Source organism: Dama dama, chromosome 21 (genome assembly GCF_033118175.1).
Source record: "Dama dama isolate Ldn47 chromosome 21, ASM3311817v1, whole genome shotgun sequence".
In the NCBI taxonomy this organism is placed as follows: Eukaryota; Metazoa; Chordata; class Mammalia; order Artiodactyla; family Cervidae; genus Dama; species Dama dama.
The window spans coordinates 12,680,037-12,752,125 of NC_083701.1; the positions used below are offsets into that span (position 1 = coordinate 12,680,037).

Below are 72,089 nucleotides of genomic sequence, written 5' to 3' on the forward strand. Positions count from 1 at the left end.
ATGGCACCCATCACAATTACATGTTCTGAAAAAAAGATGCATGAAAAACGTGACTAAGATGTTTACAGCAATATTTACCCTCAGCACCCAGTGCATAAAATCTAGAAAGATTTTGATGATGTGCAACCAACTCCAAGTCCTTCACAACAAGTTATCTATTGCTATCACTTCTAAATGCTTTTTAAATCTTCCAATGACCTTATATAAAAATGAGGAAACAAAAGTACCTTGGTCAACATTGCAAAGCTTAAGCATAATGCTAGAAATCAAAAACTCTTTCATCTCCTTGCCAGCCCAGAGTTCTTCACTCTGCAGGAATTTATTCAAAACCAGTGAAACTATGGGTCTTCAACGTTCGAAAAATCTCTCAACAGAAACTATGCGGGAGGTCAGGTACTAATTCTATTTTCATTCTGTTAGATAGCACTCTGTAACTCCTTCATTAAAAGAAACATTCAGAGAAAGGCTGGAAGAATGTGGATGTGGGAGGGATGTGAGTGTTAAACAGGGGAAGGGAAAAGAACTGGAAGAGAAAAGGATTCCAATTCCCCCCCTCAGGAGACCAATCCTGCCTGCAGCCTTCTAAAAGGCAAACCATGCTGATCTGAATACAGGAATTTTGGGTGAGCTCAAGAACCCTTTACAGAGAAAGGAGGAAGCTCTGTTTCACTGTAGATAAGAACTTAAAAGCAACAACTGTATATAGCACTCCTGTTCAGAAAAAACCCCAAAGCTTCCACAGAGTTCCAAATTCTTCAAGTTATAGATCAACCTCCCTTATGGGTGGCTCTCATTAAGCCATATTTGGAAGATGTGTCATGAAATGGAGGTCATGATGATGTGTGTGTATGTGTGCATGCTCAAGCATGTGCTCAGTCGTGTCCGACTCTGTGACCTCAAAGACAGTAGCCCGCCAGTCTTCTCTGTCCTTGGAATTTATCCAGGCAATGATAATGGAGTGAACAGCCATTTCCTACTCCAGAGGATCTTCCCGACCCAGGGATCGAATTCGAGTCTCTTGTGGCTCCTGCACTGGTAGGCAGGTTCTTTACCATTGCGTCACCTGGGAAGCCCTCATAATGATACTGCCCCCACCTCCAAAAAAAAAAAAAAGAAAAAAAAAAAAAAACCAGAAAGGAAGGAAGGTGTGGAGCAGGACCAGATTGAGAAGAGGTGGTGGCAAATGCTTGCCTGTTTCTCTTGAGCTGAGCTGAAGGAAGTGGAGCCTACAATGCAAACTCACCTGCATCTGTGTAGCCAGTGAGACAGGAAAGATGCTTTGCAAGGTTGGACATTTGTAGCTACTGACTTTTGGAAAGAGTCATCTGAATTCTACAGAGGGTGAGTGGGTGTGACTACTAGATATCTCCAAAGGGGAAGTAAAACCACAAACACTGGAGAGATAATTGAGTCCTTAAAATGTAGGCTGCAAGCACTAAGAGAGACCCTTCCAAAGTGTACCCTTTCCTCTTCCACTTTGCCCTCTCAGAAGGAGAAGTAGACCAATGCATGGGGATTAGCTGTCTAGATCACCTCCTTTTATTAGCAGCTGTTTCATGCTTTGTTCAACAGCAGCTGTATAAATTCTCCTTCTATCCCACTTGGTCATAGCTTTCTCTCCAGGGATGCATTAATTTCTCCTGGCTGACCTCAGTCATTCAGACTGTTTCACTCTCTTCTTCACAGATATCATTCCCAATTTCTGCATTTAGGCATCCCACTCCAGAAAGAATGAAGGGATGGAGCGAAAGCAAAAACGATACCCAGTTGTGGATGGGACTGGTGATAGAAGCAAGGTCTGATACTGTAAAGAGCAATATTGCATAGGAACATGGAATGTTAGGTCCATGAATCAAGGCAAATTGGAAGTCGTCAAACAGGAGATGGCAAGAGTGAATGTCGACATTCTAGGAATCAGTGAACTAAAATGGACTGGAATGGGTGAATTTAACTCAGATGACCATTATATCTACTACTGTGAGCAAGAATCCCTTAGAAGAAATGGAGTAGCCATCATGGTCAACAAAAGAGTCCAAAATGCAGTACTTGGATGCAATCTCAAAAACAACAGAATAATCTCTGTTTATTTCCAAGGCAAACCATTCAATATCACAATAATCCAAGCCTATGCCCCAACCAATAATGCTGAAGAACCTGAAGTTGAACAGTTCTATGAAGATCTACAAGATCTTTTAGAACTAACACCCAAAAAAGATGTCCTTTTCATTATAGGGGACTGGCATACAAAAGTGGAAGTCAAGAAACACCTGGAGTAACAGGCAAATTTGGCCTTGGAGTATGCAACGAAGCACGGCAAAGGCTAATATAGTTTTGCCAAGAGAATGCACTGCTCATAGCAAACACCCTCTTCTAACAACACAAGAGAAGACTCTACACATGGACATCACCAGATGGTCAACACCGAAATCAGATTGATTATATTCTTTGCAGCCAAAGATGGAGAAGCTCTATACAGTCAGCAAAAACAAGACCGGAAGCTGACAGTGGCTCAGATCATGAACTCCTTATTGCCAAATTCAGACATAAATTGAAGAAAGTAGGGAAAACTACTAGACCATACAGGTATGACCTAAATCAAATCCCTTATGACTATATAGTGGAAGTAAGAAATAGATTTAAGGGACTAGATCTGATAGAGTGCCTGATGAACTATGGACAGAGGTTCATGACATTATACAGGAGACAGGGATCAAGACCATCCCCATGGAAAAGAAATGCAAAAAGGCAAAAAAGTTTGTCTGAGGAGGCCTTACGAATAGCTGTGAAAAGAAGAGAAGAGAAAAGCAAAGGAGAAAGGGAAAGATATTCCCGTTTGAATGCAGACTTCCAAAGAACAGCAAGGAGAGATAAGAAAGCCTTCCTCAGCGATCGATGCAAAGAAATACAGGAAAACAACAGAATGGGAAAGACTAGAGATCTCTTCAAGAAAATTAGAGATACCAAGGGAAAATTTCACGCAAAGATGAGTTCGATAAAGGACAAAAATTGTATGGACCTAATAGAAGCAGAAGATATTAAGCCGAGGTGGCAAGAATACATAGAGGTACTGTACAAAAAAAGATCTTCATGACCCAGAAAATCACGATGGTGTGATCACTCACCTAGAGCCAGACATCCTCGAATGCAAAGTCAAGAGGGCCTTAGAAAACATCACTATGAACAAAGCTAGTGGAGGTGATGGAATTCCAGTTGAGCTATTTCAAATCCTGAAAGATGATGCTATGAAAGTGCTGCACTCAATATGCCAGCAAATTTGGAAAACTCAGCAGTGACCACAGGACTGCAAAAGGTCAGTTTTCATTCCAACCCCAAAGAATGCTCAAACTACCACACAATTGTACTCAGCTCACACGCTAGTAAAGTAATGCTCAAAATTCTCCAAGCCAGGCTTCAGCAATACGTGAACAGAGAACTTCCAGATGTTCAAGCCAGTTTTAGAAAAGGCAGAGGAACCAGAGATCAAATTGCCAACATCCGCTGGATCATCAAAAAAGCAAGAGAGTTCCAGAAAAACATCTGTTTCTGCTTTATTGACTACACCAAAGCCTTTGACTGTCAATAAACTGTGGAAAATTCTGAAAGAGATGGGAATACCAGACCACCTGACCTGCCTCTTGAGAAATCTGTATGCAGGTCAGGAAGCAACAGTTAGAACTGGACATGGAACAACAGACTGGTTCCAAATTGGGAAAGGAGTATGCCAAGGCTGTATTTTGTCACCCTGCTTATTTAACTTATATGCAGAATACATCATGAGAAACGCTGGGCTGGAAGAAGCACAAGCTGGAATCAAGATTGCTGGGAGAAATATCAATAACCTCAGATATGCAGATGACACTACCCTTATGGCAGAAAGTGAAGAAGAACTGAAAAGCCTCTTGATGAAAGTGAAAGAGGAGAGTGAAAAAGTTGGCTTAAAGCTCAACATTCAGAAAACTAAGATCATGGCATCTGGTCCCATCACTTCATGGGAAATAGATGGGGAAACAGTGGAAACAGTGTCAGACTTTATTTTTCTGGGCTCCAAAATCACTACAGATGGTGATTGCAGCCATGAAATTAAAAGACGATTACTCCTTGGAAGGAAAGTTATGACCAACCTAGACAGAATATTAAAAAGCAGAGACATTACTTTGCCAACAAAGGTCCGTCTAGTCAAGGCTATGGTTTTACCAGTGGTCATGTATGGATGTGAGAGTTGGACTGTGAAGAAAGCTGAGCGCCAAAAAATTGATGCTTTTGAACTGTGGTATTGGAGAAGACTCTTGAGAGTCCCTTGGACTGAAGATCCAACCAGTCCATCCTAAAGGAGATCAGTCCTGGGTGTTCATTGGAAGGACTGATGTTGAAGCTGAAACTCCAATACTTTGGCCACCTCATGCGAAGAGTTGACTCATTGGAAAAGACCCTGATGCTGGGAGGTATTGGGTGCAAGAGGAGAAGCGGACGACAGAGGATGAGATGGCTCGATGGCATCACCGACTTGATGGACATGAGTATGAGTAAACTCTGGGAGTTGGTGATGGACAGGGAGGTCCGGCGTGCTGCGATTCATGGGGTTGCAAACAGTTGGACACGACTGAGTGACTGAACTGACTGACTGACTGACTTGTTAGACTAGAGCCTTACCTCTTTAGTTGCCCTCTTTCCTGTTTCCCTGGAAGACCAGCACACAAGACCAAGAGTGTAAAACCAGAAAGCAATGCAGGGAGGAAGCAGAGTGGTGAAGAGCCCAGATTCTGAAGTTGGACACTCCTGGTTTTGAGCAGAGTCCCTCCAATTATTAAACTGTGTGACCTTAGCCAAGCCTATATGGACTTCCCAGGTGGCTCTGATGGTAAAGAATCTGCCTACCAATGCAGGAGCTGTAAGAGAGATAGGTTGGATCCCCAGGTCGGGAAGATCCCCGGAGGAGGGCGTGGCAACTCACTCCAGTATTCTTGCCTGAAGAATCCCATGGACAGAGGAGCCTGGCGGGCTACAGTCCACAGGCTTGCAAAGAATTGGACACATCTAAAGTGATTTAGCACACACAGCAAGCCTATATATCAACTTCATCTGCAAAGCTGACACAATAATAAATCTCTTGTTTCACATAATGCATGCAAAGTTCTCAGCATATAGTAAGGACTCGATAAATCTTAGTTGTTAGTGTTGCTATCGTCATCATCATCATTATAGTCATTTTTGCCATCAGCACCATCATCATCCCTTTCTTCTTTCATCATTATAAAAAATTAGGCAGGAAATAAACATCACGGGTTTCACATTTCTAGCAATTTCAGAATCTCACTAAGTTCTGTGGTGATTCTTTTAGGAATATGTCTTGATCCTCACACTTATGGCATTTTCTCATACGAAGGATGTCTTTTGCTCAAGAGAGGATGCATATTTACATGGCAAAGAGGAGGAAAGGTCTATGCCCATCTCCACCCCCACCACCTGGCACAGCTGGGCCAGGATCTGGAGGAAGCCAGAGCAGCGGTGTGGCCACCCAGAGGTTTTGGCAGCATCTTGGTTCCCCTTTGCCTTGGGTCAGAGGCACCGGACCCACGACTTGGGCTCTCCCAGCCTTGGTGTTCAGCACACCATGTTCATTGCATGTTCCAGGACTCTTGCCTGTTTTCTTAGCTGCCTCCCTGACTGGACCACAAGTGGCTCTAGCATGTGCGGGGGTGTTGAATTCACCTCCGTGTTCATAAGCCCAAGCCCAGTAAAGGAGGAAGGGTTTTGAGCAGGTTTCCCTCTTTGTCATCACCTTTCGCAGTCTCACTTTCTGTTCCTCTTCTGTCCGTGAAGAATCACATTAGGACAGAATCATAGACATAAATAACCCTCCCTCCCCAAACACACATCCACTCCCATGGACACATGAGGAAATGGGCTCCAGGAGGAAATACTCTGGGCCTGGGATCTCACAACAGGTGAGCAAGATGAGGATGGAGGAGTCAGAATTTCTGCTGCACGATCCTACACAGCCTCTGTGTTCAAGGGCTCATATAGCGCAGAGTCTCTACTGAGGATCTGTCGTTTGGGGGAACCCCAGCCAGGTGACTCATCACAGAGAACTACCCTGTTTTCACCTGAAGGATCACTTACTAGCTCTCCTTGCCTCATGCCCTTTTTGGTTGAAAAGCTGCCTGCAACATCCAGTGACCACATCCTCCTTGTCATTTGCCAACTTGCCAGCGTCTTCCCCTTCCTCCTTCCCCACCTCCACTTTCTTGCAAAACTGGTTCATTCTGGGCATCCGTTAAATTCCTTTTTACTAATGTGAGGGTGGGTGTTAAAATAGTCACATCTATATGTATTTTTAGAGGGGCCTTCAGAGGTCAGTGGCTCTAATTAAAGATTAGAGAGATTACAGGCCCTGGCTTCAGGAAGGTAGACATGGTAAGGTGGCATTTCTAGATTCTGGGGGTGTGGAGGGGTGGGGGAGAGATGTGCTACTGGGCAGGATGCACCTCATGTCCTGTGTCATTGAAGGGGTTGATGGGTCAGATCATTGGAGAGTGAAATACATACTGTCTGACCCATTTCACATATTTCACACTAGTGCCTAAAGTCTTGATCTCATTGCCTGCTCCTTCCACATAAGTAGAAATAATAGGAGTGGAAATAACTGTCTTCAGAGCTGTCGCCTATCTACTGATTTTTCACTCTGGCAGGTTACATGATGTAAAATCTCAGCCCCACTCCAAGGTAGGAGTTATAAACAAAACCAGACTCAGAGAAGTTGAATCATGTTATACAGGTCAGAAGTGGCTTTGAATCCATGGATATCTTACTCCAAAGCCCACTCCTTGTATTTCCCTCTATGGTACTCATGATCACGTGGTTCTGTTTGGCAGAGATACAGGATGGTATGGGTTTAGTGATGGGAACACAGAGATGGAAAAGAATACCTGGAAAGGGATCACTGACAGGAAGCGGAGGGGTCATTTGTTTGTTTGTTTGCTTCCTTTGGGTCCCAAGGCATTTGAAAGAGAATATAACTAAATGGGGTCAATGGTTGCCAATTCAAGCAACTTCCTCCCTTTGTGTTATACCTCCCTTTGTGTTACACCTTTCCTGGCTCACAAATTTTTGCCACCTGTCAGCAACTGCAAGCATTTGAGAATTTAAATTCTGGACTAGAACTCAGATAGACTGAAGCTTTGGGTGGCTGCCTTCTGGGGAGCTTGTCATTTTTTTAATTTGTTATTATCATATCAGACTCAGAGGGATGCTCAGAAAACCAAGGTGGAAACTCCCTGTGTTGTCTTCTTTCCATCTGCGGAAGCTCATAGTTGACAAATCCTTTCCCAGTGCAACCATCCTCTTCTTCTGATCTCTGAAAGATGCTCACAACCTTGCTCTGAAGATGGCCTCAGAAGACTCACATCTCCCACTTTCCTTCCTTGAGGTATTATGTTTGGGAGCTATCATAATAAACCCTGACCATTCGATGTTTTGAGCAAAACTCTTCTCCCTGGAAAACTTGGTTCTTTTAAAGACATAGACCTTTATAGACCAAGTCCAGGCACATTTCTCATTCTGTGGGGATGCTCACCCACTCATTCCTTTGCTAGGTGAATTGCCCTTTCTGCAAAGCCCAGGCAGTCTCATCTTCCTGATATACTCAGGGTTAATCCAGAGCTTCCCGGCTGAGCTTTCTTTCTATCTTGACCTTGATCATGATCTTTAACACTGCACTTATTTCATTTCTCCACACAACCTCCTAAAGATAAGGGTTCTATCTTACCTTTCCATCTCAGCACCTTGCCTGGCACATGGCAGGCAATTCATAAATGGATGTGAAATAAATCATGTGATCCTCTATTAGGCCAACACAAACATTGAATATTTCACAATCAACAGATGGCTCCATGTCATGTGAGAATGAAATGATGTGATTCAGCTCTTTCTCTGGCCTATAGTGTTATTTCTAGATTGAGGAACAAGATGGACAAAACACAAAGTGGCAAAGGAACTCTGTGTCCAGGTGTGGTATTTCAAGGGCAAAAAGTGAGAAGTGAGAGGATGCAGGGAGCCTGAGCGTGTGGAGACAGGCGGGATCATATTATGCTGTGTGTGTTTACTCTCGTTGGGGGTTTAGACTATATCCTGTACAAGAAAGGAAGCCAGTGAAGATTTGAAATTAGGGAACAATCCTGATACTTCCACAGTTCTTCACTGCAAAGGATCGGGTCAGTCTCAGTCTGAGATTCCATTATCAAATTTCAAGTGAGGATAGAAAGCAAATGTATGATACCAGAGGGGAAAGGTGGGGAGGGATAAATTGAGAGTTTAGGATTGACATATACACAATGCTATATTTTAAACAGATAATTAACAAAGACCTACTGTACCTCACAGGGAACTCTGCTCTGTAATAACCTATATGGGAAAAGAATTTGAAAAAGAATAGATATATGATATATACTACTGAGTCACTTTGCTATACACATGAAACTAACTAACTAACTAACATTGCTAATCAACTATACTTCAATAAAAAATAAAAATCTTAAAAAACAGAGAATGGAGTTTAGAAACTGTAAGACATGGCAATGAATCTATACGCCTCCAGCATATAACCGAGATCATTTTAATTTTTCCACAAGTGAAAATTCTGAACCAATAGCAATTTCTTGTGACCATCATTACCATTTATTGAACATTTACTCAGTACCAGTTAGCATTCTAAGTACTTATATCTATTAGCTCACTTAACACTCCTCTTGATCCTCTGAAGCTACTCGCATGTATGACTCAATCATACATCACAAATCACACATCTGCTATGTTCAGGAGCCCAGTCTGCCCTGTTTTGGGTGGCATCTTAAACACTGTTCTTTTTGCTCCTTAATTCAAGCCTGTCTCTTTGTTCTTTTGAAGACTGATCGGAGAATAGAGCACAACCCTAGAGAGTGCAGGCTTTGTTGCGCTTGGTATAGAAAAGCTGTTCAAATTTTGACTTGTCTATGCTATGAGAAAAATGACTATATACAGACACACAAAACTCACTCTAATTTCTACAAGGGGCATAAAACTCTTTGCTTTTTTTGGGGGGAGGGCATTTCTGTGTGGTGTTTGCCTTTACTTACAACATTTCCAAAAATAATTCCTCTGGAAAATCAGTTTGGGAACAGGTTTTTCCATCCTGTCCTCTATTTGTTGAGGTACAATTATCAAACAATCTTTGAAATCTTTCAGCTAAGCAGCTGTTGTTTAGAGGCTAAGTCATGTCAGATTCTTTTGTGACCCCATGGACTATATATAGCCTGTCAGACTCCTTTATCCATGGGATTTTCCAAGCAAGAATACTGGAGTGCCTTGCCATTTCTTCTTCCAAGGGATTTTCCCAACCCAGGGATTGAACCTGTGTCTCCTGCATTGGCAGGCAGCTTCGTTACCACTGATCCACCAGGGAAGTCCCTCTTAAGCAGTACTACTGGATACTTGAATCATAGAAAATAGGTTGGATTCCCAGATCTATCATATGCTAGTGTTGTAAATGTAACTTAAACTCTAAAATGGGAAGGGCTCAAGTGACTATATTACTTGTGATGACATATTTAAAACAAAACACACAATATTTAACACATATTAGTGTCCTCCTCCCCTCTTTGCCAAGGTCCCTGTCACTTTTGACTCAAATTACAGTGTTAATCTCTTATCAGATTATTTTTCTTTCTCTTTAAAAGTCCGTTTTCAAATTCTATCATCAAAGATTGTCATGGACATTTGATCGGGCCTGAAGGCCAGTAAGAATGGCACTGACAATCTGGGTCAGATTAAGAGGAAATTGATCAAAATTAGGAACACACACACACACACACACACACACACACACACACAAAATTAGGAACACACTCAGCACCATACCACAGCGGGAATGCTTTAAGGAAATGGATTTGTTTATCTTGGAGACAAGGGTATTTGTGTCATCATTTTAAATATCTAAAGGATTTTTATGTGAAAAAGGAAATGCTTTTGTTTTTAATTGGAGGATAATTGCTTTACAATGTTGTGTTGGTTTCTGCCATACAACAACTTGAATCAGCCATAAGTATACATGTATCCCCTCCTTCTTGAACCTCCCTCCTACCCCCAACCCCATCTCACCCCTCTAGGTTGGCAAAGAGCACCAGGTTGAGCACTCTCTGTTATGAAACTCCCCACTAGCTATCTACTTTACAAATGGTAATATATATATATGTTTCAGTGCTACTCTCTCAATTCCCCCCACCCTTTCCGTCCCCTGCTGGGTCTGTCTTCTATGTCTGCGTCTCTATTCCTGCCTTGCAAATAGATTCATCAAGACCACTTTTCTAGATTACGTATATATGCATTATTATACAATATTTGTTGTTTTTCTTTCTGAGTTACTTCACTCTGTATAACTGGCTCTAGGGTCATCCATCTCACTAGAACTGACTCAAACTTGTTCAGAAAAAAAAGAATTATTCTTAGTAGAAGTCTGACCCAATAGTGAAAATTGCATGGCAACATATTTTGGAACCACTGAAACAAGAATTTCATAATAGCCTACAGGAAAAAAAAAAAAAAAAAAATTGGTTGACTTGGGAGGCAGTGAGGGTTGATAGAGGTGCTCACCTGGAGTCAGGTTGGCCACATGGTGGAGATGTTGTAGAAGGTATTCAGGTATCCCCATAGGGGGCTGGGCTCCATGATCTTGACAGTTCCTTTGAACTTGGCGACTTTGTAACCTTACAAATTCATACTTACTTGTGTCTAATCTATGCTGGCTCTGAACTGCTGCAAGGCAGGGTAGGCTTTCAGAAAACTTCCCAGGAAATGATCCCTAATTTCAAACAATATAACCAAATATTACAGCTGAAATAAAAATACCTCATCTATAAACCTCATTGTAAAAATGGGCAGGCCAAGAGATTTAAAATGACCTTCCCAAGATCATGTAGCAAAATGTCACTGAGTCAGAGCTCAGAATTTCAAATGAGAGATACCATACACAGACCCACCTCTAAGGAACACTCCAAGGAAAACCCCTTTTAGAAAAGAAAGTTGCAATGAATAATTTCCTCTCACATTTTATTTATTTAGTAAATATGAGGCACCCTTGCCATTTTTTAAATTAACCAAATGATTCATATCTGGTAAAAGAACTAAGGAGTAAAAAACAGAGTCTTGCTCTTACATTTCAGAGACAAATGGAAGTGAAATGGTACGTTAGCAAGATCTGAGGGAAGCTGCCAGAAGATAATTCTTAACTTGAATTACTGTCCTGGGAGATGTTTGATAGCAGACTTGGTGCTTCGAAGAGAATCAAGGAAGCCTATTTCAGATAAAAGTTGTCCTCTCCAGGCAAAAACCAAAGGAGGTCTACAAAATACTTACCACTGCAGAGGAAAGATAGATGTTGTAGCAGCAGTTTCTCAGAACAGGGAGACAAGGAAAATATTAATACCTACCCTCAGCATTTTTGAGGATTTGTGAAAAAGCAAAAAATGAATCAAATCAACTATGACAGTAATTAATGAAGATAACTTTAAAGATGAGTAAATTGAACATATAGACTCATAGAAAGCTCTCTGAATATTCATCACTGATATAGAAGAAACTGGCCAGTCTGAGTGGATCCAGCGGATCTGGTGAGATCTTCAAGTGCCTGGACGCTAAGCACCAGACCAATCAATGGTTTGGCCATTTCTGTACCTCTTATTGTCTTGCACAGTAACTCAGTCAGCAAATGCACTCAATTAATTAACTTGCAGGAATAGAAAGCTGCAATACTGAAATGGCTAAGACTGGTGCCCCAAGGATCATAATGAAAATCAGAGCCAGTCACAGGTAAAACCCAGGCCACTCTCATTGCATTTCCCAAATTAGAATGAAGTTATAGATTTTCACAGCCATCTTTAAGATGATCCTATGAACTTCTCTGGTGGCTTAGACGGTAAAGAATTCACCTGCAATGTGGGAGACTTGGGTTTGATCCCTGGGTTGGGAAGATCCCCTGGAGGAAGGCATGGCAACTCACTCCAATATTCTTGCTTTGAGAATCCCCCCGGGCAGAGGAGCCTGGTGGGCTCTAGTCCAGGGGGTTGCAAAGAGTTGGACATGACTGAGAAGCTAAGCACAGTACATGTACTCCTCTAAGCTAAGCTCTCTGTGATCTCCCTCCTTCCCTCTGTACAAACCTCTGAAATTTCTAAGGAGTAGGTGTGCAATAAATTTGCGGTGAACTAAAGAAAAAAACCTCACTTTCCTGATATTTTCTAGTGATTAGGAATTATGAATTAATACCAGACCTTCTCTTTCCAATATACCTGGACACTAGGGGTGTATTAATGTAGAGTATAGAAAATTGGAAAATTTTGGAAATTTGGCTTTTTAATTAGTAAGACAAATAACAACTTTTCCAAGACTCAGTTACTCCAACTATAAAATGAAGATAAATAGACCAATCTCTGGATTTCTTGGGCTTCCCTGGTGGCTCAGTGGTAAAGAATCTGCCTACAGTGCAGGAGCCACAAAAGCTGGGGGTTCAGTCCCTGGATTGGGCAGATCCCCTGGAGCAGGAAATTGCAACTCACTCCAGTATTCTTTCCTGGAGAAGCCCATGGACAGAGGAGACTCAAGGGCTAGAGTCCATGGGGTCATAAGAGTGGACATAACTGAGCCACTGAGCATGCACACTAGATTTCTTGAACTGTGGGTACAATAAAAAGAGATTATATACATAAAGTGCCTAGAATAATTTTTGTCACCTATGTGTTTAATAAATGAGGTGGGTGCCATTATCAACAAAATATTTACTTTTATTCCTTTAAGAACTGAGTTAAGAAGCCAGTTTTAGTTTCAGGTGTGAGATCTGAGCCAATTAAACCCTCTGGGGTTTCAGGCAGGTTCCTGGTGCTCAGAGAGGACCCAACTATTAACAGTAGGAAAGCATATATCTGTTAATGTATCTGTTAACAACCTCTCACCATAGACCAATACCATAATAATATATATATATTCCTCTTTGGGTCTGCTGCCCTGTAAAGATGATGGAATATAATTATGTGGCTTAATTGAATATAACACCCTTTTACTTGGTGGATAATCTTTACAATGTGTGTGAGATTTTCTGTCACTCCCTATTTTTTCATTTCAGTTTAATTGAGCCTACTTCTTCATACTGCTCTAAGTTCAGAGTGGGTTTTCCCCAACCTTTCTATTCTGCTGAATTGCATCTTCAGGTCTGCTCAAAAAGAGAGAATGAGAGATGAGAGTGCAGTGATCAAGATTCTTCTCAGCTCTGTTGCCTGAAACATAGTTTTTTTTTTTTTTTTTTTTCTTTTAAAAAAAAAATCTTCACATAATAACCGTTGTAGGACAAGGAAGTTACTTGATGAGAAAATCAGTAGTCAAAAGAAAAAACTGTAAAAGGCCCCCCAAATGAAGAGAGTTGTAGACCTTAAATAGTAAGCTTCCCCATCTCTGAGTCTCCAGATCGTTATCTGCTGAAGGAGGAGGTTGGCTATGAGACCCTTCCGTTGGGCCCTGAGGACCTCATATATGTTTTATCTCTGTGCTGTCTTTACACTCGCCTACCACCTTCAGGGTAAAGGGGGCTATTGAATACTTAAAGTATCAATGGAGAAAAAAGAAAAACACTAGATAATTTAAAAATCCACAATGAAGCACAATTTAAATTTGGAAGACGTCTGAAACCTATTCTTTCACTGCAGATGCCTTCATTGCACTGAATTGAAAGACACAATGAAAATTACTTAATGTCTTCTGCATATCGATGGTGACAATGGGAAATCATCCAAGATACTAATGGAACAAAATTCTTAACCTTTTTCTGGGAAATTCCATCCTCTTCCTGGGGATGAATAGTATTGAAAATCTTAAATTCAGATTTAAATAAAAATTTATATAATATAATTATTATTAAAACAGGATATTTTATTTCAAATAGAAAATTAACAAAGCAAACATCCCTTTACTAACAAAGAATATAGTTTATACATGGTTTCCACTGAAACCAGTTCAATCTGAATTATGCACCTCTGTCATTTTATAGTTTGCAAAAAACTACAGACTGATGCTCTGAGAGTGGATAACAAACCAAGTGGGGGTTTGGAAAAAACGAGAGTAATAAGATGTGTGCAGTAAATGTGTGTGTTTGTGTGTGTATGTGTACTCAGTCATATCTGACTCTTTGTGGCTCCATAGACTGTAGTCCACCAGGTCCCTCTGTCCACGGGATTTCCTGGGCAAGAATACCAGAGTGGGTTGCCGTTTCCTTCTCCAGAGACTCTTCCCAACCCAGGGATCAAACCCATGCCTCTTGCATCTCCTGCGTTGGCAGGCAGATTCTTTACTAGTGTACCACCTTTGCATCATAGGTATTTTTGGAATAGAGCTAAAATAAAATTCTAGGATCAGAGTTTGGGGACTTGGATTGTATGGTCAAGTAAAGATTGTTATAGAGGCTAGAAATGGGAGAAGTAAATCTAAAGAAATTGATCCAGGTCCTTTTTTTTTTTTTTGTTATTGATGGCCCACCATCCTCAGCAGTTGGAGGAATAGGTGGTACCATGACACCTTTGAAAGGAAGGTAGAAGAAAAGACAGAAACCTTAGTCAACACTTGCAGTTTGGGAATGTGATATAATGCAATTTAGAGAAGTGAAAAATTTTGACAAGAATTATATTTTGGCCAAGAATTATAGAGAGTACTGTTTGATCAGTTACCTTAGGCACTGGGGTTGCCTAAGGAAATTTCTCAGTGAGCAGACATCTGCCTGAGCCAGACTCATGATAAATGAATAAAACAAAAACTTCTGTGAAATAATGGGCCCTCCACGTTTGAGGAGTCCACACTTAGGCATTATTCTCCATGATATGAATGTGCAGCCAATCCTACTTGAGAAATTTTCACTAATTTTTCCCTTGCCTTTACAGAAAGATTGAGTGGTGCTTTGAAAAGAAATGTGGCTATAAATGTAAAAGTCACCACTAGAACTGTCATTATCATTAATATTTTCTGCTTGCCTTCTAAATGGAATACCTCACATTTAGGAAAAGTTTCCTTCAAAAACCTTAAAGATACATACTTGATTAGGAATCTACACAGAGGGGGAAAAACAAGGACAATTCTTAAAAGAATGTCAAAAATAGTTCTTTCTGTAATTTATTTTAGAATTCGTTGCTTTTATTGAAATTGATTTTTTAATATTTTAACGTTGAGAGGTATTGCCAGTCTATTTGTATTAACATGCTGCTTCTCACTGTACCTAAAACTTGCTCAAAACTTTACACCTTCACCAGTTATCAATATATCTACAGAAGGAAAAAAGAAGAAGGGAACTAATATGTATAGAATAAACATTATTTACATGGTACTGTGATAAATATTTTATATCCATTATTTAACTACCCATTATAAGCAAATAAATGACCCCCTACGAGCTCATGCATGACTCAGGAGCGCATAGTTTGAAAAGATAGAGATGAAGTTTGAGCAGTTTTTGCAAATGTTTCAGGGTTTCCCCTGCACCTGACCTTTTACTCTACCAAGTAATGACCCTAAATGCCCAGTATGCAAAGGATAGAGTTTCTGAGAATTCGGTGGTTTCAGGCCAAATAACTGAGTAAAGGTTCTGAGCTGAGGAAAGGGTTATAATAGAGCAGGAGCTGAAAAGAAGTTCAGCAAAGCCAGAGGGGTCAGATGGACTTCAGACTACATAGGACCCTGTGGGCCATGGTAAGGGTTTTGGTCTTTATACTCAGAGAAATGGCAGCCAGGAATGTTTGTTTCTAAGATTAAAAGATGTGTGTATTAATGATTTAAATAGTTCTGACTAACAAGTGAAAAATGGGTGTGAAATGGAAAAAACATTCGATGACATGGCTGTGACAGAGATATAAATGAAAACAGTGGTGATTTGGACTTCACTCTTGGTTGTGCATGTGGAAGTAAGAAGCAGACAGATTCAAGATATAAGAAAAATTAGCCTCGCTTGGTGATCGGATGGGGTAAAAGAGAGGATGATACCAGCCATGACATTAAAATTCTGACATAAATATCTGGTAGGTGGCAGAATTTATGACATTATTTTGAGTTAAATTCTATTTTTAGGTTTCTAGGTCAATTAAAGGGATAAGATATCACCCTAAAATATGTTCTAACCCAGACATTTTCAATAGTCAACTTAAAGTGAAAAATTTCTCAAAATATCATTGACCTTTGCCAAGTTTCTGCAGAGAGCATGCACGTGTATTCCTTTTAACCCAATCTCTACCCTGGTAATCTTAGAGTTATTAAAAACAGTTCTGTTTTAACAACTTAGAAAGATTTAAAGTTCTACATAGATGAATAAATGTGTATCATTATCTGCTGTTTTTTGAAACAAAGCTATAAACCCTAAAGACAAAGAAAATGGAAGAGAAGAGAACTTCAAAAAAATGAACTGCCAATGAATTTGAGATAGAATGAAAATAGATGAAGAAAACCACAAAGCAGAGAAATTGAACAGTAAGTACCTATAAAGAGAAAAGGCCCTGAAGTGTACTTACCAAGGTAAGTTATGGTATGGAATGTAGAATGTCTCAAAAATTAGCAGTACCCTGTGCCATTAAATATTAGAATAAGCAAGAGGTCTCAGACAGGGTTCATTGACAGACTGAACCAGGGCTATTAGACACCAATATAACACTATCTTTACTCCCAACTTCAGGCAAAATTTCTACCTCAGTCTAGTAGAAGAGTCATCCTACGGATAAATCCTCCCTGACCAGGGAGGCCTCGGACTCAAGAATATCACACCCATAGAGACAATTGGGAAGGTCAAGAACAAAAAAGACAGAATGAAGACACTTTTAGCTGGATTCCAAGAACCTGGGTGGAATTTGCTACCACTACTGTTCCCCAGTTCTCCACACTCTCAGCCCTGCCTTTCTCAAACAGGAGGTTAGTAGAATGTTGTCTGGAGGAACAAATAGCCCCTAAGCTTACAACTACAACTATTTGGGTAAGCGTTCCTCGCTCAGTCGTGTCTGACTCTTTGCGACCCCATGGACTGTAACCCGCCAGGATCCTCTGTCCTTGTAATTCTCGAGGCAAGAATACTGGAGTGGGTTGCCATTTCCTTCTCCAGGGGATCTTCTTGAGGCAGGGACCAAACCCAGATCTCCTGCATTGCAGGCAGATTCTTTAGCTCCCGAGACACCAGGCAAACCAAATTTGGGTAAACATCAATGAAATAATTTGGTTCCCATCATGCCATCTTATTCAAAAGCTCACCAGTTGACAAAACCAACACAGAACTTCTCATAAGCCTTATAACACCTATTCCAATTATCGATGGACAGCCAAGGATTACTAGTAAATTGAAAAACAATGTCCAATTTGATAATAAAGACCAAAAGAAATAGGAAAAAAAAGAAACTTGCAGGACAAAGAGACAGTACACATAACAGGAAAAAATTTGGGGGGTGGGACGGGGATGCTTCTGTTTTATGCTTATATTTATCTAAAACATCTTGCATTTTTAATAAAATAATATCATGGTATAAAGCTATAAGTTAAAATACAAATATAAAAAGTAATTTGTGAAAAATATTGGGGAAGATAGTTGGAAATTCCTTTTCTAACTAAAATGAACTTTGCTTTCATCATCTGTGACTAGATTTCAAATACAATGAAACCTTCCTTCCATGTATTTTCAAATGTAAGGTGAGCTTTGTATTTTTTCTTGCATGGAACTCATCAAATCCAGAATGAACTGGTATCACACATAAACAACCACAGGAGCTAATTTTCTGAAATAATCCCTAGTTAAGCTTTTTTTTCTCATGAAGAGATAAAAGTCAAAGTGATTTTGTCCCAAATCAACAATTATCTAGATTTTCTTTGAGCAGTCTTTCTGTCATATGCAAATGAAGAGCAAAGTCACCCTGATAAAAAAAAATGCTATATTTAACACTGGATCTGATGATAGTCATGGTACCATAAATGAGAGGTTAAGAGTATGTGCTTAAGAAGTACCCCTTTATTAATCAAGCAAATATTTGTGGAGGAACTTGTTTGTCATAAGATGGGAGCATGAGTTGGATGAAGATAATCATAGTGATTATAATGATGGTCAATAAATCCTAATTATCTCAGAAACTTCTTCATCCCACACACACAGACAATCTGTCCAAAAAACAAGATAACAATAACAAAGATAGTGATAGATATATACTGACCTTGAGAAATAAAGTTGATAGCCAAAGTTGGTAAAGTGATCCTTGGGGGCTGAAGAGCACTGAGAATGAATAACTTTAGACTTAACTAAAATTTATTGAACACTTACTATGTAACAGGAGTTGTGTTTTATAATTTGCAATCATTATCTCACTAAATACCCAGTTTACTGAGAAGAAATCTAACCAAAGAAGTTAGATAACTTGCCCACAATCACAAAAATAAAAACAAACAAACAAAAAAATCATAGATCCAGAAGTCAAACCCAGCACAATATAAATTCAAAACCCATTTTTTTTTTCTACCATGTCAGAAAAGATTATTTTGCTGAGGGCTTCTGCAAAATACTTTGGAGAAGACACCTGAGATGTTCTGACTACATCTCAAAGAAGGGAATGTGCACCAACAGAGGCTTGTGGGGAAAAAAAAAAAAATTTGGTTGTGGCTCCCCAAGCAGCAACTCAGGTTTGTACATATTGAGGCAAAGAAGAAGAAAGAGCTAGAATACCACCAAGGTCTCTGCTTAGATATTTGATTAACTGGTTACAAAATGAGTATTAAAAGGAAATTTAAGATTGATATAGAGAACAAATATAAAATGCAAAAATAAAGAATGACTAGCACAGGGGAAACAGAAAAGGAAAGAATAAGATAAGAAGAGAGGAGAAAGGGGAGAAGGAAAAAATGGAAGGAAAGGGAAGGAAAAAGAAGAGAACTAAACAAGCAAGAAAAAAAAAAAACATTTATAACCTCTTTGTCATAAAAATAAATGGTGTGAAACCACTTCTGGGAAGGTGGAGTAGTTGTATATCTTATATATTCCTCCTGTTAAGTACAACAACAACAAACCGCGCCCCCCCACCCCCCTGCATATTACATAGAAAAACAAAACTTAGTCTACTTGAAAAGATGAAGAGAAGACAGATCGGCTAGTGAACCAATTGGGGTTTGATGGTGGAAGCAAAAACTGCAGTACAGTTGAGGTGGTTCTAAATGTATGTAGAGGAAATATTAAGGCAATTATATTATAAACAGGGGAAGATAAAGTTTATAAAAGAGGGTAGGATATCTCCACTTCAGATGAACTAGTAACACCAGGAAATCTAAGTAATGATATGTGTATGTGTTAAGTTATGTAATAACTAGAGCAGCCACTAAAAGTAGCTATCCAAAGAGATACAGTCAAACCACTATAAAGAAATCTTAATGAAATTCTAAAATATACTCAAGCAACCCACAAAAGGGCAAGAGAAAGAAAACAGATAAGTGAAAAAGAGCCAAAAGAAAGAGTAAGATGGATAACTTGAGCCCTAACAAATCAATAGCTACATTAAATGGAAGTGATTTAAATATACCAATCAAAAGATAAAGATGACAAGATGATTAAAAACATGATCCAACTGTATACTGTCTATAAAAAACTCATTTCAAGCATAATTTTTAGGGAGGTTGAAAGTAAATAGATGGAAATAAACATACCATGCAAACTTTAATTAAAAGAAAACAAAAATATAAATATTAGATAAAGTATAATCAGAGCAAAGAAAATTATGAGACAGAGAGAAACATTACGTTATGAAAAAGTTACTCCACCAAGAAGATACAGTATTCTTAAATGTGCATGAATCAGAAAACAGAGTGCAAAACATATGAAGCAAAAACTGATAGAACTCAAAAGACAAATAGACAAACCCATAGTTATATTTGATAACTTCAACACCCTCTCCTTTGCCACTTACTAAGACAATTGGGCCAATAATCAATAAGATTATAGAAGAACTCAGAACACCACCAACCACTGAGATCTAGTCTACATTTATAGAACATGCCATCCAACAAAAGTAAAATATGCATTATTTTCAAATATCTATGGAAAACATACCTTGATAGATCATACCCTGGGACAGTTTGGTAAAAAAAAAAACCTCAACAGACTTCAAAAATTGAAAATAATTGTTCTCAGACCACAGTGGGATGAACTTAAAATTCATAACAGTGATAATAGAAATATCTCCAGGTACTTGTAAATGCAACTACATACTTTTAAATAATCCATGAATCAAATAGGAAGTCTCTGGGGAAATTTTTTAAAACACACTGACTTTATTTATTTATTTATTTATTTTCATTTATTTTTATTAGTTGGAGGCTAATTACTTCACAGTATTGTAGTGGTTTTTGTCATACATTGACATGAATCAGCCATGGATTTACACGTATTCCCCATCCCGATCCCCCCTCCCACCTCCCTCTCCACCCGATTCCTCTGGGTCTTCCCAGTGCACCGGGCCCGAGCACTTGTCTCATGCATCCAACCTGGGCTGGTGATCTGTTTCACCCTTGATAACATACATGTTTTGATGCTGTTCTCCTGAAACATCCCACCCTCGCCTTCTCCCACAGAGTCCAAAAGTCTGTTCTGTACATCTGTGTCTCTTTTTCTGTTTTGCATATAGGGTTATCCTTACCATCTTTCTAAATTCCATATATATGTGTTAGTATACTGTAAAGGTCTTTATCTTTCTGGCTTACTTCACTCTGTATAATGGGCTCCAGTTTCATCCATCTCATTAGAACTGATTCAAATGAAATCTTTTTAACAGCTGAGTAATATTCCATGGTGTATATTTACCACAGCTTCCTTATCCATTCGTCTGCTGATGGGCACCTAGGTTGCTTCCATGTCCTGGCTATTACAAACAGAATACACTGACTTTAATGAAATAAAAATATTACTATGTTAAGGTTCCCAACACCATCCTCATGACTGATTATCACTGGACTCAAAGAATCCAAGAAAACTGTTGTACTCACCGTTACAGTGTATTACAGCTAAAGGATGTAGATAAAAATCAGAAAAGGAAAAAAGTACTTAGACAAATCCCAGGGGAAACCAGACACAAATTTGCCAGTATCCCCTGCTAGAGACAGTGCATGGGGAGGTATTTAATTCTGCCAGCAATGATTTGTGACATGTGTAAAGTATTTTCAAGCAGGAAAATTTAGCTGAGCCTTGGCGTTCCAAAATACAGAAGTGGGAAACAGATTAGTGGTTGCCACAAATTAAGGACTGGGTGAAAGTTGGAAAGAAATCAATGTGACTATAAAAAGGAGTCATGAAGGATCCCTGTGATGATGAAAATGTTTTATATTTGTATCAATGTCAATACCATATTTTTGATATTTTTCTATAGTTTCGCAAGTGATTACGTTGAGGTAACTGGGTAACTGCTACATGAGATCCCTCTGATTTATCTATTTTTATTTAAGCATAGATGATATTATACTAGTTTTAAGTGTATAGCACAGTGAACAGATTCTACTCAAAAGTTATTATAAGATATGTCTATAATTCCCTGTGCTATACAACACATCCTTAATGCTTATGTATTCTATACATAGTAGTTTGTATTTCTTAATCCCATACCCCTAATTTGCCCCTCCTCCTCTCTCTCTTCCCTTTGGTAACCATTGGTTCAATCCCTGGGTTGGGAAGATCCCCTGGAGAAGGGAATGACTACCCACTCCAGTGTTCTTGCCTAGAGAACTCCATAGACAGAGGAGCCTGGCAGGCTACAACAGTCCATGGGGTGGCAAAGAGTGGGACATGACTGAGTGACTAACAGTTAGACATTTAGTTTGTTTTTTATATTTGTGAGTTTGTTTCTTCCAGCTGCATGTAAATCTACAATGATCTCAAAATTAAAGCTTAATTAAAAAATATTTTGTGTTCTCACAAAACGAGTATCCTATTGGTGCAAGTACTTACTTGCTATTTCCTTCATAAAAGTTTGTGTTTCCCTATTCTGTGTAACAGAGTACTTCCAAATATTAAATGCTTTGACTCTATACCTGATGGAATTATACAGTAAATGTATATTTTAAATAAGCAAGTTTTAGAAAATTGGAAATATTTCCACCATAGTCACAACCTCACTTTGCTAAGCCCAACCTGGCATGAATATTTGAATAGAATATTTTAAGGATGTGGATCCTATACTCAGTTATTAATAGATGTATATTTTCAAAAGTTCTTAACAGATTTTAGTATCTGTCAATTTTTTTTTGTGATAATAGCTGATGCTCTGGTTATTCTGTTTACAAAGCAAGTTCTTTCTCCACTAAAGGTTCTTCTTCAGGACACTGCTACAGTAGGATATATTTTTTGGCACTCTCCCTTTCAGCCCCACTAGACAGAGCTAGTCTCCTTGTCCCAACTTAACTGCCAGAAGTTTTTCTTAAGTTTCCAGGAATTACAAATTAGAGCTTTTTTTAGACTGGTAAGAGAGAGCCGGATCTGGTTCTGATTCTTCATAATGCCACACTTAAATCCATGCTCTGGCATCTTTCACCAGATCACTCCTCCCCTCTGGTTTTCAGCACAGATGGAAATCACTGTAATCTCGGGAAGGATGAAATTCACTTATGCAGAGGCAGAGGGCAGTGGAAAGAATATGAACTTTGGGTCAGAAGAACTTCATGTAGATGCTAGCTCCATTCATTACATATCTTTATGATCCTGAGCAATTCACTTGAATCATCTTAGCTTCACTTTCAACATCTGCTTACTGGGGAAGTTTGGAGAATACATAAAACAATACCTTTATAAAATGCTTTATAAACAGTAAAGTCCCCAGAGCTCAAGGATCATGTCTCTTTCATTTATTGCTCTATTCTTTGTAGAGTTCCTGACACAAAAATAGAGCATCAGAATTTTTGCTTATTTGAACAACTGAATGACTTATTGCAATTTTGATCTAAAGGCACAGGGAGAAAAGTTCTAGACCCTGGAAGGCAGAATTATAAACCATCATAATATGATGTATTGTTGAAAACAAAATCATGGATTATTACTCCTTGGGCCAAGGGAAATGTTCTTCAGGCCACTTCATCATAAAGAGAATACAGACTCCTTTTGACTCTTGTGGTTTACCTCACTTTCCCAAGAAATCCTCAGGCCATAGTATTCTTTCTTTTTCACAGGCTTCACCTTTTGGCCGCCTTTCCTTTGGCCAAACCTCTATTTGGGACGAGAATAGGCTACAGGGAATCTCTCTATATTTGCTCAGGTTCATCATTTGAATAGTTGTTGATGGTTTTGTAGCACCCAAATGGTAGATAGAGTGGATTTAACTGAATTTGCATTGATTCTCAAGTTAAATTTGTGAGTGTGTATAAATATATATATCTGTGTCTATGTATTTAAATGACAGGCTGGATGAAGCACAAATTACAGGGAGAAATATCAATAACCTCAGATATGCAGATAACACCACTCTTATGACAGAAAGCAAAGAGGAACTGAAGAGCCTCTTGATGAAACTAAAGAGGAATGTGAAAAAGCTAGCTTAAAGCTCAATATTCAAAAAACTAAGATCATGGCTTTCAACCCCATCACTTCATGGCAAATACATAGGAAAACAATGGAAACAGTGACAGACTTTATTTACTTAGGCTTCAAAATCACTGCAGATGGTGACTGCAGCTATGAAATTAAAATATGCTTGCTTCTTGGAAGAAAAGCTATGACCAATCTAGACAGCATATTAAAAAGCAGAGACATTACTTTGCCAACTAAGGTCCATCTGGTCAAAGCTATGGTTTTTCTGGTGGTCATGTAGGGATGTGCGAGTTGGACTTTAAAGAAAGCTGAGTGCCAAAGAATCAATGCTTTTGAACTGTGGAGAAGACTCTTGAGGGTCCCTTGGACTCCAAGATCCAACCAGTCCATCCTAAAGGAAATCAGTCCTGAACATTCTTTGGAAGGACTGATGCTGAAGCTGAAACTCCAATACTTTTGCCACCTGATGCGGAGAACTGACTCATTGGAAACGACCCTGGTGCTGGGAAAGATTGAAGGTGGCAGGAGAAGGGGATGAAAGGGGATGAGATGGTTGGATGGCATCACTGATGTGATGGACATGAGCTCCAGGAGTTGGTGATGGACATGGAAGCGTGGTGTGCTGCAGTCCATGGGGTCATAAAGAGTCAGACATGACTGAGCGACTGAACTGAACTGATAAATTATCTATGTCTCTCTATTTCTATTGACTTTTTTTTAGATATGGCTTTAATTTTTGTGCTACTGAAACAAAGACAAGGACCATGTATAGAGGAGAGGTCCAGTTAGTGAGGTTTAAAATCCAAGTTAAATGATTCAATCAACAGCATTCAGTTATACTTTTTAAATATGTTCTATGCTCTAGGCACTGTACTGTAAGTAATGAATATGCAACTGTGAGTAAGACAGATAACTTCCTTGTCTTCTGGGATCTCAGCCAGGCTAAGGTTAACATCACTGAAAGTAGATTACAACAATATATCATGCATATTGTTATAGGGGAGATAAAAGATGTCCTGGAAGTATGTCATACAGTAGACTAACCTCGTTGTGGGGTTCAGAGGTGGAGAAATTGTAATGGCAGAGAAAATGACCAAAGTTTGATGGGCGGTTTAGTTGCTAAGTCATGTTCAACTCTTGTGACCCCATGGACCATTGCCCACTAGGTTCCTCTGTTTGGGATTTTCCAGACAAGAATACTGGAGTGGGTTGCCGACACAGTAATCAAACCTGGCCCTCTTGCAATGGAGGCCTAAGAATGAAAGAATATGGTCCTTAGAGGGCCTGAAAAGATAATCCTGAAGATACAGCACAGAGAGCAGGGGGGCCTTTGGAGAGAAACAAAATCAGAGAGGGAGATGGAGGCAAAAGCTGTGTTCAGATCAAGATCTGAACATTCAGTCAAGATCGCATTCTAAGGAAACTTTTTAGATCCTGTAAGTTTTCGTTGCTGGATTTTAAATAATATTATTATTACTAGAAAGAATTAATTGTAGGGACATGAGATGGAAAGCTTCCTGACCTAATGAGAGACTCTCTCTCTTGTCCAGGTAAGAAAAAACATGTAATGATCTTGGAAATGACCACAACCTTATGGACCAAAAGAAGTAGGTGAATTCATGAAGTTTTTAAGGAGTAGAAATGATACAATCTGGCAATTAATTACATATTTTAAGATTAGTAAAGGAGAGCTGTATTAGTATCTTAGGGCTGTCATACCAAACTACCACAGACTGAGTGATTTAAATAACATAAATTTATTTCCTTACAGTTCTGGAGGCTGGAAGTTGGAGGTCAAGGTGTGGTAACTGAGTAGCTCTTGCTAATATTATGTAGTTTAAGGTATCAAAACTGTGGAAATCCTCTTACTAACAATTTCCATTATTCCCAGCACCACCTTGACTAAGTAATCTTAAGACTGCATAAGATACAAGCATAACCCAAAAGAATTTAGAAATACAGTCCATTATTCCAACCGAGAAAAATTCACAGAGGACTTCAAAGATAATGCACATTACAAATATTAAAGTCCCTTTGCTTCTCAGGAAAATAAATATCATTGCTTCTGATCCTGTGCATGTGAAGATCTCGTCCAGTTTTTTCTGGTGAGAACCAGGACCAGTACATAAGGAGGGTACCTTTTTGGCAAGCTGCCAAAGGACGCTGGAGGGTCATCTTCAAAGGTTTCTGGCTTTGCAGACCCTCAAAATAAGCTGGTTTTCTGCAGCAACATCTAAGTTTCTACTGTAAATATTTCTTCAAAACGATCTGGAGGTTAAACACATAAGGTGGTGGTTATTAATGACTTTCTGAGGACATTGCCACCCATTTGCAGGTCATTTCATGAACAATCCCTATACCAGCAGAAAGCTTTTTATTAAGAAGAAATACTCAACCTGCCTCTGGTCAGAACGTTTTGGTCTCACTTTATTGCTACCTCACTCTTTCATCAGTGGGCTGTTTCCTGTTGGCTCAGTTCCAGGGCTGAAAGGACCATTGATCACGCGTGAGAGGAGGACTTTGATAGGCAGCCAAGGCCAAACAGAGGTTTGCCACGGATGATTTGATGTTGAAGTACGGTTTATGAATGAAATAAGGAAAAAATGCTTTCACCTGATCTGGCTTTTGGTCTGTGAGTAGGAAGTTAAGCAAGAAGGAAAAGAGCAATTATAAATTTAATGAAAAATGCATATTTAGAAAAATGGAATGTTCCTAACAGAATTGCTTATTGTACATTCTGGCTCCTCCCTCTCTCTCTCGACTTATTCACACTTTGCCCAGTCTGGAAATTTCATATGCAATAGCATAAAACTAGTCTCAGTTTCCTGGGCAAACTGTGTCATTTAAAATCTCTATTTCTTTACACAAACTGTTTTTCTGAATGAATTACCTTTCCTGCTCCCCACTCAGGTTTGACCTCAGTGATGAAGCTTTTCCTTATTATCCTTTGCAAAACAAGATGAATAGCTTCTTCCTGTATTCTTTATAATCTTTCTCTGCTGGAACCATCCTTGCTTCTTTTCTTTTTTTTTAAATTGGCGTACTGTTGCCCCACAATGTTGTGTTAGTTTATGCTGTAGAATATCTATTATATTATGTATGGCTGATACATGTACATATCATATATATATGTATCCCCCCTCCCTCTCACACCTGCTTCTTACTGCCCCTACCCTACCCCTCCCGGTCATCACAGGGCCCTGAGCTGAGCTCCCTGTGCCGCACAGCGGCTTCCCTCTATCCATCCCACCCTCTTCATGTCCACGTGTCCAGTCTCTATGTCTGCATTTCTATTCTTGCCTTGTGAATACGTCCATCTATAGCACTTTTCTATCTATGTGTGTTTTTCTATAACATACATATATGTGTTGATACATTTGTCCCTATAAATATATAAAAGTCCCCGAAATCCATGTAGGATACCTGGCACATTTTTTTTTGTTGTTGTTCACAAATTATATGTAAAGACCTTAAGAGAAAAACACTATCAATTATAACAAAAAGATATGCTGTTGTATAGGATTTAAAAATTTTTAAAAATTATATCAATAGAGAATCCTTAGAAACCGTTTACACTTATGACTTCCTATTGTGGATGCTGGCTTCAGATTCTTTGATATAGGCAATCTGTCTCTTCAATGTTGGTGGAAAAGCTTGAAAAGCAGGGGTGGAAATTTCTGTGATTGTACACCTCACCTTGTATTTTATTCATTTGTTTTCACATCAGTTTTACTGTAAATGCTGGGGAACACATTAGTAAAGTCACCAGTGTTATTCATCAGTCTGTCCCTAGGAGTCTTCATACCAAAGAGAACCTAGTGTCTCTCAGATTAAACCAAAATGAAACAGATAGGATTTCATCATGCATAGCAGAAAATAATACTATCAGATAACTTTAGTTAATAAGCCTGTTCTGTGAAGTGCTAAGTATGAGGCAGTCTAAGAATAAGAACAGACACAACTAGTTTATACAACAGTCCAGAACGCTGAAATCTTTGTTAACGCTTCACTGGCACTGATCTTCATATTGTAGACATCAGAATAATTTATGAAGCATTAAACAGAGGTCAGATTTGATTAATTCTTATTTATAAACTTTCAGCACTAGATGTGGACTCAGAAACTGTCTAGTCCAGGGAGAGTAAACGTGCATACACCTGTGGCCATTTTAATTTTCTAAGATTCTGGCAGACATCATTAATCAATCATGAGACATCATTAATCAATCACTAAACTTGGCTACAGATGCAAAACTCCATTTAACCCATTATCCCAGCCAAGTACAACCAGTCAGTATTATATTGCAAATAAGATGAAATCTACCTTTGATTAAATCCAATCCTAGAACCAAAGAATGAGTGGAACAGGGGTGTGGGAAGAGGACAGGATCGATCCTACTGGTAGACACCACACTGTTTTCCTTGCTTCTAAAGGCTAAAACAGACTTCTTTCTCTGACCTTTTTACTATGCTGCATTATCTTCCATAAGATATCTCAATCCTTCTTATAAGATATCTGACAACATTTCTGCCCTGTTAATGAGCCAGACATGATGAGATGTTAAATACTCAATATTTGAAGATGGAATCTTTGACCAGAGAGAAGAAAGCAGTTCTATCTGGAGAAGAGTAAAGAGGGAAATAGAGATGATGGCAATGAAAATGTGATCCTTCTGTTAGATCTTCAAGGACAAGTAAAATCTCATGAAGACAATGAGAAATGAAAGCTATTCCAGCCAGAAGAGATAAAGGAGGCACAGAGATGAGAACCACCATCCTACTAGGAAAGAGTATTGTCATGATAAAACATACCAGGGAAGATGTGGCTGGAAAGGGCTTTGAATACTCATGGTTGAAAGAAAAGTAAAGGAAGGACAGGAAGGGAAGAGAGAGAAAGACTGTGAGAGGGAGGGAAGAAAATGATCAGAAGCAGTACTATAAAGGACAGAGTGAGTATGCAACCACTTGTTTGTCTAGATCCAGATTCAGAGAGAAAAATGTTTATCCCGGGTTCAAGCAGTTGGAAAGTGGTGAACTTGGGGTTTGACACAGGTCCTGTGATTTCAAAGTCCATGCTTATTCTCTGTTGCCACTCAGCACTTCTGGGATAAGTGGGCATATTTCCAAGAGAATTAATCTGCCAAGGAGTTGGTTCCCACTGATATTGGTAAGTTCTGATATGTTTGCTTACAAATGAGCCCTGTTCTTTTGTGCTTAAATTTCAGCAGTTTGGATGTGACAGTCAGTCACCTTCACCTTGAGTTTCTTTCTCTTGTTCCTAAAATACTTGAAAGGGCTTCTTCAAGAAGAGACAACCTGACAGATATTAACTGAAGCCCAGCTATGTATCTAATCAGAACTACAATCTTGGCAAGACATATACAACTTGTGCTTCAAGGTTCTTCATTTATCAAAATATATTTAAGAGTCAGTGTTGAATAAGTTAGGAGCATGTCCTATGATATTAGGAAAGATCTGGCTTTGAAACCACATTCTGCCACTTTCCACTTGCATAATCTTTACTGTAATAATTAACCACCCCACACTCAAGTTTCTCATTTGCAAAATGAGGACAAACATATATTCACATGACTTTGTTATTAAAATTAAATATGATCACATACGCATTGCTCCAACCTCAGTATCTATCATGGGATCTTTATAGGTAGAAGACAAATTGTCTTCTTCATTGGACTGCATGTGAAGGACAAATGGGTCCCATGTTTATAGACTTCACTCACAAAGAACAACTGAAGTGACCAAGCAGCTTTAGAGAATTTCCCAGGATTGCTGGGTTAGAAGTGGGAAATCCCCTCTACTGTGCGCTTAACTATAAGATCTTAATTCAGAGAAGTGCTACAGGGCTTTTGACTAATACATGATTTCCATTGTTCCCTCTGCACGCATCTCAAATTGTACTACTCATCATACCTACCATGGCAGAGGTCTCTGCCAGTCCACACTTGGGTTTTTGGCTGGAAAGAAAGCAGAATCTTTTACCAAATAATGTATCTATGCTCCAATATAGATATCACAGCCTATCACAGCCTATCACAGTCAGGCTGAGCTAGGCTAATTCACAAAGGTTATTTCCAGGTTGAAAACCTGCCAAGACAAGGGGTGAAAGTAGAATGCTATAGTGTGGGCACTAAGTAGTCAGAAATGATGCCAGCTGAAAATGACAAATGCAGTCATGCCACCATGAAGAGGTCACCTATCAGTAGTGGCTAGAACAGAGATGTAGCTTTGGAAACTACCTTTGCTTCAGTTTAATACTGAAGTGGCCAGCAAGCAATGAAAAGTATATAGAGGAAATGAAGACACCAGAAGGTAGATACGCAGCTTTCAACACCACCCTGCTTCCTCAGAAATGTGCTCTGGGTTCATGATTGAGCATTCCATACTAGATGATGAATCAATAATCAGTATACTCCAGAATCTTCTGCTCCCTATCTCTCTGTGGAAGCAACCTCAAATCTCAAAGATCCATGCTGTTGGCATAATCAAGAAATTTTAATGTGGAAGCAAACTAAAAGCCCATTGACAGAGAAATGGATAAAGAAGATGTGGCACAAATATACAGTGGAATATTACTCAACCATAAAAGAGAATGAAATAATGCCATTTGCAGCAACTTGGATGGACCTAGAGATGATCATACTAAGTGAAGTAAATCAAACAGAGGAAGACAAATATCATATAATAACACTAATATACAGAATCTAATTTTTAATAAATGTTACAAATGCACTTATTCACAAAACAGAAACAGACTTACAGATATTGAAGACAAACTTACAGATACCAAGGGGAAACATACTGGAGGAGGGATATATCGGGAGCTTGGGAAGAACACACACTTTTATATATGCTATTGTATATGTAAAACAGATAATAGACAAGGACATACTGTATAACACAGGAATCTCTACTCAATACTCTGTGATAACCTATATGAGAAAAGAATCTACCAAAGAATAACTGTATGCATATATAACTGACTCACCATGATGTACACCTGAAACTAACACACAATTGTAAATTATGCTTCAAATTTTTAAATTACATTAATTTAAAAAAGAAATTTAATGGCTATATACTTTTGAATATATTTCTTGCAGTACCAGGAATACTTAGCTTCCTGGTAGGTCAGGTCTGACCAAGGCCTCCATAAGTACAAACCTGTACCAGCTGCAATTTGTTCTATCTGGTAGCCTCCATAGTCTGATGACTTGTGTTCCAGAGCCCAACTCAACTACTTCCAGCTGAAATTAGGTAAGAAATTTATAGAGATGACTGCTATAGGAAAAAAAAAAGTGTTCCTCCTAAAATTAAAATTTTCTCTATATGCATTCAGTTCAGTTCAGCTCAGTCATGTCCGACTCTTTGCGACCCCATGAATCGCAGCACGCCAGGCGTCCCTGTCCATCACCAACTCCCGGAGTTTACTCAAACTCATGTCCATCGAGTTGGTGATGCCATCCAGCCATCTCATCCTCTGTCGTCCCCTTCTCCTCCTGTCCCCAATCCCTCCCAGCATCAGGGTCTTTTCCAATGAGTCAGCTCTTCGCATGAGGTGGCCAAAGTATTGGAGTTTCAGCTTCAGCATCAGTCCTTTCAATGAACACCCAGGACAGAACTCCTTTAGGATGGACTGGTTGAATCTCCTTGCAGTCCAAGGGACTCTCAAGAGTCTTCTCTAACACCACAGTTCAAAAGCATCAATTCTTCAGCACTCAGCTTTCTTCACAGTCCAACTCTCACATCCATACATGACCACTGGAAAAACCATAGCCTTGACTAGATGGACCTTTGTTGGCAAAGTAATGTCTCTGCTTTTTAATATACTGTCTAGGTTGGTCATAACTTTCCTTCCAAGGAGTAACTGTCTTTTAGTTTCATGGCTACAATCACCATCTGCAGTGATTTTGGAGCCCCCCAAAAATAGTCTGACACTGTTTCCACACTTTCCCCATCTATTTGCCATGAAGTGATGGGACCAGATGCCATGATCTTAGTTTTCTGAATGTTGAGCTTTAAGCCAACTTTTTCACTCTCCTCTTTCACTTTCATCAAGAGGCTTTTTAGTTCCTCTTCACTTTCTGCCATAAGGGTAGTGTCATCTGCGTATCTGAGGTTATTGATATTTCTCCCAGCAATCTTGATTCCAGCTTGTGCTTCTTCTAGCCCAGCATTTCTCATGATGTACTCTGCATATAAGTTAAATAAGCAGGGTGACAATATATAGCCTTGACGCACTCCTTTTCCTATTTGGAACCAGTCTGTTGTTCCATGTCCAGTTCTAACTGCTGCTTCCTGACCTGCATACCGGTTTCTCAAGAGGCAGGTCAGGTGGTCTGGTATGCCCATGTCTTTCAGAATTTTCCACAGGTTATTGTGGTCCACACAGTTGAAGGCTTTGGCATAGTCAATAAAGCAGAAATAGATGTTTTTCTGGAACTCTCTTGCTTTTTTGATGATCCAGCAGATGTTGGCAATTTGATCGCTGGTTCCTCTGCCTTTTCTAAAACCAGCTTGAACATATGGAAGTTCACGGTTCACATATTGCTGAGGCCTGGCTTGGAGAATTCTGAGCATTACTTTGCTAGTGTGTGAGATGTGCAATTGTGCGGTGGTTTGAGCATTCTTTGGGATTGCCTTTCTTTGTATACATTCCCATGTGTCAAATAGATTGCTAGTGGGAAGCTGCCGTATAACACAGGGAGCCCAACCTGGCCCTCTGACAACCTAGAGGGGTAGAAGGTGGGGTGGTAGGGAGGCTCCAAGAGGAGGGGAGATTATACACATATACACGCAAACGCACAGTTACGACTGATTTACATTGTTGTACAGCAGAAACCAACACAACGTTGTAAAGCAATTACCCTCCAATTAATTAAAAAATTAATTTTTAAAATTTAAAAATCAATGCAAAAGAAATTAACCTTGTCTCTCCTCTTCAGAAGTATTCAGTAACTTCCCATTGTTTAGGGGACAGGGAAATAAAGAGTCTGAACTTGACACAATCTAAGCCTCCCTGGGCCCTCCAGCCTGATATCTGCTTATGCTTTTTTCTCCTGATGAATAAGCCACCTCTTGATACCTTAAATGATCCTTTGCATCCACACAGCACCTTGTCCCAGGATGTTCTTCCTTCTTTCTTCCCTTATTAACTCCAATCCATGCTCAGACATCAGAGTTTGAGTTCTCCTGGGACGCTCTCCTTGGACCCCTCAGTTTAGACTGCGTTTTTGTGTGCTTTGTTTAGCTTTTTGTTTCAAACGTCTATTGTAGCACCGAGAAACAACAGACAGTATGCTATAATTCTGTTTCAGAAGAAGTCATCAAGGGAAAATGTGGCTTCAATTGTTTCATTAACATAATTTTCCCCAAGAACAGGGCAAAATTTAAAGATAAAAAGTCAATGAGTTGGCATGGATTTTCCTTTTAAGTAACATTTCTTTACATTTCCTGATTTATCAAAGAAAAAGAGGCCTAGAGAAATTACCTGAAGACCTGATTGTAAAACCTAAGTACTTTTTCACTCTTTTGATTGTCTGAAGTGTTTACAGTCCATATGACTCATATAACATGGGCAAATTGGTCAGGTATTTTTTTCCAGTATATATTTCCTTTTTTGACAACTTTGTGAGACATAATTCACATACTATAAGATTTACTCATTTAAAGTGTACAGTTTAATGGTTTTTAGCATATTTACAGAGTTGTGCAACCATTACCACAATCTAATTTTTAATATTTTCATTGCTCCAAAAAGAAAGTTTGTAGGCTATGTTTTTTTTAAAATATATTTTCTTGCACAACCATGCATGTTTCCTACAGAGCACTGATCTCATTTGTAAATGCACATTTACTGATGTTATTAATCAGTCAGTATCTATTTCTTACATTAGAACTTAAGCAATAGATGAGAGATTGTTTCCAGGTCAAATTTTTGTCACTAATGCTCAGCAGAGTATTTAGTGTACAGTTGTTGCTGTTCAGTCGCTAAGTCATCTCCACCTCTTGATGACCCCTTGGACTGCAGCATGCCAGACTCCTCTGTCCTTCACTATTTCCCGGAGTTTGCTCAAATTCAAGTCCATTGAGTCAGTGATGCTATCTAACCATCTCATCCTCTGTCACCCCCTTCTCCTGTTGCCTTCAATCTTTATCATCATCAGGGTCTTTTCCAATGAGTCAGCTTTTTGCAACGGGTGACCAAAGTATTGGAACTTCAACTTTAGCATCAGTCGTTCCAGTGAATATTCAGAGTTGATTTCTTTTAATATTGACTGGTTTGATCTCCTTGCAGTCCAGAGGACTGTCAAGAGTCTTCCCTAGCACTACAATTTGAAGACATATGATAGAAGCTTGATAATAAATGTTTAAAAAATATATATCTGTGAACTTTACCACTATCTTCTGCCAAAGAGGGATCAAAAAGCATTTATAATAAGGATGCTTTGAGAATCAAATAATGTAATGCATGTGAGAACACCTAGTAAACTGACCTTTCATGTGCATGGGTGCTTGCCCAGTCACTTCAGTCGTGTTCAACTCTTTGTGACCCTGTGGACTATAGCCTGCTAGGCTCCTCTGTCAACGGGATTCTCCAGGCAAGAATGGAGTGGGTTGGCATGCCCTTCTCCAGGGGATCTTCCCAATCTGGGCATTGAACCTGTGTTTCCTGTGTCTCCCGCATCGCAGGCAGACTGTTTACCATGGAGCCACCTTAGCTATTCCTTTGTATCTATTTTTAATTCAGAGAAAAACTTAGGTTAGAAATACAAAGATTTGGGAGCATGAAAGCAAGTAATATAATGCTACCCAATCTCTCTCCCATTTCCCAAGGATAGAGGATAATTATGTTTACTAGAATCCTTTTTGGTCCTATGACTACTTTGGGCCAAAGAGACCTGACAAAAGAAATACACACCACTTCCAAACCTAGTTCTTAAAATTTTCTCAAGATAATCAACTCATGCTTTCTACTTGCCCACATGACAAAATAAAAGGACTCAGAGATGAGGGTCACGTGAAGGAATCGTGGATCCTTCTCTTTGAGGAAAACCTAGGAAAAGCCACCCAATCTGCAGCATGTGCTGGTCTGAGCAAGAATTCAACATGTTTGCAAGCAAAGTCACTGCAATTTTAGGATCGTTGGTTATGTAACTTCATACAAAAGTCAGTACTTTCCGGTCAGGGGCTGCCTTAACATAAAGTTTAGAAACAACTGGCAGTAGTTAACACAAGATGGGGCTTCCCAGGTGGCTCTAGTCGTAAAGAACCCACCTACCAATGCAGGAGATGTAAGAGATGCGGGTTGGAACCCTGGGTTGGAAAGATGCCCTGGAGGAAGGCATGGCCACCAACTCTAGTATTCTTGCCTGGAGGATCCCACGGACATAGGAGCCTGGCAGGCTACATTCCATAGGGTTGCAAAGAGTCAGATAGGACTGAAGGCGACTTAGCATGCACGCACAAGCACAAGACACAGGCATCAAGGAAGCTGACACAGAAGGCTGGAGGGATAGCACTTCAGATGACACAGTCCAAATTGCAAAGAATTTGGCTTAATTCTTGCCTGTGTTTACTTGAGAAGGGAAATGGCAACCCTCTTGCCTGGGAAATTCCACGAACAGAGGAGCCTGGCAGGCTATATAGTACATGGGGTCGCAGAGAGTTGAACACAACTATGAGTGTGCACACACGCACGCACATTTGAAGTACAGAGCACATGTTTAGTCAACCCTCAGCTCTAACAGAGAAGCTTGGAAAGTAGAACCTTAGGAGTGTCTATCGGCTACCAATGGCCGCCTTTGGCAAGATATTGTTAAGATACGAACTCACAGGAGAATTAAATACTTTGCAGGAAGAAACAATAGGGAATAGAGAAAAATCCAGAAATTTAGAGTTGAAAAAGTTAAGATCCTAGACTCCCAAAACTAATACAGAAGATTTTTAAATACTTTGAAATGCAAAGTCTCAGAAAAACTCTTCAGTTGAAAAACTCTTCAGGATGAAGTGACTGGAGGCAATGATCAATCCTGGTTCAAGCAACCTGATTGAAAATGAGAAAGTCAATATAGTGTCTGAAAATGATTCTTAAATATAAGTGTGTGTTAAGGTAAGAATCTTGAGTTTTAACGTCTTTTAAGGCATTAAATGCCAGGGTAAGAGTTAATTTTTTAAAATATAATTTTGTCTGTTTATTTTTGGCTGTGCTGGGTCTTCCTTGCCGCTCAGGCTGTTCTCTAGTTGTGGGCTTGGGCTTCTCATTGTGGCGGCTTCTCTTGTGAAGCACAAACTCCAGGGCATGTGGGCTTCAGTGGGATCTTCCCAGACCAGGGATCCAATCTGTGTCACCCACATTGGCAAGCAGATTCTTTACCACTAAGCTACCAGTGAAACCCAAGAGTCAACATTTTTAATCTGTACATTCCCAAACAGGATCTCTTGACGACCACTGAAATGTACTTTCGTGTGACTGTATTCATAGCTGAATGCAGGCTTCTCAGGGTCTTTAATACACTAAGGAATATTATTCACCCCAAATCTGTCACCAGCCCCCAGCTATCTACCACTACTCCTACCCTGCACTCTCACAGGCTTCTAGGCTCACGGTTTTGTTTTGTTTTTTTTTTTAGACAAGGAAAATACTCTTTTCCAAGTATATATACATTTCCAAAACCTCATATATACTAAGCATTCCTTAAAAAAACAGCATGGAAAACAACTTTATTGGCTGTAAAGTTGTTTTGATTGCCTCCAACAAAAGAAGGAAGATAAAATCAAATGGGTCTGGGAAGTGTTAAAAAGAAAAAAGCCTGACATTCATCTTGCTGTCTTCTTCTCTCAGTGCTGCATCTTTTTTATCGGCGGAGGCTTTGAGGCGTGCTCTAAGGGGCAAGGACTTCCCAGGTGGGGCTAGTGGTAAAGATCCTGTCGCCAATGCAGGAGATGTAAGAGACAAGGGTTCAATCCCCAGGTTGGGAAAATCCCCTGGAGGAGGAAATGGCAACCCACTCCAGGATTCTTGCCTGGAGAATCCCGTGGACCCAGGAGCCTGGAGGGCTACAGCTCAAAGGGTCACAAAGAGTCAGACACGACTAAAGCAACTCACACAATACTAAGGGGCAAACCCTGCCTCTTCCTTGAACTGCAGTACTTTCCAGTTATGGTGGTGATCAGAAACAACAAATAAAAGCTTCCCAACCTCCAGCTAAGTAGCGATACCCTTAAGACACAAGTGGAATAAGAACTGCACAGCTAGGCATCCTGTGTCATCACATGTATTCCCAAATGTTACAAATTTTAAAACAAAAACAGGTGTTCAAAATTATCACTTTTGCTCAAAATCCAGGAAACAGGAGACAGGCTTTTAAGAATCAATTGCTTGAAGTGGGGAGAAAGAGCAGATTAAAATTTTATGCTATAATTTTACAATTGACCATTAGTGTCACAGAGGGTATAGTACAAAGTTATTTTCCAACCATTGGAAAAAAGATGTGTCTTGAAAGAGAGGGTATTTTTAGCTTCGTGAGTGATCCTACAGTTTTATATAGATTTTGTTTCACTTTCTTCCAACTGTGAATGTGATTGTGTTCATGTGCTTGGGAAATCTGCATATAACGTGCGCTATTTGTATGTTAGCCAAATCACTAGAATTCAAGTTCAAACTGCTCACTGAAATGGGACTGAAGCCCATTGAGATAAATATACTTGTCTTTCATTTCTTAAGGCCCCAATTCAGGTGAATCTCTTTTCTTCTTGAACTTGCCCATCTGGCAAATTTGCCAAGAACTATCAAGTTCTCACTGCTAGGAAGCCAGCAATTGGATGGAGCTTCAAAAATTGTAGTCTGAAGCCCAGGAGCAAAGAGAAGATTGTATCATCAATTTTTTTGTTTTTTTTTTTGACTTTGTACTCTATTCCAGGTTGAGTTCTATTTAAAAAAAAAAGACACTTCATCTAGAAGGGTGGAATTGAGTGGGGTAAGAGGGAGGTTCAAGAGGGAAGGGATATATATAAACATATAGCTGATTCACGTTCTTGTACAGAAGAAACTAACATAACATTGTAAAGCAATTATACTCCAATTAAAAATATAAATTTAAGAAAAGAAAAAAAAAAGACACCGCATTTGTGAAAATTTGCAAAATGTCAACATTAGAAAGAGCCTTTATATCTCCTTTTTTAATACAAATATAATTCACATACTGTAACATTTACACTCTTAATGTGTAATAATCCCTTTCTTTTTAGTATATTCATATAACATTATTATTACCCTAAAAAGCAACTCTGTACCCATTACAGCTACTTTTCATTCCCCTCTCCCTCTAGACTCTTGCAAGAATCTACTTTCTATCTATATGAATTGGCCTTTCTGGATAGTTCATAGAAACTATCATACATTATGTGTCTGGCTTATTTTAGTAGCCTTACTCTATGGAGAAGGTAGCAGGTCTGTGCTCAGGAAACAAATTGCCCAGATTACATGGATTCTACTGGACATATCCAGAACTCAAAAGTTTTAAGAGTTCTATTTAGCAGAATACTAGCTATGCACTTGTATTAGCTAGTATGGCACCTGGTCCCATCACTTCATGGCAAATAGAGGGGGAAAAAATGGAAATAGTGACTGACTTTATCTTTTGGGGCTCCAAAAATCACTGCAGATGGTGACTGCAGCCATGAAATTAAAAGATGCTTGCTCCTTGGAAGAAAAGTTATGACCAACCTAGACAGCATATTAAAAAGCAGAGACATTATGTTGCCAACCAAGGTCCCTATAGTCAAAGCTATGGTTTTTCCAGTAGTCATGTCTGGATGTAAGAGTTGGACTATAAAGAAAGCTGAGCATTGAAGAACTGATGCTTTTGAACTGTAGTGTTGGAGAAGACTCTTGAGAGTCCCTTGGACAGCAAGGAGATCAAACCAGTCCATCCTAAAGGAAATCAGTCCTGAATATTCATTGGAAGGAGAGATGCTGAAGCTGAAACTCCAATATTTTGGCCTCCTGATGCAGACTAACTCATTGGAAAAGACCCTGATGCTGGGAAAGATTGAAGGCAGAAGGAGAAGGGGATGATAGAGGATGAGATGGTTGGATGGCATCACTGACATGATGGACATGAGTTTGAGCAAGCTCCGGGAGCTGGTGATGGACAGGGAAGACTCATGTGCTGTCCATGGGGTCACAAACAGTTGGACACCACTGAGCGACTGAACTGAACTAAGCACTTGCCGGGAATTCCAACCTCATTGGAAATGTCACCAAATATAATTGTATTCATTATAACTATCTTCTGAGACTACTATACAAGACTGAGAAGAAAAGAAAACAAAAACTTTGGTAAGTTTCATGGTGTGTAAGAGGAGGAATTCACTTTATAAGACAGTATAAAATAAACTTTATGGGGTATAAAATGAGGACCTCACTTTACAAGATGTTCAAATCACAAAAGATGGTATCTAAACTGCAAGCTGGTTTTAGAAAAGGCAGAGGAACCAGAGATCAAATTGCTAACATCTGCTGGATCATCGAAATAGCAAGACGGTTCCTGAAAAACCTCTATTTCTGCTTTATTGACTATGCCAAAGCCTTCAACTGTGTGGATCACGATAAACTGTGGAAAATTCTGAAAAGACGTGGGCATACCAGACCACCTGACCTGCCTCTTGAGAAACCTATATGCAGGTCAGGAAGCAGCAGTTAGAACTGGACATGGAAAAACAGACTGGTTCCAAATAGGAAAAGGAGTGCGTCAAGGCTATATATTGTCACCCTGCTTATTTAACTTATATGCAGAGTACATCATGAGAAACGCTGGGCTGGAAGAAGCACAAGCTGGAATCAAGATTGCTGGGAGAAATATCAATAACCTCAGATACGCAGATGACACTACCCTTATGGCAGAAAGTGAAGAGGAACTAAAAAGCCTCTTGATGAAAGTGAAAGAGGAGAATGGAAAAGTTGGCTGAAAGCTCAACATTCAGAAAACTAAGATCATGGCATCTGGTCCCATCACTTCATGGCAAATATATGGGGAAAGTGTGGAAACAGTGTCAGACTTTATTTTTGGGGGGCTCCAAAATCACTGCAGATGGTGATTGTAGCCATGAAACTAAAAGACAGTTACTCCTTGGAAGGAAAGTTATGACCAACCTAGACAGTATATTAAAAAGCAGAGACATTACTTTGCCAACAAAGGTCCGTCCAGTCAAGTCTATGGGTTTTCCAGTGGTCATGTATGGATGTGAGAGTTGGACTGTGAAGAAAGCTGAGTGCTGAAGAATTGATGCTTTTGAACTGTGGTGTTAGAGAAGACTCTTGAGAGTCCCTTGGACTGCAAGGAGATCCAACGAGTCCATCCTAAAGGAGATCAGTCCTGGGTGTTCATTGGAAGGACTGATGCTAAAGCTGAAACTCCAATACTTTGGCCACATAATGTGAAGAGTTGACTCATTGGAAAAGATTTTGATCCTGGGAGGGATTGGGGACAGGAGGAGAAGGGGACAACAGAAGATGAGATGGCTGGATGGCATCACCAACTCGATGGACATGAGTTTGAGTAAACTCTGGGAGTTGGTGATGGACAGGGAGGCCTGGCATGCTGCGATTTGCGGGGTCGCAAAGAGTCAGACACGACTGAGCGATTGAACTGAACTGAACTGCTCTATAAGTATGGATTTGGTGAAGGACAAGATGTTTGTGTTTTCAAGTGGCTATATGAGATTGAGGTTAAATCTCTCCAAATGAATTTTGAAAAAATATGTAACAAATGTAGTTTTGAAGGAGAGCCAGAGAATTAACCTATCCAAGCTCTTTGAATTTCCACTCACCTCTCAAAGTTAGGCTTGGCTCCTACACCAAGGCCCCTTCAGTGATATGTGTAGAATATTGACATATGCCTTGGTGGAAATCCACTTCCTCTGAAATATTTGCCCATGACCTCAAAGTCTGGAACGATCTCACCTTCTTGTCCCAAAAAATCATTCTACCTCATTTGCATCCTTGCAAGTTTTCTTACTTCTCTCAATTCTCTTTCTCCATCATAGTGAACCTACAATATCCGTTCTATTGCAGCCTTCAATTAGATTCAGTCTCTCAGTCGTGTCCTACTCCTTGTGACCCCATGCCAGGATTCCATCATCAACTCCCAGAGCTTGCTCAAACTCTTGTCCATTGAGTTGGTGATGCCATCCAAACATCTCATCCTCTGTCATCCCCTTCTCCTCCTGCCTTCAATCTTTCCCAGCATCAGGGTCTCTTCCAATGAGTCAGTTCTTCGCATCAGGTGGCCAAAGAATTGGAGTTTCAGCTTCAGCATCACTCCTTCCAATGAATATTTAGGACTGATTTCCTTTAGGATGGACTGGTTGGATCTTCTTGCTGTCCAAGGGACTCTCAAGAATCTTCTCCAACATCACAGTTCAAAAGTATCAATTCTTTGGCACGCAGCTTTCTTCATATCCACCTCTCATATCCATATATAACTACTGGAAAAACCATAGCTTTGACTAGACGGACCTTTGTTGGCAAAGTGACGTCTTTGCTTTTTAATATGCTGTCTAGGTTGGGTGTCATAGCTTTTCTTCCAATGAGCAAGTGTCTTTTAATTTCATGGCTGCAGTCACCATCTGCAGTGATTTTGGAGCCCAAGAAAATAAAGTCTGCTACTATTTCCACTGTTAGTCTACCCACTCATATAGTCTGTCTCCCTGAAGTCTTACGGCACCAATTTCATCCTCTACCCCTTGGTTCAGTATCAACCCAGGACCCAGTTTATACCTTTGCAACTTTGCAGGGGTACTCTGGAATAGATTCCACTTTGTAACTATGATGACTTTCCACCTTTGCAATACCTTCAGGAACTCCAGTATTCTCAATCTGCCTTCTTTCATCCAAATTCCAGAGACCTTGAGATCTTAGTGCCCCTAAACAGGCCAAGGTGATTCCTTATAGCACATCATTACTCAGGGACTATTTGTTAAACTTCCAAGTTCTGTGCTAAACAGCCACAAGAACATAAAAATGGCAGTATAGTGCAGTGCTTTGGAGGTCAACGTCCAGGATTTGTAGCCCAGGCCTGACTGTTTAGGAGATGTACGACCTTAGCTAAGAGTCTTAACTTCTCTGGGCTTCAGTTTGTTCATCTTTAAAACAGGCCTATCAGTAGTTCACACCTTATAAAGCTGTTTGCACGACAAAATGACTTTGTGTATATGAAGTACTTAGGGAAGTACTTGTGAAATAGAAATTGTGTAAAAATAATAACTTTTGTTTTATTTCCTCTGTATACAAATAGCCCATATGCAACATTTACACAGAAATGCATGAGTATTTTATTTGTTTTCCAGAACATCTTAAATTATCAACTAGGAGAAAAAATACTAGATTGGGAAATGGGAGGTCTAGAATCTAGTTCTTACTCTGCCACTAAATCATTAACTGAATACTGTGAATTTTCTTATGGAGGTTAAACATTTTCTTACATCTGCAGTAACAATGTATATGTTTTGAATGCTGTCTTTACAGAGAGTGATTATATAAAAGTCTAAGTGAGTACAGATGTCAAATTAGTGGTTTTCTAATGAATAAGATGTCCATAAGTGATTCTTTTACTTAAGGCTGATTAATTTTTTTAGCTCAGCTACACATATTCATCTTTCTGAGTTGTTTCTACTCTTAAAAAAAAAAAATCTATCCAGCATGTCACTAAATGGTGAAGGGAAATGATGACTCACAAAGATCAGGATGTTAGAAAAGTTGACCAGAAGGGGACTGGATCAACCCAACCCCCGATGTTTCTACTTAAGCCTTTCTAAGTGTCTCTATCTGGACTCTTCTCCATTAAACTCTCTCTAAAATGGTTACTTGACTCCAACGTGCCTTCCACATAATATGACCCGATGGTCTAAGGAAGGCATGACTGGTCTTACAGTCCATCTAGCAAATGTAACACATGCTCCAGCTTCACTTCCTTTATTTTCCCATAGACCCAGTGATCATCCTAATTTTAATATACTTTATTTGTAGAGCTGTCTTATTTTATTATTTATTTACTTGGCCTTACCACACAGCATTTAAAACTTTCTCAACTAGGGATTGAACCTGTACCCCCTGCATTGGAAAAACAGAGTCATACTCACTGGATCACCAAGGAAGTCCCATGGAGAATAAAGTGGCTTTTTAATTTATTTTTACATTTTGTGTAAGGTATGAACATTGTTTGAGCTAATACAACAGTTTTTGAGAAGGCAGGGTTGCTCAGACCAGATAAGAGGTCTCTACAGCCCTGCTCTCTAACCTTTGTGTGCCAACTGTAGTTAAATTATCAGAAAGGCTTCATAAAGGACTTAGGAATATGTTCACAGCTCAGATGATAAAAAGTCTAGAGTATGGACTGTTGAGATATCAATGGAATCTAACAAAACACTACTGAATGCAGTAAGACTACTCAGGGAATTGACATTAAAAATTTGGATGAGGAATTGATTACCTAAGATGTTACATAAACAGTTAAGACCACCGTGATGATCAGGCTCTGTTGGAAGTCAGTACTCCCCAACAGAGGTTTTCAATGAATGTTAGGCTCCTGACTGCTTATGGTCTCTCTTTTTATCTTTGCTCCTCAAATAGCTTGAGAAACTCAAGGCAATTAAACAAGGATTTTCTCAAAATTCTCCAAAATAGCAACGTTCTGGTTAATTGAATGTTCCAGTAAACATACATCACCTCAAAGGCTAGGTCTAATTCTTTGCTGTCACTGCAAGTAGACCATCCTCCAGAAGGGAGTGTTTTTCTCCAGCATCACCTGATATATTAATTCAGTGACAGCTCTCAGCTCCTTCTTGCCAGTGACAGTCTCAGAGCATTCAGAATTTCCTTGCTGTCAAAGTGGCATATGCCTTGAGTCTTCTGTAGATGAAATATCAGCTCTCTACGCCAACTCAGCACTCATTCCTAAATCACTTGTTTGCTGCCTTACCATATCAAAGTAGAGGTTTCATCAGCCCAGCATGATTCCCAAGAATGCTGCTTTTTCTCTCTGATAAACACGTGACTTTGGAACAAAGAAGCAGTTAAGCCTTGGCATCATGGACCCAAATCACAGTTTTGTGTGTGCTATTTATTTGAACATAATCTTTCCCATCATTTTCTCATCTGAAATATTAGAAGGTAGGCAACACAATCTCTAAAGCTTCCTATATGCTCTGAAAAATGATTAAATAGGTGCCTTAATTATTGTGATAGTTGTTTTAGGGAAAAATGAGCACTTCTATGGTGGTACTAGACGAAGAGAATGAAAAAATAAGTAAGATGCTCTGCTTGCTACTGAGTATCTCAGAATCTGGTAAGAAAGGTAGATATTTAAACTATTAACCACAGTATTTGTGATGAGTGCTAATAGAGGAATATATTTGATCTAACGCATAGAGCTCTGTTGTTCTAAGTTGCTCCAATCGTGTCTCACTCTTTGCGACCCTATGGACTGTAGCCCACCAGGCTCCTCTGTCCATGGGATTCTCTGGGCAAGAATACTGGAGTGGGTTGCCATTTCCTCCTCTAGGGGGTCTTCCCAACCCAGGGATCAAACCTGCGTCTCTTACATCTCCTGCATTGGCAGGCAGGTTATTTACCACTAGCGACACCTGGGAAGCCCCTAACCCATTCACATCACCTAATTATCAAGCTCAAATGACTGCAAAGTAAGTTCTCAAGGTTAGGGACCCCTTTAAGGGCACAGGTAACTGGTTCTCCTCCAGATGAGAGCCATGACCTCTGCTCTGGGACTTTATTGCAAGGTTCCAACTCATGCACTAAACAAATATTCTCTCCAAAAATGTGTGAGAACAGAAGAAAGAAAAACTGGACTTACAAAGAAGGAGAGAGGGCATCTATGCCAAAGCCAATGAATTAACTTCTTTGTATTCCATTATCTAATGCAGAGCCTGGCACATTACAGCTGCTCGTGTATAGGTTCATTCATTCACTCACTTGTTAAAGCTGTACATGTGCCACATAGGCTGGGTCCTGGAACACAGTTGTGAGTAAAATATACAAGGTCAGCGACCTTATAGCAAAATGAGGGAGGGTGGATGATAAGCTAATACATAGGCAGATAATCCAGTATTTTAATATATCTTGGTGATGTATGGTAAACGGTAATGTAATAAAGAGTATGGGAAAGTATGTTGCACGTGACAGGGTGGTCTAGGACAGTCTCTGTGTGAGGCCTGAAGAGGGAACAAGGTTAAGGCCTGGTGAGAAATTTCTTGATGCGCAAGAAGGAGTGAGGAGACCAGACTGCCGGGGTCATCTCTCTTGAAGGAGGAGGATGTACAGTGAGGGTTTGTAGAGGTGGATAGATGATGCGTGTGTTGTCAGGTAGATTCAATGTGATTTTCTAATAACATGGCTGCAAGGGAAGTGGGAAAAGGAGGTATCAAATGAATGAATTAGTAAAAATTAGTTAAAACACATCAGTTAAAATGAATTGAAAGGAAAGAAGGAAGGAGAAATGATTGATTCATTTGAGTGCTAATCTCTATTTCTGCAGCTTCCCAGGTGGCTCATTGGGTAAAGAATCTGCCTGCCAATGCAGGAGACGTGGGCTTGATCCCTGGGTCAGAAAGATTCTCTGGAGGAGGAAATGGCAACCCACTCCAATATTCTTACCTGGAGAATCCCATGGACAGAGAAACCTAGTGGGCTACAGTCCACGGGGTAGCAAAGAATTAGACATGACTTAGTGATTGAGCACAGATGCTTTAATTCTGCACTAGACACAGGAAAGGTGCATATTTTTCTGGAGTCTGCAGTCTAAAATGTTATACTGAATTTGATGACAGGTCAAAGTCGAGCAGAAGAGATTGGGTACTGCATTAGAATACAGGCTCTAAAAGAAGTCACAGAATACTTTGATATCTATAGAGGCCTGTATAATCCAGGCAGTTAATCATTCCTTCTCTGTGACTCCACAGGGATGGGATGGAGGATTGATTTTGAAAGATGAGTAAGGTTTACCAAATGACAAAGTTGAGAAGCACTTTAAGGCAGGGAGAACAACATGTACTAATAAAGGGAGATGTGAACAGCCCAGATGTGCACACCAAACTCTCCAAGCAGCCCAGTAAAACTAGAGAACTGAGCAGGGCAATGTGGAGAGGTGAGGTTGGAAAGTCGGCAGTATCAGATCAAGCAATGTTTTGTATGCAGAAAAAGCGTTTACCAATAGCTAATGCTTCTGAATCTCCAATGCTGCTGACCTTCCGTCTGTTCTTCAAGCAGGCCAAGCTTCTTCCTGCCTCAGAGCCTTTACAAGAATTCATAGCTCTAGTCCCCCCTTCCCTGGCATTCATATAGCTGACTCCTTCCCACCAACTATCAATTAAATCTCTGTTCAGATATCACCTTCTCAGAACCAACACCTCTCCCAGTTCGATCTGAGATCAATTCACCTGTACTCTCAATTTTATTTTCTCCTTAGTGCTTCCTACTACGTGGACTCACCTTGGTTAAGTACATGTTTATCTTCTGCCTTCCTCAACTGAGATAAAAATTCAACAAGAGACAGGTTTCTCTTCCTTTATTTACTGCTTTTTTTTCTAGCACCTGTACCAGAGTGGTAGGTGCCTATTAAATATTTGTGAAATGAACAAATACAGAATCATTGACTATGGAGAGTTATGGTCCAACTTGACCTTTAGAATATAATTTTGTAGGGTCAGAATACATCTTTCTGAAGAAGTTCTAATGTGAGTATGTGAGATTTTTTTTTCTTTAATGTACAATCAAAATTACCATGAAAATAGATTAGAAAGGCTAAAGGCCATTTTGAAGATTAATATTTTTCACTCAAGGACAATAGACACAGTATCAGTAGTTCTTTTTTTTTTTTCCAGCAAAGGACATGTCCTTCTTTCTGTACTTTGCATCGAATACAGCAATCTAGAGGATTATTCTAGTACACTGCTACATTTACTGGAGTGGTAGGAGAAATAACCTGAACTCTTTATTTTCTCTCTTGTAGAGAATGAATATTGCTGAATTTATATGAGCTTACTGCTCAAAAAAACACCACTTTATGGAAGTTGGACATGAAAGATCTAAGTTTGGAGACTGAGAGCCCATTTTAAAATGGCATTTTGTTCCCCCTTAAAATAAAAAAAAAAGAACTTTTCTGTTTGTCTTTCAATCCTGTGCTAACCAACTTCATGCACTTGAGATGTTTCTGCAGCAAACTGTAACATTTTCAATGGGTTTGAATCTACTTTCTTTATCCCAGGCACAGCTTAAAGGCACAGCTTTATCCCAGGCACATTGTAGAAGACGCCTTGAAATTGCAAGACCAACATCATTTCCAATGGAGGTACTAGTTCTAATAACCAGGGTGTTTAGATCTTTCACTTCCTAACTCTTCTTGTCTTGTCCCTTTCCATCAATATTAATAAGGGTTAGTGAGGATTTAACAATTTGTCCTATTAAAGTTAAGAAAAAGTTAATTAATCAATACTTTGAAATACTGGTTGCAAATACTGGTCTCAATAGCTCTCATAAACACAAAGTCAACTTTGGTCTTTCCTTTTAAGAAACTGGGAAAGGGTGCATTCTAGATCTCCATTCCAAATAATTTTCCAAACATTGTTGTATAGCCCAGGGTATGAGATACACTTCTATGCACATGAGGGTTTGTATCTAGAAGAAACTGCCAAAAGTGGCCTCTGGGGCCTAAATGTTTTATACTTCCACTGGCTTTTACTGCACTTCCTTTCTCATCTTACAACCTCCAAACCTCTATCCTTTATTAGTGTGAAATTATACTGGGGGATAAATTGAAGATTATGGTAGTTGTAATTTGGTTTAACATCTTAGGCTAAAAGTTAAACAGAGCCTGAATAAACCTTTGGAATATCCAAGTATTGGCTCCAAACAGCCACACACTAGCCCTCACTCTTTTGTGGTGTTGGAGAAGATTCTTAAGAGTCCCTTGGGCTTCTGAGAGATCAAACCAGTCAACCCTAAAAGAAATCAATATTCTTTGGAGGGACTGATGCTGAAACCGAAACTCCAATACTTTGGCCACCTGATGCAAAGAACTGACTCACTGGAAAAGGCTCTGATGCTGGGAAAGACTGAAGGCAAAAGGAGAAGGGGGTGGCAGAGGATAAGATGGTTAGATAGTGTCACCAACTCAATAGATACGAATTTGAGCAAACTCTGGGAGATAGTAAAAGACAGAGGACCCTGGCAGTTCATGGGGTCACAAAGAATCAGACATGACTTGGCAACTGAATAACAACAGAAAGGATTTATTATTATAAATTCCCAGTGATAAATAGGCAGAGGTGTTAGATGTCTGTTAACTATCTTGCACAAGGGGCTGAGCGCATTTGGTCTATGGAAATGTGACTGTTGATTCAAAAACCATCATTTGAATAATGTTTTGAAAATAACAAAGAAATTTTGCTTCTCAGGTGCCTAGCACTAAGGAGCTCTGATCTATTCTGTGCCTAGCTGAGTGAATAAAGAGATGAAAAGAACATAGTAAGCTAAGGTTCAGCTTTCCTGCCAGAAACCATATAGATCTGCAGCAAAGTCTAACCTTCCTGCCTTTGGGTTTTGTAACTATGGGTAAGTTAGCCTTCCACAGCCTCATTCATTTAATGTGAAGATTAGGGATAATAATAATTTATAGAGTTTTGAATAGGATTTACAGAGATAGCATTGCGTGCTTAATATAGTAAGAGGTAACAGTCTATAATTAAATAGCTAATATATATATATAGACTATAGACCTTTTACAATGTTAAGCACTCTTAATACTATCTCTGTAAATCTTCTCCAAACCTCTATGGATTATTACTATCTGTAATCTTCATATTATATAAATGAGACTGTGGAAGGCTAACTTACCCATATCTATTTGATTGAAGAGACATCATAACCAAGAAGGGATGATGATGGTGGTGATTCTTTTTTAACATGTCCAGAAACAGTGTCAAGGATGCTAAGCAAGTTGGCTAAAGCATCACAAGTCTTGAAACCTTGGATTCAGGGTCCAAACTCCAAATCTTTTCTTATTTCCTAGCTCCTCGGACTTGATGAGAGGACTGGGACAGAATGAACCTAGGAGACGGGACCTTTCTGTACGCATAAGAATTTCCACTGCAAAACCTTTTAAAAATCAGTCCAAGGAGAGGGAGTTTTCAACTTCTTCATTTCCATTTTTTATTCTGAAAAAAAAAAAAAAAAAACCAACACACACACACAACCAAGTGTGTATTACAAGCTTGACTTCCAAGGATCTGACAGGAGGAGCCCCTTGCACTATTTGAGTTGCTAATGGGATCGCAAACACTGCCTGTAATTTACTTTGTGCTTTGATAATGTCTTGGCTCACAGGGTCACCCAGGCCTTTCCAAACATTAACTTATTTCCCCCTCCTAATTCTTCCAAGGGGTCAGAGAATGTTAGCACTCACTTTGTGTTATAGATGAGAGAACTGAGATCTAAGAAGGTTATGCATTTTACCAAGGTCATTGAGGAAGGCAATACGCTATCTAATCCTCTCCTCCCTGCTGAGGATACCTCGGGAACCAACAACAGGGAAATGTGTCCAGGGTGTTTTTCCTTCTTCCCTGGAACTGCCACCAAATGCCATTGGTGTTACTTTTCTACACTTCTCAAGCTACGCTTCGAACAAACAAAACAAGACTCTATTGCATCCTGGCTTCTTCAGGACCACGGAGCTAAGAGGTGAACAAAAAGGAGTAAGCCTAAGTGTCAAATATGTTAGTTGCAAGCAAATATTACTTATCACTTTCAGAGGGGGTGGGACAGATTGACATTTATTTTAAAGGTTAGGTAGAGTAATGTAGGAAAAAATGTACACACAGGTGAATGAGATATCAGGACCTCATCTGAACACAAGGAACTATTAGACTTAGCCCCTCAGGAACCAACATTTCCAGAGCTCTCAGCAGGAGTTTAGAAGCTTTCACTTAGGTGATCTCATTTCATCATCACACCAAACTTGGTTCTGTACATTCAGCTCATTTTTGAGACAGAGGAGGCAGAAGAGCTCTTATCTTTTATGTCCTTATTTAATAGTCCCCTTCCCACTCATTCCTTCTCTTCCAGGCCTAGGGGATAGGATCTTTCTGTACCCATAAGAATTTCCACTGCAAAACCTTTTAAAAATCAGTCCAAGGAGAGTTTTCAACTCTTTTATTTCCATTTTTGTTCTGGAGGAAAAAAAAAAAGTTGTGTATTATCCAAAACCATGGTCTTTACACTCTTGTCCCTTTTCTTGCTTACCAATTAATTAATTGCCAGTTAATTATCTTGTTTATTATTTATCTCTTTCCTTTAGAATGTCATCTCCATGATGGCAGAAAGCTTTGCCTGATTTTCTCACTGCTGTATCCCTAAAAGTGTTCTCAGTACATCATAGGAATCAACCAAAATAATTAAATGAATGCATTCGTGTTCCCCTGATGGCTCAGAGCCCTCTGAGTAGCAGGCAATTACAGTTGCAATTTTACATTTATTTTTAATCCCAACTCTTCCTCTCCATCCTGACTTTCGCTCACTTAGTTTAGATATTCTGGGTTCCAATTTAGGTAACTTCCTCTTCATAGATCATTCTGCCTCCATCCTTAAGATGCGATTGAAAAAAGGACTCAGGAATTAATTGTTGAATGAATGAATGAATGCATTCATGTTCTCACAACAGCTCAGAGCTCTTTTAGTGACATGCAATGACAGCTGCAATTTTACATGTATTTATGTGGTTATTTGATTAAGCTATCATTTTCTAGGTCTATGAAAAGAGTATTTCAGTTTGATTGTTAAGTATATTCCAGGGCCTAGAAGGATGCCTGGCAGAAAGTAGTTCTCAATAAATATTTTCTAATGGAATACACAAATACAGTTGTGTGACAGTATTCAAAGAGTAAAAATACAACATAGCAAGATTTGGGACTTTTTTCCACTACTTATTTAGCAATAGACATTATTCCTGCCTTCATGGGGCTTACAACCAAATGGGACCTTCTCATGCCAAATTTCAAACTAGTTCTTTATTGCAAATCGAACCTTCTTATAAAAAGCAATTTCATTTATATTTTAATATTTAACTCATAAATAAGAAACTTAAATATTCGGTAACTCCGCCTGCCTGGAATAAAGGAAAAGGTAGAAACTAGCCAGGAAAGCCTTTTTCCAGTTAAAATAGTTTACAGAGTTGGATAACATAACAGTTTCTTAAACCATGCTGTACATTCTGTCTACTCCTAAATGTCTCAGAACCACCCTGTCATCTTAGGATCTTCCCTCTTTAAAGTACTGTTCCCAATTCATCTATCACTAATCTCTATAGATTCTAGAGTCAAATACCCTTTAATTTCAACTTATCTTGACTTAGTTTAGACATTACAGGTTCCAACTTGGATTACTCATTCTTAGCTGATCTCACTACCTCTTCTTTCTTTTTCTCTAACATAGGATTGAAAATCATAATAAATCGAATAGATAAAGTAGATGCCCCAAACAAGCCTTAGTGTAAGAGAGATACTAAACCCAACCTGGTGGTGGAGCCTTCCATGACTATCTGTAGCCAAACAGACTGAATATGTCCATCATCCTATAACTCACTTGGTATAGAGCTTTGCTGTTGTTCAGTCGCTAAGTCGTGTCAGATTATCATGACCCCATGGACTGCAGCACGCTGGCTCCCCTGTCCTTCACTGTCTCCCAGAGTTTGCTCAGATTCATGTCCATTGAGTCAGTGATGCTTATCTAACCAGCTGATCCTCTGCTGCCCCCTTCTCTTACCCTCAGTCTTTCCCAGCATCAGGGTCTTTTCCAATGAGTCGGATTTTCGTATCAGGTGGCCCAAGTATTGGAGTACCCATGGGACCAGTGAAGTGATGGGACCAGATGCTACGATCTTAGTTTTTTGAATGTTCAGTTTTATAGAGCTTACCTCTTGCAACTTTAGCTTCTAACTCAACTATGACATAAGTCTGTGAGCACTCATACTAAAGTCATCTATTGGTTTCAAAACTTTAATTTTTAATACATGACAAACTAATTTAATTGCCCTAGCCAGGTCTGTCTCTCACCCCTTGACCCACATAATGTACTAGCTTGTTAGCATGACTGTCTTCTGACTGGATATGTGTTTCATTAAACATAGAGTGCGCATTATTAGAGGATGACAATTACCTTTGCGTTGTGCTTCACAATGCACTATATAAAGGATGAGTGGGAGAATTCCCCTTTTCATTATCTTCACTACTTCTGATGACCCTAAGAAGAAATTAGTGCTAGTATGCCTATAGCAAATCTTATACTTTGTAATCTCCATTATTTATCAAAGAGACAAGCAAATGTATGCTTGGAGACTTCAGCATACAAAGTTATTGGTTTGAAAATTCAATCATGTGACTGTTTTCATTGCATTTGGTTTAACAATTACCTTCTATTTATGGCAAACGAAACTGAGTTTTCCACTGAGACACAAATATTGCTTTTCAAAGAAAGTTCATTAAGTTATAAAAGTATATACAATTAAAGAAAACATTAAATAATATAGGGAGCACAAAGATATAAAAAAACTCAAGGGGACATTTGACTGACTGAAATTTGGGAAATTTCACTGGACTATAGGTTCTTTCTTTTAGAGCAAGAAACATGTCTGTTTATCTGCCCATCTCCCCAGATTCAGTATAAGGAAACAGAAAGCTTAGATTCCAAGGTCTATCATTGAGATCATACTCTCATGTACATCTCAAATCCTTTACCTTTCTCTTCTCATACTCACCTGGTGAAACCCTAAAACTTCATTAAACCATACTCCTCCAATTCCATATCTGTACTCTGGGCCGCTGAAATGGCTTATGAGAAATACACACTATATTAAATCATCTCACTTCAAAAGTGATTCTGTGGGGCCAAACATAGCTAATAACTTTGTATTCAGCTTTCCAAGTGCTAAAGGTATATCTTATTATCAGATGTCCTTAAAATTACATATGCCCTTCATACTGTGGATTCTCACTGAGACTCTCTCTGACTTTCTGTCTTAAAGAATAAAATCTCCCACAGCTGTCCTGGTGTATTCTATTTTTCTTTCTCTACTTTTAACCAGAGCAATTACTATTATATATATCTGTGTATGCATGTGTGCGTGCTCAGTTGCTCAGTTGTATATGACTCTTTGTGACCCCATGGACTGTAGCCTACCAGATTTCTCTGTCCACGGAACTTCTCAGTCAAGAATACTGGAGTGGGTTGCCATTTTCTTCTGCAGGAGATCTTTCTGGCCCAGGAATCGAACTTGTGTCTCCTGCTTGGCAGGAAGATTCTTTATCACAGAGCTACCTGTGAAGCCCCTTCATATATACAAGTCCTTACATATATGTATATATATTCATATATCTATGCTTTGTGAGGCTATACATATTTGTGTATATCCTCACATACACACATGTGTGTATATATATGTGTGTGTGTGTGTGTATGTGTGTGTGTACAGAATGCTTTTATTCTAGTTGGCATGATGCAGACAGTAAACAAATAACCATATACATAAATGTATATTGAACAATTATAAACTCATTGTATAAGTATATACTCATTATAAATGTACTTAGTTGTTTATTGTCCACATCTTCCAACTAGAATGTAAACATCATAAGAAGAGGGATTTATACTCCTACTAGACACCTGCTATACTCTCTGCACCTAAAACAGTGTCTGGTGCATAATAGGCACTGATATTCATTGTCTTGATACTCATTTGTCAAATAAATAAAGAGAAAAGGGAGGGAAGGAAGCAAGGTCTAACACACACTCAGCACAAAATATATTTTTACATCCATATTATATATGAAGTGCTATTATCTTTCTTTGAGATTTTTAAGATGTAGTCAATACATATGTGTTGAGTGTCTCAAGTTCTCACCCTGGAGGAAGGAGAAAAGAAACAGACACACGAATGAATAAGTTATATTGTATGTCAGATGGTGCTAAGTCTGTACTTAGCACTCCCCCTTTTTCCACCTCTTGTTCCGCATTTTGGTATGACAAAAATGGATTAGAGCTAAGTATCAGCTAAAATGGCTATAGACTCTCCCATTGGACTGTTCCTTCCAATTTGCCGATATGCCTAATTCATCTTATCTGGTCAGCTTCTGTTGGCATCTGAGTTTAGGATCCCTGTCAGAATACTTTGCTTTTCTTGCCATATGGTTAAGTTTATAAATGCCTGTTATCTTCACTAATCTATGAGCTATTTGGGTTTAGCATGTCTGTAGCCTCAACCCTTAGCACATATGTGGCATGGAGTAGACATTTACTTCATTTTTTGAAAGTAAAGAAAGATTTGATGATTTTTTTTTTTAAAAACTCTTTCTTTGACACAGCAGACAGAATATAGTAGAATGCTCTTTTCGGGGCAGATGCAATTTCCAAAACAATGTGTAACTACAGAGAGAAAGGGGAAAGAAATCCATGAAAAACAAACACAAGAATTCTTAACATACAACAGTCTGAGGCCAGCCAGTATAGGGCAATTAACTACCCAGGTTGACCCTGAAGTCAGTATATGGTGTAATTGATGGTGTTAACAAGCACGTTTGTACATGAAGACAAGACTCAATTTACTCGATGGAGTCTACTTCATAGTTTCACATGGCCAGGAACTGTGCAAGATATATTAGAGGGGAAAGTACATCTAATAATAAAACGTAACTTTAGCATTTGAAAAAAAAAAAATGAATACAAACCTATTAGCTAGTTTTGGCCCCACAGAATCACTTATTTCCAGAAAACTGGGTGTTTTACTGTAAATTTGGATATTTGAAAAACTGCCAACCATTCAAATTTCTAACTGCCTACTATAATTCCTTAAAAAGTGAGAATGCCTCCAACTAATAAAAAAATTAAAAAAAAAAAAAAGAAAGAAAAAAATAAAAACACTATTGAGGCATAAAAAAAAAAAGTGAGAATCTTTTTCTCTCTATTTTAATACCATTTATGAGAATTCATTGAGTGTTTGGAATTTTTTAAAAAAATATCCTTTGCTGAAAGGGTCTGGTAGATATCAGGAGAAAACAAAAGTTCTTAGCAGATAGCAAATACTTAGAAAATAGTCTTGCAATACCAAGTATTTGCACGACGACCATCTCATGCTGCTTCTCCTCTCTCACTTCCTACTTGTTTCCCCTTTTATCTTTCTTAATTGGTCTTCTGCCCCCTGTGTTTAAACCTGTATGTCAAGATTTAAGCAAGTTTACACCCCACTAAATCTTGTCTTGCAAGTTGAAACATGGGCAGGATTCTACTCTGTTACACCGGAACCCTGCAACAGGAACCACTCTGGTATCACTGATTAGCTCTGAGACAGGAAATGATAGAGTCATATTCGGAGCACTGTCCCATCCAACCCATGACTGGATGGTTCTGAAGGTTTGATACAGCTCACTGATAATGTTCGGCACACTCTGAAATCCAATGAATTATGAGAACTAGAAAACCTGGCTTTTAAGACGGCTCAGGCACTCTGCTTCCATTGTACTATTGCCAGGAGAATTGTCAGACAAGGCTCAGGCCTTTGAGATGTGAATCTGATTGAAATGCAAAGATACAGGTTGGAATGCATTCCAGAGGTAATTTGCTTAAGTCTGTATTTTCTCTCACTTGTATCACTGTGTGATAGTGATTGTACCTTCAAGAATATTTTAAAATCTGAGGTGATTTTGAGGTTGGACAAGAGTGTGTGTGTGTGACAAGAAATGAGATTACAAGGAGACAGAGGAAGAGCAGTAGAAGTAGTAATAGTAATAATAGTAATGGTTTCAAATGGACAGCAAAGGGACTCAGCTATACATATACATCAATCGGCTATCTGCCAATATAAAACAAAAAGTTTTTCTTTAAAAAAAGAACATTACTGGGCCAGTTGATAACACTTGAATATAGGACATAGATAGTAACATGATATCAGTGTTAAATGACATAACATCAATTACTGTGGTTATGTAAGAGAACGTTCTTGGTAGTTACACACAAGTATTTAAGAGTAAAAATCATGTTTATCTATTGCATTCTGAGAATCTGGCAAACATAATGCCAAGAGTTTAATATGCATTATCTTATTTAAACTTTTCAACAGCCCTGTGAGGCAAGTGCTGTTTTGAATCTCTTTTTATAGATGACAAAACTGAGACTTAGATAAGTTTTGTAGCTTGCTCACTTGGCTCAGTGGTAAAGAATTCACCTACCAAGCAGTGGATGTGGGTTCGATCCCTGGGTCGGGAAGATTCCCTGGAGGAGGAAATGGTAACCCACTCCAGTATACTTGCCTGGGAAATCCCAGGGACAGAGGAGCCTGGTGGGCTACAATCCATGTGGTTGCAAAGAGTCGGAGAGGTGACTTAGCAACTGAAGAGCAAGAGCAACAGCTATATTTACACAACTATTAACCCACAGAGCCTAAAAGTAAATTCCCACTTTTCTAACTCCTGATTCTATGTTCTTAACTGCAACAAACCACCTCAGTGTCTTTCACCAAGTAACCAGTGGGAGACCAGAAAATCTGCTGCCCAAATAGTGCCAAGGACCTCATCTAAACACCCTCCCCCAAATCTATAGTCCTCTGGGTTGCTGTCTCAACTATGACTTGTATGAGAGGAATTGAGTCTTTACATAGCTTTTTTCAGTCAACTTAGAGACTGACCAAATATTAGTGTTTTTCCACTTGCTCTTTGATAGAGTGATAGAGAGTTCATGACATTCTGTGTACCATTAGGCATGAGAAAACTGGGAGACTGGATGATTCACCTGCTTCTGAGGTCTTTGAAAATAAACAAAAAAGCAATGATTTTTTAAAAGTTAAGGAGTATCTATCCCATTGGTCACTACTTGAGATAGACGATGGAGAGTCAGACACAACGGGGTGACTAAACAACAACGAGATGGATGGAGGACAGACAGATGAAAATATACACACACACAGCTGTGTATATGCATGCATGCACACTAAGTCACTTCAGTTGTGTCTGACTCTGTGACCCCATGGACTATAGCCCACCAGGCTCCTCTGTCCATGGGATTCTCCAGGCAAGAATACTGGAGTGAGTGACCTTTTCCTCATCCAGGGGATCTACCCGACCCAGGGATGGAATCCATGTGTCTTATATCTCTTGCATTGGCAGGCAGGTTCTTTTCCACCTGCACCACCTGGGAAGCCCAGGCATATGCATGTTTCATAGCAAATTACCTGCAAACCAGTAACAAAGCCATAGATTTCTTTTCAGCTGAAACTACTGATTCTTAGCGGTTATGAAACTTTCTCAAGGTTATGGACTTAATGAATGACAGATCTCATGACTTTGGGCATGGCATAGCACCTCTCTGAGCTTTAGGTAACCCGTCTGAAAATATGAGAATAATAACATCTGCCACCAGGAGCTGGTGAAATATTGTATATCAGACTACCTGGCTCAAAGCTTCAGCTTGTTACCTGGATGCTGAAATAAACCTGATTCCACTGACTATCCAGGGTCACCTTCCCATGCCTGGGCACTGGAGGAGTTAGAGAGCAGTGCTCTGCCATCCACTGTGTAACTCTGTAGCTGCCATAAAGATGGCAGTATGAACTACTGAAATGGATTATCTTTGACACAAGCAGAAGTCTGAATATAGCATGCCACCTTAATTATACTTTAATTGAAGTACAATATACATCACCACTTGGCGTAGGCCCTTTGAAGTCCAGGCATCACCGCCCTGCCTCATGGGAACATGTGCCGTTACCACCGGCATAATTGTTGGAGCCACTGACACATTCCCAGCAGCAGATACTTCAGCAGGTAGTGAAGATAATTACGAGAAGATTTTGATCTTGCTGACTTACAGTGAAAAGCAGGGTATCAAGGGATATGAATACAGAGACAATCAAGTCATATTAAAGTCTATGATGAAAGCTCCCTTTAATAGGAGGGACGAAAAGGCAGTAAAAACAAAGCTATTCTCCACTTGTAGAGGAAAAAACGCTATCCTTTGATCCCTGACATACTATGACAAGGAAACAAAGCACTCAGACAAATCATCTTGTATGGTAATTTTCTTCCTCGTTTGAAATTTGGGGTGTGACCACCAATTTGCAGCTGCTTTAAATTAAAGTTCGTTCACTTTGCTCATTTTACAAATGTTTATTAAATCCTAACACACACCAGGCACTATGTTAGACTCATGGACCTTTTCACTCAACTGGTCACAGGGTACTGGGGGAAATGAAAACAATTTTTTTTTTCAGATAATTATAATGGGTTAGGGCTTCCCTGGTGGCTCAATGGTAAAGAATCCACTTGCTAATGAAGGAGATGCAGGTTCCATCCCTGGGTCAGGAAGATCCCCTGAAGAAGGAAACAGCAAACCACTCCAGTATCCTTGCCTGGGAAATCCCATGTACAGAGGAGTCCAGAGGGCTACAGTCCATGGGGTCGAAAAAGACTGGGACACGATTTAGAGACTGAACAACAACATAGTAGGTTAGGCACCAAGAAAAGTAAGCAAGATTACCTTTCAAGCAAGAAAGAGAAGTATTATAATACACTTGTTGAGGGGAGAGTAGATGCATGTTGAGGTCAGAGGTGGCTTCCTGGAGGAGGAGGTATTTGATCAGAGATTTAAATGGATTCAGATGTGTTGATTGGAAAATGCTGTTTCCTCCCAGGCAAAGATCTATGGAACGGGCACAGAGGCATAAGAAACCTCAGGGAAGAGCATGAAGATCAGTTCACCACCATCTTGAGGTAGGTGGTGGGATTGTGATGTGTGTTCTGCTAAGGGGTGTGTTCTTTAGCCTAAGAGAAATGCAAAATCATCAGGTGGATTTTAGGAATCAGCTTTATATATTTATAGATCACTTGATTGGCCAATTAAATGAATTGAAAAAGGATGACTCTGAATGCAGGGAGATCAGCTAAGAGGCTGTTACAACCACCGAGAGAGAGAATTCCTAAGGGTTTGGAGTAAGACAGTGGCAGGAATAGTGGATATGGAAGAGGGAACTGGGGAAAATATGTCTTCTTAGAGGCTGAATTCAGAAAAGGATTAACTAAGACCTCATATTAAAGTTTAAAACCAAATAGAGGCTCGTATTTAGTGGAAACAGTAAAAAAAAAAAAACCATCTTGGCTTGTTACATGGTGTATATGTGTTCTCAAAAATAATATTCTCTATAAATTAGATTTTCATGAAAGTAAATCATATTTGAATATGTCAGAAGAGCTTGTTATTTAAAATATTCCTTTTCTGACTGATCAAAGTATAGCTATTGATCATAACCGCCTAGTATGGGCAAGGCAACCCACTCCAGTGTTCTTGCCTGGAGAATCCCCGTGGACAGAGGAGCCTGGTGGGTGACAGCCCAGGCTGCGAAGAATCGGACCTGAGAGTGACTAAGTACTAGTAATGCTATACATGCTCACTTAACTTGAATGTCCGTGTTTTGGGTTAGCTCAATGCATGTTTTGTATGCTTTTGCCACCAATTCAATTCTATTTCGTTAAATGATAAACTTTACTATATAATACTGTGTAGATATTTCTCATCCACAATAATAATATTTATCCTCACTGCATCAGTTTCAGCAAGTTTTGGTTAATTTTAGTTGTTTACCTGTATCCTCAAGTTAATATGAATATTCGTTTATTACAAAAATGTCATTTTGTGAATGGTATGAAGAGCACTTTGTTTTGTTTCATTTCACTTATGTATATTTGATTTATCACATGTTAACTTCTGCTACACAGCAAAGTAACTCAGTGATACATATACATATTCTTTTTCATAGGTGTCCCTGGTGGCTTAGTGGTAAAGAATCTGCCTGCCAAGGCAGGAGACATGGGTTCGACTCCTGGGTGGGGAAGATCCTCTGGAGAAGAAAATGGCAACCCACTTCAGTATTCTTGCCTGGGAAATCCCACAGACAGAAGAGCCTGGTGGTCTACAATCTATGGGTCACAGAGAGTCGGACATAAACAACAACAACAGCAATCTTTTTCTTATTCATTCATGAAAAGTATTTTTTATGGACTTATGGATGGATGCTTGTGTAAATAAGAAAACAGATAGTGATAAGTAGATAGACAGGGAGATGAAGCCTTCATAGACTCTTATATCTTCAATAAACTCTAAAAAATAGTTTCAAATGAGGAAACTGAGGCTCAGAACAGTTAAATGAGCAACAGAAATTGCTCATAAATGAATCAGAATGCAGATTACCTAATAAACAATTTAATGCCATTTACACATTCTGTGTCAGGAAGATCCCCTGGAGAAGGAAATGGCAGCCCACTCCAGTATTCTTGCCTGGAAAGTCCCATGGACCGAGGAACCTGGTGGGCTACAGTCCATGAGGTCGCAAAGAGTTGGACACGACTGAGGGTCTTCACTTCACTTCACCCACATCATACTGATAATAGATTTTAGAAAGATAAATATTAAAATAATTTTATCCTTCTATAGCAAACCAGGGCTTCTCAGGTAGCACTAGTGGGAAAGAACCCGCCCTCAGAGCAGGAGACATGGATTCAATCCCTGCGTTGGGAATATTCCCCGGAGGAGGGCATGGCAACCCACTCCAGTATTCTTGCCTGGAGATTGTCATGGACAGAGGAGCCTGGTGGGCTACAGTCCCTAGGGTTTCAAAGAATTGGACTCGATTGAAGTGACTTAGCACACATGCATAGCAAACCAAGATAATGGAAAAACAAAAGTTAAATGAAATGACTGGAAGGTCCATGAATACTCCACACAAAAAAAGCTACTTTCAAAATGTAAAAAGGCTTTGCATAAAAAACAAAAAAACAAAAAAAAAACAAACAGAAGAACTGATCACCAGCTACTACACATACCTTGTCCCGTCTAATCTTCACTATTAAGCCACATGTAGATTTGATTATATCCCTTTGGAAAAGGAGAAAATTGAGACTTAAAGAAGTTAATGACATACCCAGCATCATTCACTGCTAAAAGTTGAAGGAGGGAGTCAAACCTGAGTCTTCACAGCTCCTGTGTCCATTACTAAACACCTCCCATTGAAGCTGAGCTTCTGAAAGCCTACTCTTGGAACTCTGATGTGAATACTCTCCATGAGTGCCTTCTGTGTGCCTTGATGGAATTATTTTTGAATTGCTCTCCAGGAGGTAATAAGTGAGTTACTGGAATTTGTTGCTGTTATTTAGTCACTTAGTTGTGTCTGACCCTTTTTCAGCCCCATGGACTGTAGCCCACCAGGCTCCTCTGTTCCTGGGATTTCCCAGGCAAGAATACTGGAGTGGGTTGCCATTTCCTTCTCCAGGGGAATCTTCCTGACTCGGGGATTGAACCTGAATCTCCTTCATTGGCAGGCAGATACTTTACCACTGAGACACCAGGGAAGCCCATCCAGTGAGAGCTAAAAACCTATAAACCCATCTTCTCCCACTGCTCATTTGCCAGTGATCTTCAGCAGTCATTGAGATGATTTGTGTGTTCAGGTTTAACCCAAGCAAAGATAATATTGGGAGTTAGTTGAAATTTCTTCTCTGATCCTTTGACTCAGGACCTAATGATCCTGATCATTAGGGATCAAATTTGCATCTCCTGTGGCTCCTGCATTGCCAGGCAGATTCTTTACCACTGAACCACCAGGGAAGCCTGAGTTACTGGAATAGTTCTTGTTTAATACTTTATAGATAATAAATAATTTTCTCCAAATAATTCCAACAGCAATGTTTTTAAGAACTCAGAACTGTGTGTGGACATTTGCTGAAATCTCTCAATTACTCACTAGTGTTCTCATGAATGAATACAAAACATATGGGGTCAGATCAACTGTCCATTCCACCCAGTGTCAGGCACTAACACTGACATGAAAAGGTCATCTGTCACTTGTGTTCCATAATGTCAGCTTCAAAGGACTCAGCAAGTGCCTAAGCAGGTCAAGCTTGTCCTAATTACAGATTGTAACTAAACCATTCATCATTTAGCACAATCTTGTATTCTAGAATGAATTGGTATAGATTTATGCTGATATTATTCACTTATGCATCAAAAACATTTATTAAGCACTTTTTATGTGCCAATTTACAAGATCTAGAAATGACTAAGACCTGGTATAACCCAAAAGTTCAGGTCAATAGGCAACTGTTATGTAATCATAGATGATGATAGAGAATAGCAGATGGCACTACAGAATTAGAGTATAGGGGTTGTATTTTCCTGTTAGGAGTGGGTTCCTTCAGAAAGCGTGGCCCTTTTATCTCAGGCTCCAGAACAAACTTACAAAGAGCAGACATGAACTGAATTCACCTCTTGGAGCTAAGACCAGACGGTCCAACAGCTTAAGGCAGAATCACTCTGCCAAGCCCAACCTCCATCAGCCAAATGGTAGTCAAATCCCATGACCAACTGTGAAACAAATGCTTATTGTTCATATGCCTTTTGTTTGGGTCTGTTTCTTTTGTGTAACATTATTGCAGCAATAGTCAACAAATATATGGTTCTAGCACAGGAAAGATGGCTCCATACATGTTTCTTTCATGTGCTAGAAACATGTATTTGTTGACTATTGCTGCAATAATGTTACACAAAAGAAACGCTGGTGGCTCAGATGGTACAAAATCCGCCTGCCAATGGAGGAGACTCAGTTTGGATCCCTGGGTTGGGAAGATCCCCTGGAAAAGGGAATGACTACCCACTCCAGTACTATTGCCTGGAGAATCCCTTGGACAGAGGAGCCTGGCGTGCTGCAGTCCATGGGGTCGCTGAGTCAGACACGCCTGAGCAACTAACAGCACATGAAAGATGCTGCATAAATGCAGATCCAACTGTTCTTACCCTTCTCCTAACATTGAGTCCTTTAAAAATGAAATGTGCATTTAAGTGGGTCTGTCTCTATACCATACTAAAAAAAATATTCTATTACGAGACAGTATCTACCTCCACATTACATGAAAGGAAAATGAGGCATAGAGTCTTACCTGAGACAATGGAGTCTTACCTCAAAGGACAATCAGAAGTGGGAAGACAGAAATGGATGATAGGACTCCAGCTTAGATCCAAGGGACTTTTCCTTAAAGCCAGGTTTGAGAATGCATGTAAAAAGAAAACCAAATTATTTGTAGGAAAACCTGTATAACTACTACAGAAGAAGGTAACTAACCTAGTTTCTTTGTTAATGAAAGCTGTTCTGTGCCCAGAAAAGGGAGCAAGAAAATTCTTTTTAATAGATAAAAATAGTCTGGTCTAATTTTCTGGCTTTTCTTTACTTTTAATAAAGGAAGGAACTCAAACTTACTGGAAGCAAACCTTACCAAAGTTGAACTTTGAGATTTCATTTGCAGAGTCCACATGAGATGGGCTGGTATTTCAACATTTTGGCCTTTACCTGTATTATCCCTCTGGATACTACAGAAAGGACACATGGGGGCATTTGCAGTTTGCATTCATACTATAAGAATGTGCTTACCATTAATTTTGTGGCAGCAAAACAATTAAATCGTGGCACAGACTGTGAAGAAAAAAGGAAAAGAAATGAACATCCACTGATGACCAACTATGACATTTTTTCTCTATGTTAGGATTTTAGGTTGGGTTTCCTGGAGACAGAGTCAGTAGCAGAGATTTGCAAACAAGAGGTTTATTGAGAGGTACATATGGGAACCACACCTGGAAGGAAGAGATTGGATGGAGTGGGACTTGACAGAAGAAATGTGTGCAGTCACAACGGAGGCTCCAACTGATTCTGCAAAGAGTTCTGAAGTTCCCCCAGACTGAGACAAGAGGCTGGGATGTGGCCAAATTAACTACATACACGTTATTCTTTTGTTAATTCCTCATTATAAATAATCAGATACAAAGAACGAATTCACTGATTTACCTTATTTGCTTATTGATTGATTGATTCAAAAGCACTATTATGTAGCAGAAACTACTCTAGGCTCTGTATAAACTGACTATTTTTGCCCTTTGAGAACTTTACAGATCAACTTTGTGAATGGCTAAGTAAATTTGATATATATATATATATATGTGTGTGTGTGTGTGTGTGTATAGAGAGACTTAAAACAAAAAAATACCTAATCTGCAAACAAATAGAACCTCCCTCAAGGTTACAGGAAGTCCCTAAGAGACAAGAAGACACTTGTATGGAGAACCCAAGTATTTCCTTCCCTGTCAAAAACCACTCTGCGGGTAGGAGCTAATTAAAGGGTGTACTTTTCTGTCTCATCTCCTCGGTTTGATGGATTTGGCTGTGCACAGAAGCCAAAGTCTGGCTTGGATTGCTTCTGAACTTGCCCTTGCATCAACTGTAATCTTACATTCTTCTCTCTGCCACAGGAAAAAAAAAAAAAATGTTTTTACTATGAATAATAACCCCTTAAACGAAGTTACTCTAAAACAACTAGATTGGAAAATAAAGACTGCGCTAAATAAAAATGTCATAACAGGTAAGAAGCCCTTCTAGTAGTTTTCCACTAGTACCCTTAGCCCACAATCCATCATTATATTGGGCTTTGAGTAGACAACATAATTAGCATGACACCATTTGCTGAGACCTCCATGAACATGAAAAAGCACAGTTCTGGCTTCAGAGCATCTTGGTCGCAGAGCAATAGGAACCAAATATTAACAACTAGTATCTTAATAAAGACATGGTGTGAGGTTTCTTTGAGTTTTTTTCCAAAGCAAATATAAAGCAAAAACAGCATGTTGACCTCTGAATCTATTGTTAGATTTCAAGAAAGAATTTGTGGGAGTGTACTTCTTCTTACACTGTACTTCTCTGTAAAACGAGACAAAAAAGAGTAAAAATGACTCAGTGCTGAGAGAAAAAGAGGGACTTGACATTTAAAGTGTTAAACTAAGCCTGAATTATACTAATCTAATTTCTTAGAACCACCCAAATCAACAAGCTTCATTACTAAAAGAGAGTAAAGAGAAAAACCCTCTGGAATCTAAGAAGACTAGTTCATTCATAAACTCAATTATTCATAGGTTCATTCAATAGTATGTGTTGGGACTTCCCTGGAGGTCCAGTGGTTAAGATTTCACCTTCCAAAGCAAGGGGGTGTGGGTTCCATCCCTGGTGGGAGAGCTAAGATCCCACATGCCTCACAGCCAAAACACTGAAACATAAAAAAAAAAAAAAAGCCAGAAGTAATATTGTAACAAAATTCAATAAAGATTTAAAAATAGTCCACTTGAAAAATAACACAAAACAAAACAAAAATATGTTGAGCACCTACTTTGTGCCTGGGGATAAGGTAGTAAACACAAGAAAAAAAAAATTTTGAACTCACATTCAAGAGGAGAAAAAGAGATAAGTATCAAGTCTAAAAATAAGTAATGCAAATATAATATTGAAGACTGATAAAGGTTATGAAAAAATTAAAGTACATAGTACAGAGAATAATGACAGTGTCAAGGATTTCAGATGGAGTAGGAGATAGTGGCTTATCATAAGAACTGTCATTTAAGGAACAATTTGAAGGATGAGAAGGAGACTTCTGCGGGAATCTACAGGGAGAAGGGGCATCCATGGAGAAGAAACAGCCAGTTTAAGGGGCCTGAGCTGGGTCTTCCCTGGTGGTCCAGTAGCTAAGAATCCACTTTGCAATGCAGGGGCCGCAGGTTCAATTCCTGGTTGAGGAACTTAGATCCCACATGCTCTGGAGCAGCTAACTCCACATGCCATAACTAGAGGGCCCATGTGTGACCGCTAAGACCGGATGCGGCCACATAAGTAAATACAGTAAGGGCCCTGAGGTGGAAACAAGTTCAGTGTAAGTGAGGAAATTCTGGCAAACCTGTTCATGGTTTGTGCACAAATCCATGTGCCCTGGTGCGTGGTCTCCCAGAGGAAGGGTTGCCTGTTCCCAAGTTGCTCAAAGATGCCAGACGCAGTCCTGGGAAGGCCATGAGTTTAATGAGCAAGAGGGAGAATGTCAGGAGATGTAACTGGCGCAGTCAAACCATGGCGTCATCAGAAAAGTAATCCGCCTGATGTCAGATGCCCTGGTTTCCGAGTCAGATGCCACCACTCATGACACAAGATTCGGGCCCTCGTCTGCTCTGTAGACAGCCTCCACATCTTCTCTACAAAAGAAAGAAGCTGAACCTGATGCTCCATAAGTCCCCTTCCCCCAGCATTCTTCATGATTCTGTGAACCTGCTGTTTAAACTGGCTGCCTTGGAACCTAAGACCTTGGAGATGCTAGTGGTGAATCCCATCATGTGATGTTTGCCCTTGTTGGTTTAGCCTAAAGTAATTAAATCAATTATCTTTTACATAATGGCCAGCAAGCGATTTTTGAGTGAGATGAGTAAGGGAATTTGGAGACCAAACATGATGGAGAAAGGAGATAGAGAGTGGGTGTGGGTTTTTTGCCATGGGTAAAGAACGTTAGGTCTGTTTTGCCTGGGTGGTGGCTGACTGGCTGAGTTTTCTGTATTTTAAATATGGAGTTTATTGTTCTCAGGAACCAATTAATCAGGATTTTTAAAAACAAGGCAAATAATTGGATAAGATTCAGTCAAACTATCTCTGGAATGATGAACATGTCTACATTTTCAGAGTACTACAGAAATATATTTGCACTTAGTTAACCATCGATGTTACATGGAAGGTAACCAATTTATTCTAAAATGAGCAATGAGAAGCTCCAAGTATTCAGTGAAATTGCTTAAAATTGTTGATTTCCAGCAAAGCCAGGGCTAGAATCCAGGTTACCTGATTGTAAACCTCTTCTTTTGAGATGTATGCCATTGAATGATAATTTATTTACTATATTAATATTAACTATAAATTTATTTAGTATTCAAGACTGATTCCACAGAGCCCCAATTTCTCTTGTAATATTTGCTAACACAAATAGTCCTTCTGTGTTAATTGTCAAAAATAAACAATAAAGCAGGTGCATGCCAGGTTACATGGGTCTGTCAGCAGACATCAGGTTACATTGTATCCCATCCTGACAGCCCGAGTTTTACAGTGTACAGACTGCACAGCTGTACATGGCAAACCTTATGCCAACCCAACTACCTTTTGGCCATTCGAGGTCATGGTTGAGTTTATCTTTTTTGACAAATTAGCAAGAAGAGAAATTATAATAAGCATTGCTCATATTTTGTTTATGCTTTCCAATGTGCTGAGCTATTTTAGTTGGTCTAAGGGACAATCTTGTAAGACAATGAAGACAAAGAAAGGATTGGTCCTCCTACTTGATTAGTTAGGTAGTGAAGATTCAGAGTGATTATGTGACCTCTCCATGTCTACTCAGTCAGTAACTGGGGGAAATGAGCCTAGAATTTCTGATGTCATTTACAACTATTTCCCCACATTATTTCAGTAGAGAAAGTTAAGGCTGATTTTTTTTTTCTGAATTCTTAAAACCCCTGGACAAGAGTTGAAAATATGAGGTCTTGGAAAAAATGCTGAAATGTGAACTGCACAGTTCTACTCTAATCTATGGCTTTCATTTTTCTGAGAATCTTTGTGTTCTGTTAGGTTGAACCAGTAAGTTGTTCCCACACAGTGACTAACGCTGCATGCAGGAAAGTAGATTGGAATTCACTGCACAGTCATTCACGTCTACTTGGGGTTTGGATCAGTACAGAGAAAATGTCCATGTGACTCATGAAACACATACATGTAACTGAAAAACAAAAAATAATTATGTTAATTAAAAGAATTGCTCAGACTTTGGAACACAATGAAAGAGATTGAAAATGATAATAATTTCACCAAAATAAACTGCTACATTTAAGGAACAAAACTCCCCCACACACTGTACTATGTTTATAATGCAATGCAAAGATTGGCTCCTCACCCTGTTCACTTGCAAGCTCTTTGTTTTAGTGATCTGAGGAGGACCAGAAACACGAAGCTGAGCTTCGAACGAAGCGCAGTGCATCTCAGCACTGAAAATGTGGGGAGGACGTTGAGGAAACAGAGGATCACTACGTGAAGTTTCAACTTGGGACAAAGGCTGCTTACATCAGCAAAAGTATCTTGTCTACTTTCTGTTCAGTTATGTTTGGAAGGGTTCACATTTGAGAATATCTGAACAAGCTTATAGCCAACCATATATAATGTCTTATTAAATATGTTGGCTTAAAATGTCCATCAACAGAAGAATAGAGAAGATGTGATATATTTACACAAAGGAACATTACTCAGCCATTAAAAAGAATGAAATAATGCCACTTGAAGCAACATGGATGGTCTTAGAGATTGTCAGACTGCATGAAGTAAGTCAGACAGAAAAAGAGAAATATCATATGATATCCCTTATATGTGGAATCTAAAAAAAAAAAAAAAAATGAACTTACTTACAAAACAGAAAGAGACTCACAGATTTAGGAACCAAACTTGTTGCAGGAGGGAAGAGCAGGGGGAAGAGATGGTCAACTAACCTCATGCCCCACAGCTAGAGAGCCCATGTGCTGGGACTACTGAGTCTGTGTCCTGCAGCCAGAGAAGGCACAGTCAAAACTTTAAATAAATAAATTAGCTAAATAAGCTATCCGCCCAAAATTTCTTTTAAAAAAAGAAGAAAGAGTAGTAGGCCTCCCTTGATCTTATACAAATCCTAGGGACAATTTGAATTTACATGATGTCTCCGAAAGAATTGAGTTAACATATGTCAAGAAGATTATAATAATATTTTAACTATTATTGACATGTAAGAATGCCATGTAAGAATTGGCATGTAAGAATGATGATAAATACAAAAAGTGTAATGAGAATTTTTTTTCTTTTAAATTGAATCTGAAGCTTACATACTTCATGTTATGTTGATAAAGCTTTCTGTTGTAAACAAAGTCCTAAAAAGGCACACTCTTCATTGTTACTATAGGTAATCACACCTGTGTTAGGGTCTAGTATTCATGAGTCACATTCATATTACTGAGTACGTTTCCACCCATTGAATCCAGCTATAAAATGTTTATCCTAGCCATCCACAGCAATCCACTGGTCTCTTACTTTCATGGCAAGCAACTCTCAAAATTTTTTGATAATTTATCTACCAGTATAAATACATCAATTGCAGGCCACTAGTTTTGACTGGTAGGTTTTATCATCTTAATGATAGTCCATCAACCAAAATGAGATGCTCAACGGGAAAGCAAAGACCTTCCCAGGATCAAACCTCATCCTATAGGAAGTAGATAACCAAAGCATGTGTGTGAGCAAAGGATGAGGTTCCTTACTGGTTGGTTCTGTGGATCATTGTATTTCTGAAGAGATTTAAACCAAGCCATCCCAGTTTTATAAAGCAAATGCACAGTGTATGTATGTATATTTAGGAAAATAGCTGAGGAAACACGTCTGAAAGCAAACTACCTACGTTCAAAACTGGTCTTTCCACTTCTAAACTGAGTGATGCTGGGCTAAATGTGCTGAAAGTGTTTTGTTTTCTCATCTGTAAAATGAGAGCTAGTACTTGTAGCCTTTTTACAGTGGTTAAAGAAGATTTTACAAATAAAGTTCCTGGCTCGGCTTCTGTCATTCAATAACATTAGCTAGTTTAATTTTAACTTAGAGGAACAAAGATCTACATGTTAAAAGGACTTGAGAAAATTAACAAGAATACTATCCTACTGAATAACACCCAAACTGCTGATTTATAAAACACGTCCTAGAGATAAGTGAGCAGAGAAGGAAAAAAGGCCTAGTTTTATAATCAGAAGACCTGAATTTGATTTTTTCCCTGTGTGACCTTGAGCAAGGTGTCTATTCTCTCTTTGCCTTTTTGGAAAGGCAACGTGGGTGCCTACCTCAGACTATTGTAAAAAAGACTAATGAAAACATGTAAGCACATTAACTAACACAGTGCCTCTGGGGAACAAAGAGAGTGCTAAGTAAATAGCAATCTCCTCCTCATCTTCTTTTCCCTTCCTCAGACTCTGGTGTCATACTTCATAATTTGTCTAAATTGGGGACTTGAGCAGCAACATTTTCCAGTGATATTTTAGGTAAAGACCATTTGCCCTAAAATAAGTTCACCAGTCCCTATTTCACATCCTTAGACTTTTGCATAGACTGGACGGATTTTCATTACAAAGTGCTTCAACCTTAATCATTGGAGGAAGCCATCTTTCAAACTTGGTGCAACTTTAGGCTCAGGTACATTTCATGTATCTAACGTGGCTCTTTGTTGATTGGAATGACACAGAATCTCACATGTCACATTCATGAACTGAAAATTAAGTGTCTGAGAGAGTTTGTGAATCTGAGTCATCACCTCCAGACTCCAGACGTGTCTGGAGAAAATATCACCCCCTTTTTATTGGAAATGCCTGGAGGTGTAAGTTGTTACTGAGTACATTTCTCACCCACTGGATCCAGCTTCTTCTCTTCCTGATTCAGACTGTTAGGAGGCTAACTGACAATTTCTAGTCAAATTAAGCATACCGACAAGAGATTTTACTTTACCCACTGTTTTGTTAGATTTTAATAAGTTATGGTGGTGACTAATGTGTTCTAGTTTCAGGCTAGGACAAGATAACCCTTCCCAGAAAGCTGCTTCTTCACTTTTTTCACAGACAGAATTGAACTGTGCAGTTGAAAGATCTGTTAGGGATTTCCATTCTGGTCGAAAGTCTGGTCAGTGTATGCTAATTTTACAAATACAGGGTTGACTTGGATATCCCTAGTGTAAGGAAATTCTGTTCAGAAGTCAATGGATACAGTCAACTCCTTGCTGGCTGAAAAAAAATAACGCATTCACTTATTTTAAAAGTGAAAGAGAGCCGGAAGTCAAACTTCCTTTTAAACTTGAACTTGTTAGGCCACAAGAGCTTCTTAACAAAATGTTTTCTTTTTTTTTTTTTCAATTGCACAATGTAAAATAAATGTTCAGCATCATGACCAGACTGGACATTAATGTTGTGATAGAGTGTCATAATGTTTCTATTCAGCATTCAGAAAATAATTTGCATCTCCCAGGACAGTATTTGAATAGCTTTTCTAGCATTCCAGTTCTGCGATGCTTTTCCTCAAGGAAGTTCAAAGCAAAGGTCTGGCTTTCAGTCCACTTACTAATCTGGCTTTAAAATAAAGCTGAAAGCATCCAAGGACATTTTACCAAGTTACTTAAAAGCATTTCTTCCGTACACACCTGCTACAGAGAATTAAACAGTAAGCAGTGGTGTGCCATCTTGGTGTGTGTGCTATTGTACGCTTTGCAAAGTCTGCCACAGGAGTCTTCACTGTGATGGAAAGTGACTTTCGTTTGTTTTTTTTATTTTGACTCCCTCTGTGCCATGATTCAGATTCAGATTTAGTTAATGTTCCTAGGCTTTTATTATGTGCAAAACACTGTAATTTCTACTTTGCCCTGTTGCCTCATTTAATCCTTGCAATGATTGCTGAGGCAAATATTACTATTCCCATGAGTTTCAGAAATTAAAATGACTTGTCCAAGTTCATTCCACTCCAAGTGGCAGGAGCAGTAACCTAGAAAATGACAGAGCCAAGATTTGACCCCAAGTCTTTCCAAGCTTGGTTTTAGCTGGACTTTGCCAAATCTCTGTTCGATAAAATACACTCCTATTGTAGACAGAAGCCAAAAACAACCCAAATGTCCTATAGTTAAAGAAATTTGGAAAGCGTAGGATAAAACAAAGTTAATTGGTTTCCTAAACATGAAATTTTCTTAGTACCAAGAATGAAATATTGTATTAGCCAAGAAAAGCTTACGGTTGAATTATGACCCAAACATTTTACCAGTCTCACCCTTTCAATAAGGAGCCACTCACAGGACTCAACACATGCTGGAAAATATTGTATAGCAACTTTCTGAGTCTAGCATTGTGTGCTACTCTCTTAGCTTTCATGATATCTCAAAGAACAGCAGACTCCTTTGGGGTCATCACTTGAACTGCTGTTCAAGTCATTAAACATATATCTGGGAAAACATGGCTCACACCAGGAAGCCATTAAGCGCCCAAAGAGTATAGCTTCAAGCACTGCTGCTAATCTCAAAGCATTCCTAGGATCCTTTTCCTAAAATCATGAATTTAAAAGTACCTAATGTAGTGAGCTGGCTTCCCTGATGGTTCAGAGGTAAAGAATCTGCCTGCCAATACAGGAGATGTGGGTTTGATCCCTGGATTGTAAAAATCAGCTGGAGAAGGAAATGACAACCCACTCTAGCATTCTTACCTAGAAAATCCCATGGACCGAGGAGCCTGGTAGGCTACAGTCCATGGAGTTGCAAAGAGTCGGATATGACTTAGTGACTAAACAGCAACAGTGTAGTAAGCTACAGACTCATCTTCTAAGGTCATTGGCTCCAAGAACCACAAAGGGACTTCTTATGTTCCATTTTGTGATTCTCTCCTAGAAATTTACAAGAATCAAAATGCTGTGAAATAATAAGCTCCCGTCCTCATGGAACCAAAAGATCATGAGGATCTTCTCTTTAAAAATATG

At 39.2% G+C, this 72,089-nt stretch overlaps 1 long non-coding RNA gene across 1 annotated transcript; it reads left to right on the top strand.

Annotated features, from left to right (window-relative positions):
• The first annotated feature begins 16,399 nt into the window (after window positions 1-16,399).
• On the top strand, window positions 16,400-59,648 carry LOC133042266 (uncharacterized). Its single transcript, XR_009689462.1, has 3 exons — window positions 16,400-16,521; window positions 58,335-58,413; window positions 59,457-59,648. It is a non-coding gene; the product is annotated as an uncharacterized LOC133042266 (long non-coding RNA).
• Window positions 59,649-72,089: the final 12,441 nt, after the last annotated feature.